This window comes from Mercenaria mercenaria, chromosome 9 (assembly GCF_021730395.1).
Source record: "Mercenaria mercenaria strain notata chromosome 9, MADL_Memer_1, whole genome shotgun sequence".
In the NCBI taxonomy this organism is placed as follows: domain Eukaryota; kingdom Metazoa; phylum Mollusca; class Bivalvia; order Venerida; family Veneridae; genus Mercenaria; species Mercenaria mercenaria.
In genome coordinates this window covers 73718691-73790779 of record NC_069369.1, presented here as the reverse complement: position 1 = coordinate 73790779, position 72089 = coordinate 73718691, and the positions used below count along the sequence as shown (strand labels likewise).

At 36.0% G+C, this 72089-nt stretch overlaps 2 protein-coding genes across 2 annotated transcripts in view; one reads left to right on the top strand and one right to left on the bottom strand.

Annotated features, from left to right (window-relative positions):
* Window positions 1-6875, top strand: part of LOC123546300 (antifreeze protein Maxi-like) — a 15860-nt gene extending 8985 nt beyond the window's left edge. Inside the window, exon 2 of the mRNA XM_053550650.1 lies at window positions 6357-6875. Coding sequence (XP_053406625.1) covers window positions 6357-6875 — 519 coding nt within the window. The remainder of the gene's footprint in view (window positions 1-6356) is intronic.
* Window positions 6876-23495: 16620 nt separating this feature from the next.
* Window positions 23496-60881, bottom strand: LOC123547466 (helicase POLQ-like). Its single transcript, XM_053551708.1, has 20 exons — window positions 60752-60881; window positions 59769-59903; window positions 57710-59299; window positions 56979-57174; window positions 56047-56225; window positions 51745-51945; window positions 51066-51141; window positions 48960-49057; window positions 46595-46702; window positions 45147-45301; window positions 44425-44664; window positions 43242-43383; window positions 42402-42506; window positions 40573-40795; window positions 39884-40041; window positions 37666-37764; window positions 36594-36767; window positions 36152-36265; window positions 33449-33583; window positions 23496-25515 (listed from the first exon to the last, which is right to left on the bottom strand). The coding sequence occupies exons 1-20, from the start codon at window positions 60848-60850 to the stop codon at window positions 25339-25341; spliced, it is 4404 nt and encodes a 1467-aa protein (XP_053407683.1). The 5' UTR covers window positions 60851-60881; the 3' UTR covers window positions 23496-25338.
* Window positions 60882-72089: the final 11208 nt, after the last annotated feature.

Below are 72089 nucleotides of genomic sequence, written 5' to 3'. Positions count from 1 at the left end.
GGGCGGGGCCATATTTGATCCTACGGGGATAATTTGAATAATTTTGGTAGAGGACCACTAGATGATGCTACACACCAGATATCAAAGCTCTAGGCCCTGTGGTTTTGGACAAGAAGATTATTAAAGTTTATCCTTTCGGTTGCCATGGCAACCAGAGTTCTGCATGGAATTCAATTCTTTGAACAATTTTGAAAGGGGGCCACCCAAGGATCATTCCTGTGAAGTTTGGTGTAATTCTGCCGAGTGGTTTTCAAGAAGATTTTTTTAGGAAATGTTGACGGAAGGACGCCGGACATTGAGCGGTCACAATAGCTCACCATGAGCCTTTGGCTCAGGTGAGCTAAAAATTATTGTAAGTGAACAAAAGAAGGATCTGCCAAATAAATCTGTTGACATAACAAGGGTTCAACGCAATAAGGGCGTATCTACATATAAGATACGCCCTTGTTGCGTTGAACCCTTGATAAATGAAATTTCAGATCAGTATCTTCATTAGTTACAGAGATAACCCATTTTAATTTGAAATAAAGAGAGGTAATTTGACATAAAATCAGTCCAAAGTTATCTACCCTGAATAACTCAGTCCAATTAATGACAATAATGAAATTTCAAATAAGTCCTATAAGTACTTACTGATATAAATCCATTTTGACTACAATCAGGTGAGGTAATCAGATATAAAATAACTCTGAACCTACACTTGAATCTGATTTGTCCTGGAATCCAAGAATTATTTTGGAAGTTTGTATCAAATAAAACCATAAACGAAGCCTCTATATGGCTGCAAAAGCCAAAATAGCCAATTTTGGACCTTTAAGGGGCCATAACTCTGGAACCCATGAGGAAATCTGGCCAGTTCAAGAAAGGAACCAAGATCCTGTGGTGATAAAAGTTGTGTGCAAGTTTGGTTAAAATCGAATCATAAATGAAGCTGCTTTTGTGCAGACAAGGTCAAAATAGCTCAGACTGATGACGGATGAAGGGTGATCACAAAAGCTCACCTTGTCACTATGTGACAGGTGAGCTAAAAATATTGTAAGTGAACAAAAGAAGGATCTGCCAAATGAAAAACAAGAGCACTGCAATGCAACGCAAATGCAGAGCAATATTCACATAAAACAAAGTCATATGACCTTTGAATCCTACGTGTGACCTTGACATTGAATTTAGCCATCCGAAACATGCACTCTGCACATCCTTTCAATGAGTGCACATTTGCGTCAGGTTTCTCTGAAATCCATCAAGGGGTTCAAGAGTTACAGAGCGGAAGGGAAATTGCTAACCAACACACAGACAGACAGACGGACACCTAGGCGATAACATAACATGTCCCTGCGGGCATATAAAAAAGAATTGAGATCTTATGGTGATACAAGTTGTGTGTAAGTTTTGTTAAAATCAAATCATAAATGAAGCTGCTATTGTGCAGACAAGGTCAAAATAGCCATAACAGGGGCCATAACTCTGGAACCCATTAGGGGTCCTGGCCGGTTCAAGAAAGGAACCAAGATCTTTTGGTGACACAAGTTTTGTGCAAGTTTGATTAAATTCAAATCATAAATGAAGCTGCTATTGTGCAGACAAGGTCAAAATAGCTAATTCTGGGTCTATCAGGGGCCATAACTCTGGAACCCATTATGGGATCTGGCAGGTTCAAGAATGGAACCAAGATCTTATGGTGACACAAGTTTTGTGCAAGTTTGGTTAAAATCAAATCTTAAATGAAGCTGCTATTGAGCGGACAAGTTCAAAATAGCTAATTTTGACCCCTTCAGGGGCCATAACTCTGGAACCCATAATGGAATCTTGCCAGTTACAGAAACAAACCAAGATCTTATGGTGATACAAGTTGTGTGCAAGTCTGGTCAAACTCAAATCATAAAGCTGCTATTGTGCAGACAAGGTCAAAATAGCTAATTTTGGGCATTTCAGGGGCCATAACTCTGGAACCCATAATGGAATCTGGCCAGTTCGAGAAAGGAACCAAGATCTTATGTTGATACAAGTTGTGTGCAAGTTTGGTAAAAATCAAATAATAAACAAAGCTGCTATTGTGCAGACAATCTCAAAATAGCTAATTTTTGCCCTTTCAGGGGCCATAACTCTGGAACCCATAATGGGAACTGGCCAATTCAAGAAAGGAATCGAGATCTTACGGTGATACAAGTTGTGTGCAGGTTTTGGTTAAAATAAAATCATAAATGAAACCACTATCGTGCAGACAAGAAATTGTTGACGGACAGACGCACAGATGGACGACGGACAAAGGGTGATCACAAAAGCTCACCTTGTCACTATGTGACAGGTGAGCTAAAAACAACAACAACAACAATTTGTTCAGACAGAGGACTCGAACACACAACCCTGAGAAAAGTAGCAAAACGCTTTGTCCGCACAGCTATATCTGCACATGATACATGATGGTATATAATTGGCTTTTCAATAGATATATCGTTGTTTAGGTTCGGACGCCAAAAAGTAATTTACGGAAACATACGGAATATTCATGAGTACCAGGTCAATACTTACGGACAATATCTGCAGACCTCCTTGTTCAGGTTGTTTGTTATCATTTTTGTTTATTAAAAATCATTACCTAAAACAACTATGAGTAGTAAAAGCGTCTCTTTACTTTTTAGCCCACTATCTGATAATATTCAAATCACTCTGCGTTCGTGGTCCGTCATCCGTCTGTCCTTCCGTCCATCCGTTAACAATTTCTTGTTATCACATCTCCTCAGAAACTATTGCGGTGTGGGGGGGGGGGGGGGGGGGGGGGGGGGGGGGGGGATGTAGACCAAACTTTGTCAGAATGATGTACTGGTACCCTAGTTGTGTCCCCCTGAAAATCAGACTGGTTCAACAATTTTTGAGTGAGTAATGGCCCTTTGTTTATTTTTATAATCTACATAGATTTATATAGGAAAAAACTTTGAAACACTTCATGTCCAAAACCACAGAGCCTAGGACTTTGATATTTTGTATGACATCATCTAGTGGTCCTCAATTAAGATTAATCAAATTTTCCCCTAGGTCATGGTTTACATAGACTTATAGGGAAAAACTTGGAAAATCTTCTTGCCCAAACCACAAAGCCTAGAGCTTTGATATTTATAATGTAGCATCATCTAGTGGTTGACTCTACCAAGTTTGGTAAAATTATCCCCCTAGGGTCAAATATGGCCAGCCCCAGGGGTCACATGGTTCATATAGACTTATATAGGGGGAAAAAAACTTTTAAAATCTTCTTGTCCATAACCTACAACATTCAAATTTGGACCACACGTATAGTTTTGAGTAGCAAGATGAACCTTGACACGAGTTGACCTTGATCTTGACCTGGTGACCTACTTTCACATTTCTGTAGCTACAGCCTTCAAATTTGGACCACATGCATAGGTTTGTGTACAAAATAAATTTTGACCTTGACATTGACATAGTGACCTACTTTCACATTTTTAAAGGTACAGGCTTCAAATTAGGATCACATGCAAATAGTTTTGTGTTCCGAAATGAAATCTGACCTTGATTTTGACCTAGTGACCTACTTTCACATTTCTCAAGCTACAGCCTTCAAATCTGAACCACATGCACAGTTTGGTGTACCGAAATAAACTTAGATCTTGAGATTGACCTAGTGACCTACTTTCATATTTCTGAAGCTACAGGCTTCAAATTTGGACCACATGCATATTTTTAGCCCACCATCATCAGATGGTGTGCTATTCAAATCACTCTGCGTCCTTGGTCCATTGTCCTTCCTTCTGTCCAGTAACAATTTCTCGCTATCACATCTCCTCAGAAACTACAGGGGGATTTTGACCAAGCTTTGTCAGAATGATGTATCGGTACCTAAGTTGTGTCCGCCTGAAAATCAGACTGGTTCAACAATTTTTGAGTGAGTTATGGCCCTTTGTTTAATTTTATAATCTAAACAGATTTATATAGGGAGAAATTTTGAAAATCTTCTTGTCCAAAACCACAGGGCCTAGGGCTTTGATATTTGGTATGTAGCATCATTTAGTGGTCCTCTACCAAGATTGTTCAAATTACTTCCCTGGGGGTCAAATATGGCCCCGCCTTTGGGGTCACATGGTTTATATAAACTTATATAGGGAAAAACTTTGAAAAACCTCTTGTCCAAAACCACAGGGCCTGTATGTGCACTTTATGGATGGGAGAGCTATTGACCAGACAGGAAAAAAGCCCTTTTGACATTTGACCTCAAATTGTGACCTTGATCTTTAAGCTAGGGGTCTGGGTTTTGCGCATGACAAGTTGTCTCATCATGGGGAACATTTGTGTTAAGTATAAAAGAGTTATGAACCATACATGAAATTGCCGATGGATGGGATGACAGAATGATGGAATGACGAAAAAGCGCATTCCTATAGTTCCCAAAACTGGTTTTCAACCAGTAGGGGTCTGACAAGTATCTAGTTACAAATTGACAGTTACATACATAAAGCCAAGACAATGTTTTAACATGTTATTGAATTAATGTAGCAATGTGTACATAAATCAGTGTATTTAGTTAAAATTTCAATCACATTTTGTTTCAACAGTGTAGGATAGTTATTCCTCTATATTTTTAAAACCATGCTGAAGAGATTGACTGAATAAGTTTGCAGATGAAGTTTTGAAAACACATATATTTAGGAAGGGCCTAAATTGTCCACCTGTATCTTACCTGTAATATAAGAATGATTTTCATGAAGTTTCTGCGGGTAAAAGAAGTAGGTCACTAGGTTGTGGTGGGTCTTTAATGTTCTGGGTCACTGTGGCCTTCACCTTTAAGCTATTGACCACAAAATCAAAAGAGGTTGTCTATTGACCATGATTAACTTCCTTATAAAGTTTTGTGACCCTAGGCCCATGCATTCTTCAGTTATCATCTGGAGATTATTTAAATGTTCCAAATCATTGTGACCTTAATGTTTGACCAACTCACCTCAAAAGCAATAGGGATTATTTTCTGGTCATGATTAGCCTCCCTATCAACTTTCAAGAACTTAGGCTTAAGAGTTCTTATGTTATTATCTTGAAACTGTTTAACTGTTCCAGGTCACTGTGACCTTGACTTTTAACCAACTGACCTCAAAATCAACAAGAGCTCATAAAACATGAAATGCTCCCATTGATGCATCCAGTAATTGCACAAGAAACAGAAATTTTTTAGTCACTGTACACAGAAGTTCTACTGTTTTTGGTCAATGTGACCTTTGACTTATTGATCTCAAAATCATTAGGGGTCATCTGCTGGTCATGACCAATCTCCCTATTACTTTTCCTTGTCCGATGACCAAACGATCTCAAGTTATTGTCCGGAAACAGTTTAACTGTTCTTGGTCAGTGTGTGTGCCTACAGACCCAAAATCAATAGGGGTCATCTACTGGATATGACCAACCTCCCTACTGACTTTCATGATCCTAGGCCGAAGCATTCTCAAGTAATCATCCTGAAACCGTTGTTCTGGGTCACTGTTACCTTGACCTTTGACCTCAACACCAAAAGGGGTCATCTGCTGATCAAGATCAACCTCCCTATCAAGTTACATGATCCTAGGCCCAAGAGTTCTCAAGTTATTGTCAAGAAACCGTTTAACTGTTCCAGGTCACTCTAACCTTGACCTTTGACCTACTGACCTTAAAATCAATAGGGGTCATCTGCTGGTCATGATCAACCTCCGTATAAAGTTTCATGATCCTAGGCCCCAAGCATTTTTGAGTTATCGTCCAGAAACCGTTTAACTGTTCCAGGACACTTTGACCTTGAACTTTGACCTACTGATCTCAAAATCAATAGGGGTCATCCGCTGGTCATGACCAACCTCCCTGTCAACTTTCATGATCCTAGGCCCAAGCCTTCTTGAATTATCATCCGTAAATCATTTAATTGTTCTGGGTCACTGTGACCTTGAACTTTGACCTACTGATCTCAAAATCTATAGGGGTCATCTGCTAGTTATGACCAACCTCCCTAACAACTTTCATGATTCTAGGCCCAAGGGTTCTTGAATTATCATCCAGAAACGGATTTGTTTACATACCGACAGACCAGACCTACCCCCATCTGCAAAACAATAGACCCGCCTTCTTCGAAGGGTGGCCATAATAAGTTCATCAGCTTTCAGGATCCTAGGCCCAAGCGTTCTTGAGTTACCATCCAGAAACAGACTGGTCTACATACTGATGGACCAGCCATCAGGCAACACCAAAAGAATATACACCTCTTTTACCGAAGGAGGGCCTAAAACCTAATTTTATCTTCAAAACTGAAAACATGTAAAAACACATCGCTACTTGCTATGTGTATGTCTTTAATTTTTTGCAGTATGTTTTACATTATATTTCAGGAACAAAGATGTAAGGAAGTTGCCGATTGTGCAGTTGAGGCTGCACGAGCTGCAGCTAATGCAGCAGAAGAAGCAACAGCAGCAGCAGCAACAGCAGCAGCAGCAGCAGCTGCATTACAGGCTGCAGCGAAAATTTCTGAACAAGCAGAGAAGGCAGCCAGGTTGGCTGAGTTAAATGAAAACAGTGTTACTTCTCTAAAACTTTCACAACAAGCAGCAACTACTACAACATTGTATTATTCCACATCAAAAGGGGCGGAAACAAAGATCAAGATCGAAGAAGAAAAAAGAGCTGCAATCAACAAAACAAAACTACAACTAGCAGAAAACAAAGCTGCAGCAGTCATTACTGCAGCAGAGGAAGCTGGTGCAAATGCATCAGCAACTCTTACTGCAGCAACAGCAGCAGCAGCAGCAGCTGTATTAGAAGCAGCAAAATTGGCAGCGAAATCTGCAGCAAAAGCAGCAGCAACAGCGGAGGATGCAACATTAAACAAAACGGTTACAAGTGAGTGCTAAATTAGTCTGTAACTCTTTTCCTTCACAATTTTATTTTATAAAGATCTATTACCTAAAAGGCCATACTCTGGAAAAGAAACAAAATACGGTAAAACAGGAGGGCCATGATGGCCCTATATTGCTCACCTGAGTTAAGTTGCTTGAACAAATTTGTTTGCTAAAGCTTAAACAAGAGGGACAAAATGGCCCTATATTGCTCACCTGTTATTATTGCACTTAAGGACAAGAAGATCAAAAAATCATAATCAAGATCAATCAAAAGAATTATGAGAAAATATAGTTGAAATTTTCTTAAAGTTACTTCGAATAAAATTATTTTCAAATCAGGCCAGTAGTTTTATGCCCGAAGGATTTCATCAAGCAAAATTTTGACTGATGAAGCCCAAAGGACAGGAAAAACAAAGGGAAGAACTTAAAAAATAAATCTAAGTCCTCAGAAAAAATATCTAAGTCGAAGGACAGGAACAACAAAGGGCAAAATTTAACCAAAAAGAAATAAAAAATTCTTACAAGGTACAGATATGTCAAAATACACCTAAAAATTGGAGGTACCATCCATGTTGTACCACAGAAAAGTGGTCTCGTTTTTTCCCTACGGCCAATAATAATAAAGTTACTTAATAAGCTATTTATAGTAACATAAAAGGGAAGTAACTGAAAAAAATTATTGTAGGTCAACAAAAGAAGGATCTACCAAATAAAAACAAGAGCACTGCAATCGATGCAAATGAAGAGCAATATACAGACAAAACAAAGTCATTTGACCTTTGACCCCTGAAGTGTGACCTTGACCTTGAAGTGAGCCATCCAAATGCGCTCTGCAGATTGTTTCGATGAGGTGAACATTTGTGTCAGGTTTCTTTGAAATCCTTTAAGGGGTTCAACAGTTACAGAGCAGAAGGGAAATTGCTAACCAACAGACATACAGACACTGAGGCGATAACATAATATGTCCCTTCGGGCGTATTAAAAGGAATCAAGATCTTATGGTGATACAAGTTGTGTGCAAGTCTGGTTAAAATCAAATATTAAAGGAAGCTGCTATTATGCCGAAAAGCCCGCCCGCTTAGCTCAGTAGGTAGAGCATCGATCTATGGATCGCGGGGTCGTGAGTTCAATCCTCGGTCGGGGCGTATGTTCTCCGTGACAATTTGATAAACGACATTGTGTCTGAAATCATTAGTCCTCCACCTCTGATTCATGTGGGGAAGTTGGCAGTTACTTGCGGAGAACAGGTTTGTACTGGTACAGAATCCAGGAACACTGGTAAGGTTAACGGCCCGCCATTATATGACTGAAATACTGTTGAAAAACAGCGTTAAACCAAAAACAAACAAACAAAACAGATTATGCCGAAAAGGTCAAATCAGCTTTAGGGGCCGTAACTCTGGAACCCATGATGGGATCTGGCCGGTTCAAGAAAGGAACCAAGACCTTATGTAGACACAAGTTCTATGCAAGTTTGATTAAATTCAAATCATAAATGAAGCTGCTATTGTGCAGACAAGGTCAAAATAGCTAATTCTGGCCCTATCAGGGGCCATAACTCTGGAACCCATAAATAATCCAACCATTTCAAGGAAGGAACCAACATCTTGGTTTGATACATGTTGTGTGCAAGTTTGGTTAAATTCAAATCATAAATGAAGCTGCTATTGTGCAGACAAGGTCAAAAAAGCTAATTTTGGCCCTTTCAGGGGCCATAACTCTGGAACCTGTTAAGGGATCTGGTCAATTTCAGAAAGGAACCGAGATCTTATGGTGACACAAGTTTTGTGCAAGTTTGATTAAAATCAAATCATAAATGAAGCTGCTATGGTGCAGACAAGGTCAAAATAGCTAATTTTGGCCTTTTCAGGGGCAATACTCTGAAACACATAATGGGATCTGGTCGGTTCAAGAAAGGAACTGAGATCTTATGGTGACTCAAGTTTTCTTCAAGTTTAATTAAATTCAAATCATAAATGATGCTGCTATTGTGCAGACAAGGTCAAAATAGCTAATTTTGGCCCTTTCAGGGGTCAAATCATAAATGAAGCTGCTATTGCGCAGACAAGGTTAAAATAGCTAATTCTGGCTCTTTCAGGGGCCATAACTCTGGAACCCATGAAGAAATCTAGCCAGTTCAAGAAAGGAACCAAGATCTCACGGTGATACAAGTTGTGTGCAAGTTTGGTAAAAATCAATTCATAAATGAAGCTGCTATTGTGCAGACAAGGTCAAAATAGCTCATTTTGGCCCTTCAGGGGCCATAACTCTAGAACCTATGATTGGATCTGGCCGGTTCAAGAAAGGAACCAAGATCTTATGGTGATACAAGTTGTGTGCAAGTTTGGTAAAAATAAAATCATAAATGAAACCACTATCGTGCAGACAAGAAATTGTTGACACATAAAAATAGCAAATTCTGGCCCTTTAAGGGGCAATAACTCTAGAACCCATGATGGGATCTGGCCAGTTTTCGAAAGGAACTGAGATATCATGCCAATACAAGTTTTGTACAAGTTTAATCAAAATTGCTTGCAAAATGTGGTCTCTATCTCGTTCACAAGAAATTGTGGACGGACGGACGACGGACGAAGGGTGATCACAAAAGCTCACTCTGTCACTACGTGACAGGTGAGCTAAGAAGAGAGTATAGGTCAGTAGGTCATATTTATAGTCACTGAAAGTCACTTTTAAAGACTGGTGTGCAAAACTGTACATGTCATCCAAATTTCAAGGTTGTATCTGTACAGTTTTATACAAGAAGATTTTCTAAGTTTCTGGTATATACATAAAGCGAAAAGCGACCACACCCTCTGGCAGCCATGACAAATCAAAATAATTTGAAAAAATCTTGGTAGATGATTACATAAAGACCATTTGTGTAAAATCATTTTGAAATTGGGCCAGCAGTTTAACACATTCAAGAAGATTTTTAAAGTTTCCACTATATAAATAGAGGGAAACCTGACCATGTCCTCTGGCTGCCATGTTTTTTGACTAATCAAAATAATATGAATATTCTTGGTAGAGGATCATACAAGGACAATTGTGTGAAATCATTTTAAAAATCAAACTATCTTTTTATGAGGTGATGTCGATTGAACATTTTTTTATTTTTAGCTCTGGCGGCCCTTTTGTGCAACCAAGGAACCGTTTGAATAATTTTTGTAGATGACCATCCAAGGAACATCTATGCCAAGTTTCATCAAAATCCATTCAGGGGTTTTTGAGATGTCTTTCAAACACAATTGTTGACGATGGACTGATGCACAACGGACAAACACAGCATGATCACAATAGCTCACCGTAAGCATTGCTCAGGTGAGCTAAAAATCAACTTAAAGGTTCAGATCCTGACTCTCTTCAATCTTAGATTTTCGTATCAACCCTATAACATAATTATAAATAGAATGTGTCTGTAGGACAGGTACATCTGTCACAAATAAGGGGCAGTAACTGAAATGTTTGCAGTCTTGAAGTGGAATAGCCTCAACAAACATTTTATGAAAGGATTCCTTATTCTAGGCTATATACTTTAAGAGCTATGAGCATCACAAACAAAAAAATCCACTATTTTTGCTATTTCAAGGGCTATAACTCGTAATAAGCACTAAGATTCTCAAGAAGAATACAAAGTTTGCATGGTCACATTATGATAAAGACTTAAGCAAGGTTTCATGAATTTCCATCATACACTTTTTAAGCTTGGCACATTGTTAGCTGTTCAAAATAAGCATTTTTCACTATTTCAGGGGCCATAACATTAAAAAGGGGGGGGGGGGGGGGAGGCCGAGCCAGCCAAAAAATATGAGATGTGCAAGTTTAAATGATAAAGCCTCATGCAAGTTTTCATCCATTTATATGGAAGTGCATATCATGATTAAGACTTGTGCAAGGTTTCATGAATCTATATTAAATACTTCTTGAGCTAGGTGTTTCACAAGGGGAAAATGTGCGATTTTGACTATTTCAGGAGCAAAAGCTCTAAAGATAGGGGGGCAGAGGCAGATGAAAAATAGGAGGTGCACAAGCTGATACCATGATAAAGACTCATTCAATGTATCATAGATTTATATAAAACACAAACTTGGAACGGATGGACGTCCATGCATCTGGATGCATAGAGAAGACAATTTATTTGCCCCTAACACTTATTGGAGTGGGTGTGTGTGGGGGGAGGGGCACAATTATGGTAAATATATACAGGTTTAGTTTTATATATAGGTTTAGCTTCATCAGCTGAAGTTTGTAAAACAAACATTTTCTACCTCTTATATTTCAGGAAAAAGAAGATTAGATAGTAACAAGGAAGAGGAAGAAGAGGTGAGAAATGTTTTAGCACAGGTGTTTGAAGCTCAATTAATGAAATATTTATGCAGGTTAGATCTCTTCATAGGTCACAAACAGGTAAATAGTTTTCCCTGTATATTCTATATAAAACTGACAGTTTTTAAAGAGCTACCAAACATAGCTTAAGGTTTAGCAGTATATCACAAAACAACAGATTTTTTTAGTAAATGAACAGCATCTTGACAAACAACTTATCTGTCCAATACATGTTCACAGAGTTGGATACTTAAAATATTCTTAATGAGTTGTCCCCCTTTAAATAAGAATGCTATTTGTAAAGAAATAAAGGTAAACAATTGTCAAAAACGATGTTTTACCTAGTTATGTAAAGTTTAAACACTCGCACGATGTTGCAAATGCATCAAAACGAAGACATGTAACATCTTTTAAACAAGAGGACCATGATGGTCCTGAATCGCTCACCTATCCCCACATGACCCAGTGTTGAACTGAGTACGACGTCGTTATTTCTATTATTTGACATAGTGACCTAGCTTTTGAGCACATGTGACCTAGATATCATGAAGATAAAAAATTCTGACCAATTTTCATGAAGATCCATTGAAAAATATGACCTCTAGAGAGGTCACAAGGTTTTGTATTATTTGACCTAATGACCTAGTTTTTGAAGGCACGTGACCCACTTCTGAATCTGACCTGGATATCATCAAGGTGAACATTCTCACCAATTTTCATGAAGATCTCATGAAAAATATGGCCTCTAGAGAGGTCACAAGGTTTTTCTATTTTTCGACCTACGACCTAGTTTTTGACCGCACGTGACCCAGTTTCAAACTTGGCCTAGATATCATCAAGAGGAACATTCTGATCAATTTTCATGAAGATCCATTGAGAAACATGGCCTCTAGAGACGTCACAAGGGTTTTTCTATTTTTCGACCTACTGACCTAGTTTTTGACCGCAAGTAATCCAGTTTCAAATCTAACCTAGATATCATCAAGGTGAACATTCTCACCAATTTTCATGAAGATCCATTGAGAAATATGGCCTCTAGAGAGGTCACAAGGTTTTTCTATTTTTAGACCTACTGACCTAGTTTTTGACCGCACGTGACCCAGTTCAAACTTGACCTAGATATCATCAAGGTGAACATTCTGACTAATTTTCATGAAGATCCATTGAGAAATATGGCTTTCTAGAGAGGTCACAAGGTGTTTTCTATTTTTAGACCTACTGACCTAGTTTTTGACCCACGTGACCTAGTTTCGAACTTGTCCTAGATATCATCAAGGTGAACATTCTCACCAATTTTCATGAAGATCTCATGAAAAATATGGCCTCTAGAGAGGTCACAAGGTTTTTCTATTTTTAGACCTACTGACCTAGTTTTTGACCGCACGTGACCCAGTTTCGAACTTGACCTAGATATCATCAAGATGAACATTCTGACTAACTTTCATAAAGATCCCATGAAAAATGTGACCTCTAGAGTGGTCACAAGCAAAAGTTTACGCACGAACGCACGCACGGACGGACGACGGACGACGGACGCCACGCGATCACAAAAGCTCACCTTGTCACTTTGTGACAGGTGAGCTAAAAATGGTGAGTTTTTAAAGCCGCTGAACTGTCCAGAATTGTGGCCCCTTCATGCAGTCCCTTTCCGGAATTCAATACATATATCAGTAAATTGACAATGGTTTTGTAGAATAATATAAATGTTTTATACGCTGTTAAATTTTCATGTAAAACAATGCTTTCTTTCTATGATTTGATGACGTTTGAACTTTTTTCTCCGAAACATGGATCTATACCTTAACCAATTTCAGAGAATGAATCCTTACCTCATTCTAAATAGTTATGATAAAACTGATATAAAACTAGAGCTATCACTAAAGGTGATGAATGTACCCCCCCCCCTCATGCACTGACACAGTACATTGCAATTTGATGCACACAAGATGGCATAATTATGTGGACTGTATGTATATAGACTGTATATAGTAACAAAAAACAAAGTTCCATAACTATGCAGAATATTTATCTAAAAGAATGTCACATGCACCATGCACAACTAGGGTTGGTACTGATCACTTGTGTGAAGTTTCATTAAATTGTGTGCAAGGGTTTGGTAGATTAGGCACGCACAAGATTGCATATGCAGACTGTATGTTCATAGTATGTTAACAAGAAACAAAGCCCATATCTGTGCAATTTTTTGTCGCTGAAAGAACCTAACATGTACCATGCACAACTACTGTTGTTACTGATCACTTGTGTGAAGTTTCATTAAATTGTGTCAAGGGGATGAGGAGAGATGGTGCACACAAGATTGTGTCTCTGTATATAGCATAGTAACAAAAAAACAAAGTCCCATAACTGTGCAAATTTTTTTTCTGAAAGAACCTAACATGCCCCATGCACAACTACTGTTGTTACTGATCACTTGTGTGAAGTTTCATTAAATTGTGTCAAGGGGATGAGGAGAGATGGTGCGCACAAGAGTGTGTCTATGTATATAGTATAGTAACAAAAAAACAAAGTCCCATAACTCTGCAAATTTTTTTTCTAAAAGAACCTAACATGCCCCATGCACAACTACTGTTGGTACTGATCACTTGTGTGAAGTTTCATTAAATTCTGTCAAGGGGATGAGGAGAGATGGTGCGCACAAGATTGTGTCTATGTTTATAGTATAGTAACAAAAAAACAAAGTCCCACAAGTCTGCAAATTTTTTTTCTAAAAGAACCTAACATGCCCCATGCACAACTACTGTTGTTACTGATCACTTATGTGAAGTTTCTTTAAATTCTGTCAAGGGGATAAGGAGAGATGGTGCGCACAAGATTGCGTCTACGGACAGACGGACAGACAGACAGACAGACAGACAGACAACCTGAAACCAGTATACCCCCACTTACAACTTTGTTGTCGGGGGGGTACAATAATCCCATTAAAATGCTATTTTCATCAGAGCATATATTATATTCTATAATTCTGTGGTCTCATTAAGTCCTTTTATTTGCTTATATGACCACCTGTTTCAATGCAAAATGTACAAACCACAAACTGTAAAGTACCATGTACATCTGCCATATCTGCAAAATTCATAACAATTAAATATTCTAGATGGAAACAATTGTTTCATATTTATGTCATTTGATTTGATCAAACCTGAATGATTTTTCATCGCAGATATCAACACCTAGTACTCTGCATATCTAGCTTGTTCATCTATGAAAGTATGAAGCAAAATAGCAAATTAGGCTTCGACACACAAGATTTCGGGACGTACGGTCAGCAGCACACATATAAGCCCTTTACATAAATTTGTGGGGGTATAGAAAATGTAGATCGTACTATTGTTAGCTGAAATAAGAAATTTGTTTGACTGTTTTTATACGCCAAAAGGGACGTATTATGTTATGATTCTGGTGTCCGTCCGTCCATCTGTCCGTTAGCAATTTCGTGTCCGCTCTGTAACTCTTGAACCCCTTGAAGGATTTCAAGGAAACTTCACGTAAATGTTCACCACACTGAGACGACGCGCAGAGCGAATGCTTCGGATGTCTCACTTCAAGGTCAAGGTCACACTTAGGAATCAAAGGTCATATCAGTTTGTTTCATGTCCACTCTGTAACTCTTGAACCACTTGAAGGATTTAACAGAAACTTGACACAAATGTTCACCACACCAAGATGATATGCAGAGCGCATGTTCCAGATGACTCGCTTCAAGGTCAAGGTCACACTTAGGGGTCAAAAGTCATATCAGTTTGTTTCGTGTCCGCTCTGTAACTCTTGAACTGCTGGAAGGATTTCAAAGAAACTTGGCAGAAATGTTCACCACACTGAGAAGACGTGCAAAGCACATGTTCCGGATGACTTCCTTCAATGTCAAGGTCACAATTAAGGGTCAAAGGTCATATATGACTTTGCTTTTGTGTATATTGCTCTGCATTGCAGTACTCTTGTTTTAATTTGGCAGATTTCTTTTTTTTGTTCACTAACAATATTTTTTTTTTGAATTACTTCCCTTTTATGTTACTATAAATAGCTTATTTTGAAACTTTTTTAATGTTGGGAAAAACCGAGACCACTTTTCTGTGGTACAACATGGATGGTACCTCCGATTTTTAGGTGTATTTTTACATACCTGTACCTGATAAGGATTTTTTTGTGGACTTTGAATTTTTTTTTGTGCACTTGTTTCGGATGACTAGCTTCAAGGTCAAGGTCACACTTAGGAGTGAAAGGTCATATATGATTTTGCTGTGTCCGCTCTGTAACTCTTGAACTGCTTGAAGGATTTCAAAGAAACTTGGCACAAATGTTCACCACACTGAGGAGACGTGCAGAGCGCATGTTTTGGATGACTCACTTCAAGGTCAAGGTCACAGGGGTCAAAGGTCATATATGATTTTGCTTTGTGTATATTGCTCTGCATTGCAGTGCTCTTGTTTTTATTTTGAAAAATACCTTTTTGTTCTCTTACAATATTTTTTTTTTGAATTACTTTCCTTTTTGTTACTTTAAATAGCCTATAAATAGCTTATTTTGAAACTTTTTTATTATTGGCAGTAGGGAAAAACTGAGACCACCTTTCTGTGGTACAACATGGATGGTACATCCAATTTTTAGATGTATTTTGACATAACTTTACTTAGTAAGAATTTTTTCTTTGACTTGGACACTTTTATACGCCCGAAGGAACGTATTATGTTATGGGCCTGGTGTCCGTTGGTCCGTCCATTAGCAATTTCCTGTCTGCTCTGTAACTCTTGAACCCCTTGAAGGATTTCAAAGAAACTTGACACAAATGTTCACCACACCGAGACGACGTGCAGAGCGCATGTTTTGGATGTCTCATTTCAAGGTCAAGGTCACACTTAGGGGTCAAAGGTCATATGAGTGTGTTTCATGTCCACTCTGTAACTCTTGAACTGCATGTTTCGGATGACTATCTTCAAGGTCAAGGTCACACTTGGGAGTGAAAGGTCATATAAGACTTTGCTGTGTCCACTCTGTAACTCTTGAACTGCTTGAAGGATTTCAAAGAAACTTGGCAGAAATGTTTACCACACTGAGGCGACGTGCAGAGCGCATGTTTTGGAAGACTCGCTTCAAGGTCAAGGTCACATTTAGGGGTCAAAGGTCATATATGACTGCTTGGTGTATATTGCTGTGCATTGCAGTGCTCTTGTTTTTATTTGGCAGATCCCTTTTTGTTCTCTTACAATAATGTTTTTGAATTACTTCCCTTTTGTGTTACTACAAATAGCTTATTTTGAAACTTTTTTATTATTGGCAGTAGGGAAAAACCAAGACCACTTTTCTGTGGTACAACATGGATGGTACATCCAATTTTTAGCTGTATTTTACATAACTTTACCAGGTAAGAATTTTTTTGTGGATTTGAAATTTTTTTTTTTTGGAATTTCTTCTTTTTCTTGTTCCTGTCCTTTGGGCTTCAACAGTCAAGTTCTTTATATTTTGCTCCCATCCTCTGGTGTAACCCTTCGGGCGTATATTGCCCCACTTGGCGGCGCTCTTGTTTTATTTGCTATATTGAATTTAGAGAAAAGTCTTGTGTGTCCAACCTCTTCCATGCTGTTAGCATGATTTGCATCAAACGTTCACAGATGAACAAATTTGATGTGCAGATGTCCGTAAAAGAAGGCTTGTTTTCTGTGAATGTTTTACTGCAGTTATGGCCCTTTGACAGTTTTTGCTATACAGACAGTATGTGGGGCATCTGTGTCCTATGGACACAATTCTACTCCTATATAAGTTTGTATCTCCATAACCATTGGTTGGAATGGATCGAAACTTCACACACTTGCTCACTGTACAGGTTTTGTAACTCTTGCTTCTTTACAAAATCATGTCTATTTTTCAACTTTAAAGGGAATTCTTATAGTTTTTTATGCGCATCTTTCTGCACAGCCGACACTTTCTATGGAAAACTGAGCTGAAGTCAATATTTGTTGAAACATGTGACAGACGATCTTAAATATGAGGAATCTTTTGTGGTTGTGTTTTCACATCACATTTTAGTACAAAGACAGTGTTGTTCATATAATGTAAGATAACTGAATTAGTACTGATAAGACAATATCACCTTTCAGATTATTTAGTATTCAGTTATAGAAAGAATTGAGAATTTTTAAAACTTTTTTTTAACTTTTAGCAGACATACATATAATAAATTTGACCAGGTTAGCACCATTTCCATCTAACAGGTGTTGTATTCTAGCGGTCTTAACATAAAATTTAGCCTGGTGACCCATACATTTTTAGCCATTTTTATGCTCACAATACAATTATCTATACACAAGAAAAACAGGAAACAAATATGTGAAAGAGTTTTTTCAAAATTTGAAAAATATTCTTCACTTTGGGTATTTTACATAGAAAAAAAAGTTCACAAAAGTAAATATGAAACAATATTTTTTTCATTTGTACCCATTATTGTAAGGATAGAGTATTACAAATATGACTATGATATCAAATAAGTATATAATAAAATGTGTAAAAAGAAAAAAACTGTACTGTGCTGTCTTGATGTATATTTTGTTTGGTATTTATAAAATAGCAAAAAATTATGAAAATGTTGAAAAATCGCTGGCAGTTAAAGCAACAGTGGGTATGTTCACAAAAACAAGCCTGGTGACCTATTGTTTTTATTTGTTCATTGTTTTCAGCACAAATGTTCCTATCATATAATTATGTGAATTAAAAAAAAACAAGGCAGTCTGAAAGACAGCTAAATCCCCCGCCACTGCTATGGATAGTAAAAGGGTAAACCTTTGATTTTAGCTGTGACCTTGACCTTGAACTGACATGGCTGACTCATGAATTCTGCACAACGTCTTGATGAGGTGATCATTTGACCCAAGTTTCATGAAAATCCTTCAAGGGGTTTAGGAGATACAGAGCTGAAACCTTTGACCTTCAGTTGTGACCTTGACCTTGAGTTGACATGGCTGACTCATGAATTCTTGATGAAGTGATCAGTTGACCCAAGTTTGATGAAAATCCTTCAAGGAGTTTAGGAGATCTACAGAGTGGATACCAAATGGAAGGCTCAAACCTTCGACCCTTAGCTGTGACCTTGACCTTGAGCTGGCATGGTTGACTCATAATTTCTGCATATCGTTCTGATGAGGTAATCATTTGACCCAAGTTTTATAAAATTCCTTCAAGGGGTTTAGGAGATAAATGGCCAGTTTTTCAACTATAAGTAAAGACTTAAGCTCCGACTTAAGCCGTGTCGGATATATTTACAACGCTTAAGTCAGCACGTGAATAACGGGGCTCGACAAAAGTTAAACCATCGATTGGATTTTTCTACTTTGAGCGGTGTCAGCAATGACTTATCTTTCTATTGTTATTTTAAACCTGGGGCATAGGTGGTTTAAGAAAAGATGGAGGCGGAATATTTAGACATTGATTTAAATTTCCAGCATAAAGTTAAAGCAGAAATATTGAGGAGGGAAGGAATGATACGGGACTGAGCAAACCCTTTCGTGATGTATGACGATTTGGACTTTTGGTTAGATTTCGTCTCGGTAAAGCTAGTATTGGAGATGTTTTACTTTATAAAAGAAACTTAAACAAAAGGCGACACCGACGCCAATGCTGACTTTGGGGCGAATGCAAAAGCTCTATTGAAAAGTTGAGGTAAAAATGTAACAGATTCAACTCTTCAATTTTAACTTTACTAAATTCGCTACGTTTGTACACGTTTCAAAATATATGTGCAAGCATAAATATATAAGTGCATGTAATTAATTATAATTACATGTAACGCAAAATATGTAATGGATAAGCACGTCTACATATATACGTCTCCTTTCAATGACGTGTGGATTTTGAAATTCATGCACTTGCAAGTGCAGTTTGAGTACCTATACTATTAATTTAAATTTACAAATGCATTCCTAATTACAAGTGCATATTGCATGTGTTTTGTACGTGAAAGGTGGAACATTTAGGAATAATGAAAACAATAGGACAGTGAGCAAACATAGGAATGCTTGTAGTCTTACCTTGAATTAAATTCACCTTTTCCCAGCATTTTTTTTTTCATTTAATAGACGGGCGCTAGTGCTTTTGTGTTTTAACGTGTCTTTGTATTTTTCTATTATTTCTATGAGAATTTCTTTTACGAAAGTAGTAAATCACCAAAGTAACACGTTTTATATATGTAAAAATACAGCGAAACGGTCCGATGACTATCTACACAGGGTTTTTTCTTTCTGATTTGGGAACATAGCCTATACCCCCAATATTGGAAATTTTAACACGTAAATGTTCCAAATTGGGAAATATTTATTCTCATAGGATATAGTAAGGATGTGTTTAAGTACGTTCTCATATACTTGTTTCACATTGTACAACCTCCTTAACATACTGCCATTACAAAATTGTCCATAATTTGGTCAATGTTTGTGCAATTTTGATGAATTTTTTTTCAGAATGTAGATTGGGAACTTTTGCACTCATTTTGGGAAAAAAAAACATACTTTTTGGCATTGGGAATATAGCCCAATAACGGCTATAAAAACGGCCGGAAAAAAACCCTGCTACATGTTCATAGTGTGTGACGAAGGCTTAGCTAATACATCGTAAATATACCCGCCGAGTATTAGTAAAAATCCGTTAGAAAACAAGGTTGAGCGATGGCTTAACTAATACTGGTTTAAGCCTTTCTTAGTGCTAGAGTTGAAAAACTGGCCAATAGAGCGGACACGAAATGGAAGGCTCAAACCTTTGACCTTCAGTTGTGACCTTGACATTGAGCAGACATGGCTGACTCATAAGTTCTGCACATCGCCTTGATGAGGTGATCGTTTAACCCAAGTTTGATGAAAATCCTTCAAGGGGTTTAAGAGATATAGAGCGGACACAAAATGGAAGGCTCAAACCTTTGACCCTAAGTTGTGACCTTGACCTTGAGCCGGCATGACTGACTCATGGGTTCTGCACATCGTCTTGATGAGGTGATCATTTGACCTATGTTTTATAAAATTCCTTCAAGGGGTTTAAGAGATATAGAGCGGACACAAAATGGAAGGCTCAAACCTTTGACCTAGAGTTGTGACCTTGACCTTGAGCCGGCATGGCTGACTCATGGGTTCTGCACAACCATTATGGGATCTGGTTGGTTCAACAAAGGAACCAAGATCTTATGGTGACACAAGTTTTGTGCAAGTATGATTAAATTCAAATCTTAATTTTGGCCCTTTCAGGGGCCGTAACTCTGGAACCCATAATGGAATCTGGCCGGTTCAAGAAAGGAACCAAGACCTTATGGTGACACAAGTTTTGTGCAAGTCTGATTAAATTCAAATCATAAATGAAGCTGCTATTGTGCAGACAAGGTCAAAATAGCTAATTCTGGCCCTTTCAGGGGCCATAACACTAGAACCCGTAATGGAACCTGGCCAGTTCAAGAAAGGAACTAAGATCTTATGGTGATACAAGTTGTGTGCAAGTTTGGTAAAAATCAAATCATAAATAAAGCTGCTATTGTGCAGACAAGGTCAAAATAGCTCATTTTGGCTCTTCAGGGGCCATAACTCTGGAACCCATAATGGGATCTGGCCAGTTCAAGAAAGGAACCAAGATCTTCTGGTGATACAAGTTGTGTGCAAGTTTGGTTAAAATAAAATCATAAATGAAACCACTATCGTGCAGACAAGAAATTGTTGACGCACAAAAATAGCAAATTCTGGCCCTTTAAGGGGCAATAACTCTAGAACCCATTATGGGATCTGGCCAGTTTTCGAAAGAAACTGAGATATCATGCCAATACAAGTTTTGTACAAGTTTGACCAAAATTGCTTGCAAAATGTGGTCTCTATCTTGTTCACAAGAAATTGTGGACAGACGACGGACGGACGACGGGCGAAGGGCGATCACAAAAGCTCACCCTGTCACTACATGACAGGTGAGCTAAAAAAGGAGGGAAGAGGAGAACAGATAACAGCCTAGATATTCAGTTTCTCATAGAGCAAGGAGGGAAGAGGAAGATAAAAGACATCATTGCTTTAATATCAGGAATGTGTCTGTTGTCATAAAATGTCCTTTGTTGTCAAGGTTTCAAATTTGGACATTTTGGAGATTTATCATCTTACATTTTCCACTACAAGAAGTCACAGGTTGTTTTGAAAAAAAAATCATTGATAAAAATTATGTAGATGCCCTGATGTACCAACATACTGAAAAGATAAGACTTATGGAGATGACAAATGTGTTGAGCTTTTTATCTACACAGTAAGAAGGAAGGTGGCTAACAATATCAAACACCTGTTTCATGAACCTTCAACTGTTTATTATAACAGGAAGACTTGAACCAGGCAAATGTCTCCACCACCACAACTTCCTGCAGTCCCTTTCACAAACTGTATAGACAAAAACTGTTAAACACCAACAACACTAATGGGTTTTAATTAAATCATTTAGACTCATGAACAGTAAATTATTCAGCATTGTTTTAGATACAACTATTAATGCATTAATTTATCTAAAAATGAGCAAAATCATTGAGGGATAGACTATAATCAGTCAGCATGGTCAGCACTGAATTGTAACAAAAACGCAGATCTTAGTGGTGCATCTAAAATAATATTTTTTATACCGTATACAATCCACACATATATTATAAAATAGATTCTGTCACTGTAACAAAATGAAAAGCAGAGAGCAAAATACTTTTTTTTCTTCATTAAAAGTTATACTGGAAAATTTTGTTTTCATTTTGCCAAACAAATTATTAATCAAACTTTTTCATTAAAGTCAATTTATGTTTTCATCTATACATCTCAAAAGCTCAGTAAACTGTATGCATTTGTAAACACTAAACAAGAGGGCCATGATGGCCCTATATCGCTCACCTGTTATCATTGCACTTGAGGACAAGAAGGTCCTCAGAAAAAATATCTAAGTCCAAAGGACAGGAACAACAAAGCGAAGAAATTTAACTAAAAAGAAAAAAAAAATTCTTACAAGGTATAGATATGTCAAAATACACCTAAAAATTGGAGGTACCATCCATGTTGTACCACAGAAAAGTGGTCTCGTGTTTTCCCTACGGCCAATTTACTAAAATAAGCTATTTATAGTAACGTAAAAGGGAAGTAATTAAAAAAAAAATATATTGTAAGTGAACAAAAGAAGGATCTGCCAAATAAATCTGTTGACAAAAAAAATTTCAGATCAGTATCTTCATTAGTTATGGAGATATACCCATTTTAATTTGAAATAAAGGGAGGTAATTTGACATAAAATCAGTTCATAGTTATCTACCCTGATTGTCTCAGTCCAACTAATAACAATGATGAAATTTCAAATAAGTCCTATAAGTACTTACTGATATAAATCCATTTTGATTACAATCAGGGGAGGTAATCAGATATAAAATAATTCTGGAACCTACGATTGCATCTGATTTGTCATGGAATCCAAGATTTATTGTTGTTGAAGATATTTTGGAAGTTTGTTTCAAATAAAACCATAAATGAAGTCTCTATATGGCTGCAAAAGCCAAAATAGCCAATTTTGGACCTTTAAGGGGCCATCACTCTGGAACCCATGATGGAATCTGGCCAGCTGAAGAAAGGAAGCAAGATTTTGTGGTGATACAAGTTGTGTGCAACTTTGGTTAAAATCAAATCATAAATGAAGCTGCTATTGTGCAGACAAGGTCAAAATAGCTAATTCTGGCCCTTTCAGGGGCCATAACTCTGGAACCCATAATGGAATCTCGCCAGTTCAAGAAAGGAACCAAGATCTTATGGTGATACAAGTTGAGTGCAAGTCTGGTTAAAATAAAATCATAAATGAAGCTGCTATTGTGCAGACAAGGTCAAAATAGCTAATTCTGGCCTTTTCAGGGGCCATAACTCTGGAACCCATAATGGAATTTGGCCAGTTCAAGAAAGGAACCAAGATCTTTTGGTGATACAAGTTGTGTGCCAGTTTGGTAAAAATCAAATCATAAATAAAGCTGCTATTGTGCAGACAAGGTCAAAATAGCTAATTTTGGCCCTTTCAGGGGCCATAACTCTGGAACCCATAATGGGATCTGGCCAGTTCAAGAAAGGAACCGTGATCTTATGGTGATACAAGTTGTGTGCAGGTTTGGTTAAAATAAAGTCATAAATGAAACCACTATCGTGCAGACAAGAAATTGTTGACGGACGCACGGACGCACGCACGGACGCACAGACTGACGACGGACGACGGACAAAGGGTGATCACAAAAGCTCACCTTGTCACTATGTGACAGGTGAGCTAAAAACTCTCTAAGTAAGCTCCATAGTGTCCTAGTGTCAATACTTATTTAAAGTACAAAATAACAATCTGAATTTTTATGACAATTTCACCTGTATTGGTGATAACATAAATAAATAATAATGCTAATAAATAATAGATAATAACTTTAACATAAAGTATAATGCTGTAGATACTTCTCAATATGGCTACAAGTCTAGGAAAGCAGTTTACATCAATTATTCTTATACAAACAATTCTTCTAACTCCACACTCTTGTTGTAACAAAATAAAAAGATATCAACTGTCAAGTACGTACAGATTTCAGCAAAAATTGAAAACTGCATACACTATTTAACGACCTCTAAATTTTCATAAAACATAACAAATGATTTCAGAGTTAACCCCTATCCTGCTCAATTTCTAAAATGAAAATGTCAATCTTTCAATTTGGACAGTATTATTAACTCTTAAAAACAACAAAAACATAATTTTAGTAATTGTAAATGCTTATGTAATAACAACATTACTGTGAAATTCTTAATATTCATGAGGGAATAGTTTTTTATGGATCTGCAGTTGTGGCAGTCTACTAAATTAAATCCCAAAGAAGTTAAATTCCCATCATCTTTACCATCAGAAGTGGAAATCCAATCCACTTAAGAATATCCCAACAAAAGAGCGATTTTGGAAACAACAAAAAATACCCTCCAAATTTCATTCCTATGAAATTAAACAATGTCACAGTATCAGCTCTGCACCAAGGAAGATGCACTTGTTCCTCCAGTCATGCAATATCTTCACTTCAGAACTTGTGCATATTTCTTGTTACAAATCTAGAAACTCATTAGTACAAAAATCGACATTCATCAACATATTGCATCTAGAATTTAAACTTGCACATCTTATTGCCAAATAATTCTTAGAACTTAATCAAAGTAATATTAATTTCATTTATCAGTAGTCTAGATCTATATAAAATGAAGCAATTTAATGTCTTCATTCAATATGTTAATGAATTCGGTTCCAGCAGTATGAGGTAATCTGTAAACACTATCAACTTGCCATAAATAAATTCTCAACATGCATTGCTCAACAGTTAAAGGTACTTGCGTGACTGCTGCCAACTGTAACCAAAAAGTCCCTGAGAAAATTGCTGTTTACACTATATCACATCTTCTGAAGTTTCGTCAATGTTCTCTTTCATAAAGTGTTAATACAGTCTCTGCTTGCCTTATTCATTGGAAACTGCTATCATAAACACCTTGCAATATTTTCAATCTACACTGTATTTCATGTCCAGTTTGTCAGTTTTCCTACTCCAATGTCTCTTTTCCTTGTCCTGAAACTTGACTTATCCTACCTTCTTGAAAAGTATTGTCAAAAAACACCATATCACATATTTATAATCAACACTCCTTTAATACAGTGCTAATGAAAGTCTTTTGTTTTCCTTGTTCACAGATATGTGATATCCTTTACTTTCCGACTAATTTCAAAATAGACTTTATTATCATATCTTTAAATTGTCAATGCTCCTTCAATGAAGATCTATTGCAGAGTTTCTTTTCCTTGTTCAAAAACAAGTGTTATCCTAAACTCACGTAGAATATTTTCAAAATACACAACAGTTCATATTCTAATCCTCAATACTCCCTAGATGGAGTGCTAATAAAGTTTTTTTCTTTTCTTATTCACAAGGAAGTCTTATCCAAAATTTTCTGAGACTACTTTCAGGATACACTATATCACATCTTCACATTATCAACGCTCCTTTAATGAAGGGCTTACAGTATTCATAAAATACTGTCAAACTCAGTGTATCAAATCCTTTGACAGAATGCTTTCTTACTTTACTATTTTCCATTTTCACATTATTTTATTTTCAAATGTTTAGCCTTGCATCAGTATCACTTGAGATCGACGACTGTGAGAGCCCTGGGGTTACTGGTGCTGGTGTTGTATCGGTTTCCATGGTAACATTGTTACTAACGAACAGCGGTATGGTAACCAATGCCTCCACTTCCTCCATCATAGCCTCAGCCTTCTCACTGAGCAGTAACTGAAACAAAACATTTCAACCTTGCTAAATTTATAAAATGGACTGCTCCGATCTTGGTCTGCACTGGTTGCAAAGGCAAAATCACTTGCCACCAGCAGGCTAAAGATTAAAACCCTTATCGTAAAATTGACCCCTTACTTAGCATATTAAAGAACTGTGGCAGCTTAATGCCTAAATTTTTAGAAGTCTTATTTCAGTGTGTCAACTTAAGTAAAAATTCAGAAGAGATGTCAGTCTGTTCCATTCTGGAACATTTAAACCCATAGCTGGCTATTGAGTAATAAGATATTCGACACATCAATACATCCTAAAAAAGTATACGAGTAAAGACATTACTTCTGTTATTACCTACCTACTGTTTTGATGGAGGAAAAATGTGTCTTGAAAACTGGAATTTACCATAGTTAAAGTTATTACTGATTTTTTTTTTGCTATTTTTACAGCCAGAAAAAGGGCTGTTTCCCCTAAAATTGCAATATTTTCCCTTTAAGGTAGTTCTGCATGTTTGGACTGAACTTTTTTCTATAATGTAGAATTTAATTAAACTCTGATATTTCAAAACATCAAAATATACCTAGAAAATTCAGCAAATAAAAAGGATAGGGTCATGTGCTTTATTTTTTGCTGGACTGATTTGAAAAATTTGGACCTCATGCAATTTTTCATAATGGGAGTCTATGGGAAAATAGTAACTTTTATAGCATTTTCGCGAATAGAAAATTTTCCACAATGTAGGTTTTAATGAAACTTCTCACAGTCCTAAATAAACATATGGTCTATGATATAGTGAAATAAAATGTATAGGTCCGTGTGCTTATTTCTGAGATATCTGGCCATGATTAAAGTGAACCGCCCGTTAGAAGCTAATTTGAAGACATTATTTTGAATTATTTAACCTGTCAGATGTTTTAATATCATATTTTAACTTTAGACAGATAGTAACTGTTACACTTTAATAAATTTATTCAAAGGTTTCCATTAATTCATAAACTGATTTTCATTTCCATACGCCTAATCTAGGCTTTATTCTACGTTTTCCGGATAAATGACGTTACGCCATCACTTCCAGTTTATCAAACGTGCAGAACTACCTTAAGATCATATTTTTCCCAAAATTTAAATAAAATGTTCCATAATAAAAAATTATTTTGCCTAAAAATAATTACTTTTATTTTTTCCCGAAATTTATACCTATCTCGTTGCTAGGTGTGTTAGCTATAAACTATCGTCGTTGTCAAGTAATCCAGTTTTCTAGTTCCTTGTCTAAACATAACAGGTTAATGATAAACGCCTATTCGTCAGGGAACCACTCGAGCGTTATATTAAATCGAGAGCACGTGCAATCTTCTCAGTTGAACTAAAGGTGTATTGGCTAGCGCTTCAGATCGATGTTAAATTGAATAGCCATGCCACGTGGTCGATGCAGAGCACGCCTGAAAGGTAGAGGCGAGCCAGCCTGTCGAGATGATTATGAAGGGAAGGAAATGAAAAGCGAACTAGACGGCGGATTTGCCAGAAATTCCAGGCATCAGACAAAATGCCGGTAGGTTTGTTATTGATTTCGAACAAATTTTGAAGGAGTCGCAATTAGTTCTGCAGTTTGGTAATGACAGTACTTACGTCAGTAAATAGTTATACACAGTTAATCTCTTCCCGTTAACATCTATGCACCGATTATGAATTGTGTATTGTATTAACTGTAAACTTAATACGGGGTGTGGCGACCCTATTTCTCATAATTTTACAGATTCGAACCAAAGCAATAATGTTGCTAGTTCAGTCAACTGTCGTAATAGTTTCTTGATTCCGACAGGCAGTGGTATTTTCAATACACGAGATTCACATAGGGTATTTCCGTTTTATTACTCGTAAGGTGCTCGCAAGGTAAATAGTAACATCGGTGACGTCACATTTCATAAGACAGTGACACTGTTGTGCTCATTTACTTCCCGCAATTTAAATAGCAAATTTTTGGAGTGTTTTACGTTAACGTCCCCTTTATGGGACCGTCGAATAGTTTAGTATTGCAAGGGTATAGTATACGGATTAAGATCGGATGGGTTATGGAAACCAGAAAGATTGTAAGGAAAAATATTTATACAAGGACGCAACTGTAAGATACTTAAGTAGGTTTTCTCAAACACTATTAATTACGACCCTCACTTTGCGTTTTACATGACCAGGAGAATCTGTCAGCATGCAAACGCAGGCATCAGCACCTGTTAACGTTGGATCAGGTTAGGTCATTTAACTCTTTCGATATCATAAACAAATACCACTAACAAATTCACCGGTTCAATATTAGACTTAGATGTACTTAATTTTCTTCCGATTGGTTTCGGTAATGATCTTCAAATACACTGCACGGGAACACGTGCATCCATAGAATCGAAAATTTAAGATCCACAATATTTAATCCAAAATAAATAAAGATGTTGAATTTGCTAGGTTGTATAATACAGGTATAATGTACATGTCAGGTGGGTAATTTAGGCCCTTCCTTTGAAATGTGTTTTCGCAACATTATCTGAAGACTTATTTATTAAATCTCTTTTCAGCATAGTTTGTCAAGTATAGAGGAATAATTTTCTTATGCTGGGAAACAAAATATGATTGAAATTTAACTAAACACACCGACGTACATATATATCGCTACATTAATTCATGCAATGCACATTGTCTTCGCTTAATATGTCACTGTCAATTTTGAACTAAATTCTTGTGTGCCTCATGTATTTTTCATGCAAATCATGTAGAGTTGTCACCACAGATTACAAAGAGTACCGTTACTTTGTAGTGCATCTTTGAAATAGAGTGAGGCATGTTGTTGATAAAATTTATGTAATTCGTCAACTGTTATTTTAGGCTAAATGATCGCAAACGTTTTACAAAAAAAAAAAAAAAAAAAAAAAAAAAAAAAAAAAAATCGAGTGGTCTATTATGAAAATAAGATTCAAACGTTTTTTAAACAGTATTAGTTGGGCAGTTTGTTCTTTGTTTGGTGCAGGATTGTTAATTGTTGCACTACTACGTTTGTTAATTTGGTGAGGAAATTCTGTTTCGTTGAAGCTCAACTTTCCGTACATTAAATTTGAAACGATTGCTACGTTTCCCGAAACACTTTGTTACTTGAATTTTTCGAAGAAACGGGGTCAGAATCGTGATGTCTGTCAATTTAGAGGCTGAAAAACAATAGATATTTTGTTATTTTCCATACAGAACCGGATTCTATTATATTATTATAGATTCTATTGTTACCAGAGTCAAATAAGATATCACGGAAACTTTGTTAATTCAAGTTGCGGCCTCAAAAATGTTTTTTACACCATTCTAAACTTTAAAACTAAAGAGAAATCAATTGAATTTATACATGTATATGTGGCTAGCTTTCCTATGATATTTTATTGGTTGTCATTAATTTTTAATAGTATTTAGTTAGAGCTGTTCGTATTTATTTCTAAGGGCACTGGTGTCAGTTAACATGACATTTTAAAATGGCGTGACATTGCAAATAACAATAGATAGAACTGTTTTGCACTTGGTTTCCCATTATATCACGTTTTTGTTTGGTGTTAGAAGCTAACTAATATAAGATTAGGTCATCATAGTTGTAAATATGTAGCGTTAAGATATACTGCCAATATTTAGCCGAATCCAATATCACAGATCATATTAATGGTTCTTAAAATTTTGGAAATCATCATACTGTATTACAACACTCTTGACTGATGATTTTATCATTGGAATATGTATGTGTAGTGAGCAAAACTTCAGAGCTGGTTATCATGGGATTTGGTTGAAATCTGTAACAAACTACCAGTCGTTTATTACGTTATGTATGAATGAAAATTTTTGGTTGTCTTAATTTTTCTCCTGTTCCAGTAAGTGAATTCTCTCCGAATAGCCCATGTAGCACTATATCATGTTAACGAAATTCTGTAGTTTTTTGACCTTAGCCCGGAACTGGGATTTCATAAATCAGTGTTGGTTTGTTATATAAAATATTAAAGTCAGATTTTTAATATTTAAGTAAAAAATTTCTTTGACAAACCAAGCCGAAATTATTTACTGAAGACAGATAATATTAACGTCATTATGTATTAGATTTACAAAATAAGGTTGAAATTGTGTTTTCGTGTAAGTTGAATATCTGGACATATTTCATGCTGTATAGCGCAATCTATTTATAGAACGATTACGTATTTATAAGTAGAAAGCGATAGCGAAACATTATTGGAAAAGTCGATTATTCAGGGTCTTCATAGTAAAGTATGGTTTTCTTTTAATATACGATTCGACAGAAGTACAACTACTTTAACACGTTATTGATAAATATATCGACTCAGTTCCGCAGTAGATCTATTCATTTATAAATACCCGTATAATTGCACGACAATTTTTAGGGATGTGTGACCCATCCGCTAGCTTCGGTATTCTACCGCAGTATTATTATAAATTAATAGTGCAGACATGCCTTGATGTATAAATCCCACACGGTAACTTAAACGATAATATGTTTGGTAATTATGATTTTCTTCATTAAAACGTTTCAATACAGAAAACATTTCAGTATGCACTTAACTTTTTTCATTGACAATCTTCTTGAGTTCAACGATGCATGAGAACCATAACAAGCAAACGATAATACAATGTATAAACATGCAGTCGTTTTAATTAGTATCAAGTTGATCTATACTATGTTTAAATTGGTACCGTAGTGTATTGGATTGTGTTGTCATACCCGACCCGATTGAGGCCTGGTAAACTCATTGAAAAGCTAACCAAAATGCAGTAACAACATAATGCTTGTGGATAAAAGGGATAATGGTCTTTCTGGATATTGATGTATAGCCTTGAAGGGGTACATATCAACATGGTTGGAACTGAATTTAATTGAATTACATTAGGACATAAATCTTAAGATAAAACGTGTATCCAAACAAATATATTTTAGGTAAGCATTTAAGTTAGTTATTTCTTTCAAAGATAGAACTACAGATTATCATCATGATGATGAACAAATGATCCGAATCACTCAAGACGATAATCCTTCTGCTCCTTGTTTCATACATTGGCAAAACGTGATCACGTGATGTTGGCGGGATTTGCTCTACTTGTCTTTCAAATAGCCTATTCGATTATGTTATAGTTATATGGATGAACCAGTTTGGCTTTAAAGAACAAATATAATTGTTGTAAAGCTGAGATAGTATTTTTTTAGAATTTAAGAAATCTTTGCACAGAATTTTTGGGGGATAAATTTTGGCAAATTTATTGTGGCCTGGAAAAATTCTGTCGACCGTGGGGGCGATCGGGCGTGCTTTGGGATGTTTTGATGGTACGGATGTTACGGTGTATATTAAAGGTATTGCTCTAGTGCCTTGGCAATATCTGACTAGCCTTGCTTAAATGTATCATAGCCTTGCTGATGTCATAGCCTTGCTCATCATATAGTATTTGCCTCGCTTAGAATTACAGTACGTTGCCTTGCTCCATTGGTCCGCTAAATGTTCCTCATTACTTTGCAGGTAACGTCGAGTTATGGGGAATATTTAATTTACTGTGGTGTACTGTAGCCTTGCTCATTATAGTATTTGCCTTGCTTAGAAGTACAGTACGTTGCCTTGCTCCGCTAAATATTGTGGTGTACTGTAGCCTTGCTCGTTGCTTAGAATTACAGTACGTTGCCTTGCTCCGTTGGTTCGCTAAATATTGTTGTGTACTGTAGCCTTGCTCGTTGCTTAGAACCACAGTACGTTGCCTTGCTCCGTTGGTCCGCTAAATATTCCTCATTGCTTTGCAGGTAACGTCGAGTTTTGGGGGATGTTTAATTTACTGTGGTGTACTGTGGTATTCCTTGCGTCCGTGTGGCGCTGCTTGTTGCTCTACAGGTAACGTGGAGCAATGACGTGGTGCTTTACGAGTACGTCTGGTTTCCTCCCGGTCGACTGGTTTTTCAAATAGCTTTCATTGGAGTGGCCATACTCTGCCAAAATATTGATAATAACTTTTATATTGAAAGGAATATTTCATAGGTTGAATTAGCACTGTTTACAGTATCTTACGCACCGGTAATTGAAATATGTGACTGTATTCATATCTGAAATGTACAAATAAACATGTAAAAATGTGAATGTTACTTGTCTTCTGGTTATAATTTCGGGTAATAAAATAATAAAAAATTATTTTGCCTAAAAATAATTACTTTTATTTTTTCCCGAAATTTATACCTATCTCGTTGCTAGGTGTGTTAGCTATAAACTATCGTCGTTGTCAAGTAATCCAGTTTTCTAGTTCCTTGTCTAAACATAACAGGTTAATGATAAACGCCTATTCGTCAGGGAACCACTCGAGCGTTATATTAAATCGAGAGCACGTGCAATCTTCTCAGTTGAACTAAAGGTGTATTGGCTAGCGCTTCAGATCGATGTTAAATTGCCCACCCGCCACACCCCAGTAATAATAATAATAATAAAAATTGTTGTATACTACAATTCATTATATTTTGTATCTTTAATTCTGTTATGACAATCTGACTGTTTTGTGAAGTATTTATGTTGCAGATAATATGCTGCCATTGGGTGCCAACTCCGGAAGTGATCAGACTCCAGGTACTTTCCACAGACATTAATTGAACGGATTCCTGGGCTACAAACAATTTGGGAAACAGACAAATTTAAAAGGATATCATTCTTCCGGACTGTTGCTTTATGAGAAATCAAAAGGACAATTTAGAATTAATACATGTATAATTTTTATTACTAAAATTCCAGTTAATCATTTCCATATTTATATACAATTATTTTTATGTCACTCCTAATTGTAAGGGCCTGGAAAAATTCTGTCGACCGTGGGGGCGATCGGGCGTGCTTTGGGACGTTTTGATGGTACGGATGTTACGGTGTATATTAAAGGTATTGCTCTAGTGCCTTGGCAATATCTGACTAGCCTTGCTTAAATGTATCATAGCCTTGCTGATGTCATAGCCTTGCTCATCATATAGTATTTGCCTCGCTTAGAATTACAGTACGTTGCCTTGCTCCATTGGTCCGCTAAATGTTCCTCATTACTTTGCAGGTAACGTCGAGTTATGGGGAATATTTAATTTACTGTGGTGTACTGTAGCCTTGCTCATTATAGTATTTGCCTTGCTTAGAAGTACAGTACGTTGCCTTGCTCCGCTAAATATTGTGGTGTACTGTAGCCTTGCTCGTTGCTTAGAATTACAGTACGTTGCCTTGCTCCGTTGGTTCGCTAAATATTGTTGTGTACTGTAGCCTTGCTCGTTGCTTAGAACCACAGTACGTTGCCTTGCTCCGTTGGTCCGCTAAATATTCCTCATTGCTTTGCAGGTAACGTCGAGTTTTGGGGGATGTTTAATTTACTGTGGTGTACTGTGGTATTCCTTGCGTCCGTGTGGCGCTGCTTGTTGCTCTACAGGTAACGTGGAGCAATGACGTGGTGCTTTACGAGTACGTCTGGTTTCCTCCCGGTCGACTGGTTTTTCAAATAGCTTTCATTGGAGTGGCCATACTCTGCCAAAATATTGATAATAACTTTTATATTGAAAGGAATATTTCATAGGTTGAATTAGCACTGTTTACAGTATCTTACGCACCGGTAATTGAAATATGTGACTGTATTCATATCTGAAATGTACAAATAAACATGTAAAAATGTGAATGTTACTTGTCTTCTGGTTATAATTTCGGGTAATAAAATAATCAATATACCTAGTGCATAATTTTAATTTTACAACACCCTTCCAACACCATTTACCAACAAATCTGTCTTTTTTTGTGGCATTTTTTGTGAAAACTTCAGTACGACAATCCTTACATTTCACCCAGCATTTATTTTTACCTCCATATCTCTAACAAAATTCACTACAACCCTGATATAAAGTTTATAACATCCGCAGTACTAAACATACCTTTGCAGAAGCAATGATCTGCTTAGCTGCCTTCCGTGGCATGTATTGTACAGACTTCACAAGATCCTCTGTGTTGGCTGAGGCTACAGAACTCAATGTCTTATAACCTGCTGTATACATCAGCCTTGCTCTACCCTGCAATACAAGCATTTTAATGGTATTGTGTTTGAATGGGATTAACTTTCTAAATATCATTTCATGTCCAAGGCAATCAGTCAGCATATAGGGTGTTCCAAGCTCCTGTTCCAGTCCTGGTTTGTTCTCTGCATGTACCAGTAACTGACAATTTCTCCACATGATAAAATGCTTTGGAGACACTCACTTCTGTCAAAATTGTTATGCAAAAGCTATGCCAAACCAAGGGACTGAATCTCTTACTTCTCGATTTATAATCATGTGCAACCTATATATTTTCATTTCTGACTTAACTGAAGATCAACCTATTTTGTGTCAATAAATCAGTTTTTGAAGTTGCAAAACAGAATTATACCCTTCCCATTTTTGCTGTAAATTCTTATTCTGAAAATAAAACATTTTAACACAAATCATATACAATACAATCTTTCTGTTTAAACCCCATTCGGAAAACTGAATGTGTTTGTTGTACAGAAACTGCTGTACTGTTAACAAAAAGTTTACTAAGACTTTCTTCAAATGGGAAAAGAAAGTCTCTCTGTAAAGAGGAGTTATCTCTGGAAAGGCAAGTTTATTAACAAGAGGACCATGATGGTCCTGAATCGCTCACCTGTCCCCACATGACCCAGTTTTAAACCCGAGTATGATGTCGTTTTTTTCTATTATTTGACATTGTGACCTAGTTTTTGAGCTCATGTGACCCAGTGTTGAATCTGACCTAGATATCATCAAGATAAAAATTCTAACCAATTCTCATGAAGATCCACTGAAAAATATGGCCTCTAGAGAGGTCACAAGATTTTTTATTATTTGACCTACTGACCTAGTTATTGAAGGCACGTGACCCAGTTTCGAAATTGATCTAGATATCATCAAGGTGAACATTCTGACCAATTTTCATGAAGATCCATTCAAAAGTATGGCCTCTAGAGAGGTCACAAGGTTTTTCTATTTTTAGACCTACTGACCTAGTTTTTGACCGCAGTTGATCCAGTTTCAAACCTGACCTAGATATCATCAAGATGAACACTCAGACCAATTTTCATATAGTTCCTGTGAAAAATATGGCCTCTAGAGAGGTCACAAGGCTTTTTTGTTATTTGACCTACTGACCTAGTTATTAAAAACACGTGACCAAGTTTCGAATAAGACCTAGATATCATCAAGGTGAACATTCTGACTTACTCTTGAAGATCCCTTGAAAAGTATGGCCTCTAGAGAGGTCACAAGGTTTTTCTATTTTTAGACCTACTGACCTAGTTTTTGACTGCAGTTGAACCAGTTTCGAACTTGACCTAGATATCATCAAGATAAAAATTCTGACCAATTTTCATACAGATCCCATGAAAAATATGGCCTCTAGAGAGGTCACAAGATTTTTTTGTTATTTGACCTACTGACCTAGTTATTGATGGCATGTGACCCAGTTTCGAACTTGACCTAGATATCATCAAGGTGAACATTCTGACCAATTTTCATGAAGATCCATTCACAAGTATGGCCTCTACAGAGGTCACAAGGTTTTTCTATTTTTAGACCTACTGGCCTAGTTTTTAACCGCAGTTGACCCAGTTTCGAACTTGACCTAGATATCATCAAGATGAACATTCAAACCAATTTTCATACAGATCCCATGAAAAATATGGCCTCTAGAGAGGTCACAAGGTTTTTTTATTATTTGACCTACTGACCTACTTTTTGACTGCAGTTGACCCAGTTTCGAACTTGACCTAGATATCATCAAGATGAACATTCTGACCAACTTTCATACAGATCCCATGAAAAATATGGCCTCCAGAGAGGTCACAAGGTTTTATTATTATTTGACCTACTGACCTAGTTTTTGATGGCACGTGACCCAGTTTCGAACTTGACCTAGATATCATCAAGGTGAACATTCTGAATAACTTTCATGAAGATCCATTGAAAAATATGGCCTCTAGAGAGGTCACAAGGTTTTTTTATTATTTGACCTACTGACCTAGTTTTTGACCGCAGTTGACCCAGTTTCGAACTTGACCTAGATATCATCAAGATGAACATTCTGACTAATTTTCATACAGATCCCATGAAAAATATGGCCTCTAGAGAGGTCACAAGGTTTTTTTATTATTTGACCTACTGACCTAGTTTTTGATCGCAGTTGACCAAGTTTCGAACTTGACCTAGATATCATCAAGATAAACATTCTGACCAACTTTCATAAAGATCCCATGAAAAATGTGACCTCTAGAGTGGTCACAAGCAAAAGTTTACGCACGCACGGACGCACGCACGCACGCACGGACGACGGACGACGGACGCTGCATGATCACAAAAGCTCACATTGTCACTTTGTGACATGTGAGCTAAAAATTTAATCAAATCTTGGCCTTTTTAGAGATGTATTGCTCTTTACAGTCATCTTTAGCAGAGGTTCCACAATACAAAAATGAATCAGAGAGAGCTGCTTTCTACAGCATGCTGTCACAAGTAGATAACGATACATCACATTTTACATCTCCCATTTACCTTAATAGCACATACAGAATCTAAATCATTCTTACTTTTAAAGGCACATGTACTCACAAGTTTAACTCCCGGTATTTCCATTAGTGGTATAAGTTCAGATGTAACACAATATGATAACTTCTTCACAAAGTTTCCCATCAAATCCTGGTAGGCCCAAAACTCCTCCAATTCCTGAAAGAAACTGTGTCTTTTGATATGTTTTTATGTATCATACAACTACTTGTAAGTCACTGACCAGTATATTTAGCATTACAAAAATTAGGAAATTAGAAAGGAATTCCTTTATTTGCAGGAGAATGCAATTGTACTGGAAGGCAATTACCAGACCATACAAACAAAGAAGTCCCTGTAATTTTCAAACCATGCTATTCTTCAGCTGGAATACAATTCAGAGGAATCTGCAACAATCTTGTACTATTTCAAAAATGATTTAAAAAGGAATCAATCTTAGAAAATATTAAATGGTACTAAATTACAGCGAGTCATTTTGTCTACATACCTGACAGAAGTGTGTAACACAGCTAGCAAAACTTGCTGCACTGGACAACAGGCTCTGTATAAATCCTCGAGGTTGCTGGAACTTTTCTGCCACCTCCCACACCGACTTCTCTCTCCAAAGGTCGTACAGCATCAAGGTCAGGTAAAACCGAGATACAACAAACTCATCCACTTTCTGCAAAAATAATTCTGCCAATAAAGACATCATTTATAATAACTTTTTTGAAAGGCCAGTATGCCTGAATGTTAGAAAATGTATAGCAAGACACTATCATAAATATACATGTATATTATAATAGGGTTATTATAACAGTGCCTCAATCTGGGATGCTATATTTAGTTTGAGTGGATTTTGCAAGTTCTAATCTCACAATGTGCGCAAGCAACATAGTGATCCGAACTTTCAAAATCAACGAGAACTGAACAGAAAATTCATGATCTAGCTACTTTCATAATGACCCTTTTATTACTTACCTCCGTTTTTATGTAATCGAACAAAACCCTCAATGTTTATTGTAGTTAAATTAGTACTGAGAGCAGTTTTTATATGGACTTTTCATAGAACTGTGTCAGGTCACGCATATTAAATGAAAGTAGTCTGGCAACATACAATACAAAAGGTACATATATTTTTGACAGAATTTATATAGGTATGTAATAAAATGTATTATCCAATGTGAGAAATGTAAAAAGAACCACTCTTTTTTCTTTGGTGGGGCATTGGGGGAATCTAAGAAACTATATAACACACGAGTTTGGCCTTTTACCTCCAAGTGTGACCTTGGACTTCGGTTGTGTGCTCTACATGTAGAGGTGATGAGGTCAACAACAGAAGCAAGTTTTTAAAAATCTTCCTATGGTTTAGACAATATGGAGGAGAGACAAAGTTAAGCTACCAGACCTTTGATCTTTATGTATAACGACGACCTTTGACCTAATGATCTGGGCTGTGTGCTCTGCATGTCATTTTGAACAAAATTTTCGCTTTGTGTTTTTTTACATTAATAAATATGATTTTTTTTCTACCTGTTTTACTACGGTTACATTTTTTTTTAAATCAGAGACGTTTTTACCTGTCTAGATTTCTGCTGAGATGCTTTCCTAGCTATATAGGACTCTGGTACACCTATCAGGCTGGCTACCTTCAGTTCTGAACTGTTCAAATGGCTCATCTGAAAATAAAACTTCCTCATTACTTTTATACCATGGACTGTACAAAACCAAACAATTATGAAACTTTATACCATATCTACATGAAATATCTACTCACAGTTCCCTCTATTACACCAAACAATTTATTTATTTTTATTTTGTTGGGTTTAACGTCGCACCGACACAATTTTATGTCATATAGCGACTTTCCAGCTTTAATGGTGGAGGAAGACCCCAGGTGCCCCTCCGTGCACTATTTCATCACGAGCGGGCACCTGGGTAGAACCACCGACCTTCCGTAAGCCAGCTGGATGGCTTCCTCACGTGAAGAATTACACCAAACAAATATATGTTACAATTGAACAGTTTTACAGTTCTTACTATTTTAAATTTTCTATGTGAAAAGGGGATATAATTCTGTATTGAATTTCACACAATCTTGGTGCCAGAGATACGGACTTTGTGTCCTATGATGAGGATGATGTGGAAGAACTATTTTAAGCTTGAATCAAATTCATTAGGTAACAACAGAAGTATTACGTGTATGTTCACAAAACTCAACCCAAAATTCTATGTAAAACATGAAATACTGGTGCCAGACTTATGACCTTGTGGAACAATTAAGTCTGAATTAAACCTTTTATGAAATAATAGAGATTGAGTGCAAAATTTGAAATTCTAAGTAGACAGCAAGGATAATTCAAGGAATATTGGTGCAAGAGTTATGGCCCTTGCATGGTATGATATAAGAGCCAATAAAGAATAATTTTCTGAAGGTTGAAACAAATTCATAGTGGATTACCAGAAATAAAGTGAAAGTGAATCAAAACTTAAACAAAGATGCGGATGCTGATCAATACTAGAACTAAGGATAGCTCTCCTTATACAAACAAGTTTAAAATGAACATAAACTAGTGTCCCTTTCTGTGTTTGGAATGCACCATACAGAGATGGTTTTACCTCTTCCATTCTGTAAGTCAAACATTCAATAATTACTATATGGTGTAGCTTAAACAGGTCAGCAACTACTTTGCACTGCCTATTCTGATTACACCAACTGGCTGTACTGACAGCATTACAACCTAACAAATGACTTTTTCACAACACCTATGTATCTGACACTAACACAAACAACATCAAACTTACAACAGAATTTCCAGCACTCATTACATTTTCACATGATCACACTGTCTGTACTAGTAAAATTTTCAAACTGATAGGAAAGGATTACATTTCTAGACTACCTGAACTGATTACATTTTCACACTTGCAACACTGATTTCATTTTCATGCTGCCTATTCTGAAAATACTATAATACTAGCTAGACTAATTTCATTTAAACACTGCCTATACTGGTTACATTTTCACTGTTTATATTCATAACACTTTCATACTAGCTGCACTGATAACCCTATATTGATTACACTTTCATACTAGCTGTACTGATTATATCTACACACTGCCTATATTGATTACACTTTCATACTAGCTGGACTTATTTCATTTTCACACTGCCTATATTGATTACACTTTCATACTAGCTGGGCTGATTACATTTTGACACTGCTATACTGATTACACTTTCATACTAGCTGCATTAGTTACATTTTCACACTGCCTATATATCAATTACACTTTCCCACTAGCTGGAGTGATTACATATTTACATTATCTGACATTTTCACATTATACACTGCCTAAACTAATTTCTTTTTCACACTATATGCAATTATTAAAGATTTCATACTACCTATACTGTTTACAGAATATATTTTAACACTACCTTCAGTGTGTACATGTTTAAAAACACAAGCACTAATTGCATTTTACTAATTGTACTGATTACATTTTCACACTTCCTTCACAGATCAAATTTTCAAAATACATGCTATTTACTGATTTCCTTTTTCAAACTGCTAAATGTCAAAAATATATGAAAGTAACATTGGTACTGAATATTCTTACAAAGTTTTGCTGAAATCATACCAGTAGTTTATATGGAGAAGTACAAACAAATGTTTCTGGCAGACTGGCAGACAGACTAGCAGATGAAAAGAAAAGACAAAATCAATATATCTCCCTACATACAAGACAACATAGGCCTACTCTTAAAGAGTTATCTAAAAGACTTTGCCTACCTGATTGAAATAGATAAACCAGGATGGTGTTATATCCTTGACAACATCATATGGTGTGACTAGATACAGTAGGTGTAGGTGATTAGAGATTACCAGAGGTTCCTCAGCCTTCTTCAGATCCTTGTATAACATCTCGGCATAGTCTGGATCTATAGGACCTAAAATAGACCAAATGTTGTTTTTTTTCTGATTTCCCAAACAAAATCTATACATGTATATTTCAAAAAATCTAGCATTTGGTTAATTTATAAAACACTAGTAATCCACATGGACATCCTTCAATTATCCAACATCAGTTTTGTTTTTGCAGTCAGAATTCGAAAAGGAGTGGGAACCACATGCTTCAAAGATACATTTCCAGTTTTTGTCAAAGCAGTTGTTTCTGAGCAAAATACTTGTTTTTTTCTGTTTATTTTTATCAAATTTTTGTCACATATCCAAACCGCTTCACAATTTTAGTCATTTTACAACAATGTCAAACAGTGGAGACCCCAGGTCTGGCTCTTGGGTTATGCAACTATGCTAAGAGACCAACCAGTCTCACAATATGGTCATTACATTTGTCAATTTGAAAACTGTGCTAAGAAACAGCTAATCAAAATCAAGACATTTACAAAACTAGGTTCTATAACCCCTGGACCTAAGACTAACCCTGGCCCAACAAACTGAAAACATTTACTAAAACTTACCTTTAAATGTAGCTTTCCCTAACTGAGTCACCTCTAGACTGTGACATAAGTTTTGCTCTGGATCCTCAGACTGAGATTTGATCTGGAGAACCAGTCCACTGTCTACTAGTCTCTGTAGAGAATCACGACACACAGATGTTACATCAGTACCCAGCACAGACTGTTGGCAATGTGCCAAAGATCTACTCACAAACTTGAAAACATCTTCGGTTGTTGTTGTAATCTGTAATACAAAATATTACATACTCGTTTCTATTCCCTGTTAAGTTACATTGGTACCGGAAACGTCAATATTTTTTCCATACACTGACGCCTGAATTTCATATCGGGTGCGTGACATAATTCGGTGTGTGTTGCACTATTTTTTTCTTTTTAGTTCAGTATTGTCAATCTTATTCAGGCTATTGAACATATTTTTGATATTTACATAATATTTATATGTGTAGATGCGTATGTAATAACAAGAGCTGTCTGATGACAGCGCGCTCGACTATTCGAAGAATTGATTGAAGAATGGGGTCAAAATATTTCCACGGATATTCAGACAAAAGAAATAAATAGATTAGACAAACAATGTTCCTGTATTACTTTGATTTCGGTAAGTCTTGCACTAAATGGCAATATATGAGCCAATTTCAAAGTCCAAAAAGGGCCATAATTCAGTCAAAATAGTTACGCACTCTTGCCTACAGATGGAAATCATAATGATAAACAAGTGTTCAAAGTTTAAAAGCCATATGTCAAATAGTTTTGACAAAACATGGACTTGTATGAAAACAGAACCAATTTCAAAGTCCAAAAAGGGACATAATTCAGCCAAAATAGATGACAGAGTTAGGTTATCTTTCCTACAGTTAAAGACTATTATACTAAACAAGTGATAAAAGTTTCAAAGCCATATGTCAAACACTTTACAAAAAATATAAACTGGTACGAAAAACTTAACCAAGATTTCTAAGTCAAAAGGGGCCATAATTCAGCCAAAATCCTTGATGGAGTTATGTACTCTTGCCTATAACTGGACATGGTGATGGTTAACAGGTGTTGAAAGTTTCAAAGCTTTATCTCAAAAGACTTTGTCAAAATATGAACTGGTACGAAATATTAACCCAGACTTCTAAGTCAAAAAGGGCCATAATTCAGCCAAAATCCTTGATGAAGTGATGTGCTCTTGCCTATAACTGGACATGGTGATGGTAAACAAGTGTTGAAAGTTTCAAAGCTTTATCTCAAAAGACTTTGTCAAAATATGAACTGGTACGAAAAACTTAACCATGATTTCTAAGTCAAAAGGGGCCATAATTCAGCCAAAATCCTTGATGGAGTTATGTGCTCTTGCCTATAACTGGCCATGATGATGGTAAACAAGTGTTGAAAGTTTCAAAGCTTTATCTCAAAAGACTTTGTCAAAATGTGGACTGGTACGAAAAACTTAACCCAAGGTGTGACGCCGACGCCGTGGTGAGTAGGATAGCTCTACTTATTCTTCGAATAGTCGAGCTAAAAAAGGTTATTATCTTTGCATCGGGAAATATGCACTCATTCTTCAGCAGAAGAATATTGCACTCCTAAAGTCGCACAATATTTCCGCTGAAGAACTCTTGCATATTTCCCGATACAAAGCTAATAACCTATAAATATGTTGTTTTTTTTTCTTCATTATTTCATTCAGCAAGCACTGTCTAATATTCCTGTATTGCTACTATCTCTTACTGGGTATTTTTATAGGAGGATGAAGGATGTTAATTTATTCATACTGATTTACTACATGTGTGTCAGGGCTTAAGTACAAGTTCTGAAATTGCAACTTCTAATATTTAGACAATTACCTTCAGACCAATGGTAGACAGAAGAAGGGTCCTAATACCTTTCCCTTCATTATATAGCAAACTACTGTGACAACTCTCTATTGGTCCAGCTAACAAATCCCGCACCTGAAAAAGTTACATCAATGCTAAATTTTTCTTTAAAAACACATGCTTACTTACAAGTATTTATGTATTTGTGGTAACATAAGGGACTCACAAAAATCTGTACACATACTGAATTTGACCTCTATTTTGTGTTTGTGAGGGGGGATGGGGGTTGGGGTGGATAGCTGCATGGCCTCAGTTTGAAAGATACATGAAAACTGTAAAATACCTGCAGAATACAATTTTAACAAAATTAATGCATAGTACAACATCTGCAGAACACCACAAAGAATATGGAAATATGTTTGTTGTATACAGGCTGCATAACTGCTTCATTTGCCTGCATATCTAGTAAAATTTTCAGTATGTAACTCATTTTCATCTTCAGGAAAGTGCAACTTCAGCTAATTTAGGAAGCAGAATCAACAATAACTATCTGTAAGAGATAAATATCCTCGAGCAGTATCACTTTGTCAGAGGAAATAAATTTTTAACAACATATAATATCGAGTCCATGTGCACAGGACTCTTGCCACGTCTCAAATGACACTAGAAGAATGTATTATGAATACTGCTTGATGTTCATGTGTATGAAAGAACTTAGCTTCATTTGAATCTTTTAAGAATATTTTTAAAAGTGTTAAAAAGTAGAATGGGCCACAAGACCAACTAACTTTGAGCCCCTGTCTGCTAAATACCCTGCCTTAACTTCATTTGTAGGGGTTTAATGGCTTAATCAAGTTTACATCATCATACCTTTTCCCTGTCTGAAGCCTTGCAGATAAGAATGGATTCTCCAGAAGTATCTATACCAGCTCTACCAGCCCGACCAACCATCTGTTTGTACTGACTCCGTGAGATAAAGTATTGACCCACATAAGGGCTTCTCAGTATCACTCTATATAAAACGTCAAGCTAACAATTAAACAAGAGCTGTCAGTGGACAGCGCGCTCGACTATTCTCAGTGCTTGATAGTATAATATAAGCAATGAGTAAAACTTTAACATTACAATAAGCATATTCTAAGTCGAAAAGGGGCCATAATTCAGTCAAAATGCTTGATAGAGTTGCTTCCTCCTTTTTACAGACTGGGGTCATGATGGTAAACAAGTATGCAAAATATGAAAGCAATATCTCAATGGACTTTGAAAATATTTGGGGTGGTACGCAAACTTTAACATTTTTTCTAAGTTGAAAAGGGGCCATAATTCAGTCAAAATGCTTGATAGAGCTGCCTCCTCCTTTTTACAGACTGGGGTCATGATGGTAAACAAGTATGCAAAATATGAAAGCAATATCTCAATGGACTTTGAAAATGTTTGGGGTGGTACGCAAACTTTAACATTTATTCTAAGTCGAAAAGGGGCCATAATTCAGTCAAAATGCTTGATAGAGTTGCCTCCTACTTTTTACAGACTGGGGTCATGATGGTAAACAAGTATGCAAAATATGAAAGCAATATCTCAATGGATTTTGAAAATATTTGGGGTGGTACGTAAACTTTAACATTTGTGTGACGCTCACGCTAACGCCGGGGCGAGTAGGATAGCTCCCCTATTCTTCGAATAGTCGAGCTAAAAATGGTCTTCTGTGACGATTTGTAACAACAAATTGCATAGTCACTTATAACAGTGCACAGTTAATCTTTAGCCTGCTGGCGGCGTCTGATTCTGCCTTTGCAAACAGTGCAGACCAAGATCTGTGCTGCTCATGGTCTGTTCTGTGCGCTGTTCAGTCAGTAAATTTTCCTTGAACATCCCTCTGAATAATAAATGGTACTGCCCAATTTTAATTTTTAGAAGTTTAGAAAAGCATCTAAATTATAAGAATATATTATTTTATACAATTCATTGTTTGTTTTGCAGGTAAATTAGGGATTTACTGGTTTAATAAAAATTTGCTTGATACTCAGAGCGCTATCTTGTCAAGTGGGATTACCTTTTAGCTGGCAGGTTGACCCCTGCTGCCAATGTAGAAGTACATGCTAGAAGACAAAGAATTCCTTCACTATATGCCTCTTCTATAAGTTTACGTTCATCGACTGTCAGTCCACTATGATGGTATGCTATACCAAAGTGTATTGTGTACTGTAATACTGGACATATTTTCCCCTCAGAATCATTGTTTAACTCCTTCAATAATGCCCTCCTTTCTTTTTTCTTAACCTCGGATAATTCTCTGAAATAAGTAAAAGAACACATGGCTGAAACTAAAGTTTACAACGCTTTCACTAAATTCTTCAGCAGGGTTCAAAATCATGTTTGTTACACTACGGTTCAAGACTTGTTTCTCAACATTATATCAGCTTTGTTATGGCAGTCAATTAACTAGACCAGTACTCCATGTTTCTGCTCCAGCACCAACACTCAGCAGTTAGTTAACTGGACCACTGTTCCAGGATTCTGTACCAGTATTGACATATCATTTGCAAAATAATGACAATTTCCCAACACATATTCCTGATATATGTATTGTCTTCTGTCAAATTGTCATAGAGAGCATTGTACCTTGCTTCTGAATCAAACTCGCCACCTCTAGATTCCTTGTCTTGTGGGATACAGAGCAATATGCAACAGAACATTATAATTAACACTAACTGTTACATATTTAGGACAGGAAATGTTTGCCGGTTTTGACACTTATCAAAATCCTACCTTTACCTTTTATATTTAGCCATAAGTTTACTCAACATGAGAGCCACATTTTCACAGTTTTTCTTGGTAGGACAGAAGACAAGACACGAGTTATCTGGTATAACCTCCAATGCCAGGCCTAGCACATGATCAGGATCCATTTTTGTCATCTCTGGGGGATACTGAAATAACATTTACATGTTAAGATTGGATTTTATGATTATAGCAGAATAAAAAGAAGATTAACTTGAATTTACAAACTTTTATCAAGCTCCAAGATGTGAATATACATCTGTTGTTATGTGTCCCTACTTAACTTCAGCATTTATCCTACCCTCATACAAGATATAGCACAAAATCGGCCTGCCTAATAAACTTTGCTTTATTTAGTCAGTGTCAAGATATCACTTTTGCGGGAACTTTTGAAATAACATATTTCATCAATATTTTTGCATTGAAACCATCACCACAGTATTGGAAATGTTTGAACTTAGAAAATGAGTGGTTAAATAATGGGTTTTTATCCAGAAACAAAAAAGTTGTTGCTGTTTTTCACTTTTACAGCACTTCAGCCGGAAATTTTGAAAACACTTTTTTCCCGAATTTTTCATTGAAACTGTTATCATTGTATTGGAAATGTTCTAACTAAGAAAATAAGTGGTAATATCAAAAAGTTTTTATCCAGAAACAAAGAAGTTATTGCAATTTTTCAATTTTACCCACAAATTGAATTGCACTTGCAAACGTCATATATGACGTCAAGTCTGCACACTTTTGCTCTTTCCAACGACTTTTTACCCAATTTTCTGAGCAGGTAGGATAAATAGAATATTAGATTACTGTCTGAAAAATTTAAATTTATTCGGCTCGTCTACAAAAAAATATAAGGCTTGGCAGAGCCTCGCTTAATAGATTTTCTTCGACTCGCCTAATAAATTTAAATTTATCTGACAGTAACCTAATATTCTCTATATCTCTGGTAAGCAGTTGGGAAAACAAATCTTTCGTTTTTGCTTTGAACATAATTTTGATAATCATTTTTCAGGCTTGAGTTTATGTGTCAGTTACTGGCATAGTTTGTGTACTTTTCAACGAAATATTACTTACTATAAAAGAAACCCCATTCTATGCCCATTTGTTTTATTCAAATGTTTATTACCGCCTTCACATGATAAACTTTTAACTCAAACTAACACAATTCCTGTCATAGACTGACTTTCCAACGTTAATGGTGCAGGAAGACCTGATGTGCCCATTCAGACATTATAAGAGTAGGGCTAATACTCACAGATGAGGCAAGTGATTTGAAGTCAGCAACCTTTACTACTCAACCAGGGAGGTCCCTGGGTAACATTTGTAATGAAAGTGATCAATCTCTCAAGTTTGAGCATTAATGTATTTTTCTCCCTGTATTCAGAAGGAAATTTAGTTTCTCATGATGAAAAGCAATATTAGTAGAAGAATAGCTGACCAACCTGAAAGCACACTATTCTGTCATGTATGAACTGATCGTCTGGACATTTTGCTTTCTGATCTACTCTGTATATACTTTCTGTTAGTTTCACATGTTCTGTTAGTGTCACCTGGAATAGAGTACCAGAAAATAGAGAAATTAATTGACCTTGCATCCAGAGTGTTGTTTTTCATGATTTTCAGTTTTATTTATGGCTGTTTTCCTCAGTACAGTCTCAATTTTACGAATACTAAGTTGTTCACTTTGAAAATACTTACCTAAAACTTCACAAATATGAAACACAGTTAAACTTGCAGCAAGAGGACAGCAACTTAATGTGGCTGCTTAAGTCAGTTTAAAATCAGAACAAAAATCAATTTTTGACAGTTAGCTAACAGGCTGTTCAAAGCAAGTGGCTGCTTAATATAGGTGACCACTTTGGCAGGTTCAACTTTATGCCACTCATCAAACAAAATCACCAATATTTATACATCTATATTACAAATTGTATTCCCTGAGGCTTATAACTAAGTTACAAATTTAACAGTCTCATAAAGCGATGACAAGAACTACCTATGCATTGATCCAACTTCTCCGTAGCAACGTTTTAATGCTGTTGATATTGAATATCATCCGAAAGAACTTCAAGGGTGGTAGAAGTACCCTTCTAATTATTCAAAAAATATTGTTTTGAAATTTATTATCAAAAATGATTTGGGTGCAGTTTTTTCCATTGTAAATAACAGCCATTTTGGAGACCAGAAGGTATCAAAATTTTAAATCAATCTTTATTTGTGAATGGATTGGAAAAAGGATATCTGGGTAAGCATAAAAGCAGCATTTCATTGTAAAATTTTTGTTAAATTTCAAATTGTAATTTTCCAGACCTTTAAACAAGTAAAACAGTTTTTTGACCAAACAATTGACATAATCAAACTTAAAAAAAAATCCTACTACCAGCCAGTTCCTTGAAGACTTTAATAATAATTTGCAGTTATGTCTTTTTGCAAAAACACAAGAAGCTGCGTTCAATAAATGCTTGATGCCCCCCGTGGCATCCTTGTCAATACAAAGCAACCTAAGTCCAAAACGAGGTCAAGTTCAAGGTCAAGGTCAAACTGAGGACAGGTGATGTCTGAAGATGAGGAATGGTCACAGGTTACATCTGCATTAGTATCAATTCATTCTTGTAAGGGGTATTGATGCTAGACGAAACGGTCCCATTTGGTTAACCAAGAGATGGCCCATATAAAGCAACCTAAGTCCAAAATGAGGTCAAGGTCAGTCAAACTGCGGCCAGGTGATGTCTGAAGATGAGGAATGGTCATTACATCTGCATTAGTATCAAGTCAATTCTAGTAAGGGGTATTGATGCTAGACGGAACGGTCCCATTTGGTTAACCTCGTACGGACGGACGGATGAACGGCCATTCCTACATATGGATACTTATGTGGCTACTCTTTTGTTCTCTCTATTGTTCTTTTAGCCATGTAAGAGAAAAATAGCCACATAAAAGCCTTACGGAATGAATGACATCAAAGAAAAAGTACAGTTTCCTATTGTTCCTATAGCCAACTAAGTATGCAAATGTGAGCTCGGACGAATGAACGGACAGGACAATCACTATATGCCTCCCGCATCAGTAGATGCCAGGGGCATAAAGCCAAATTCATAAAAACAAGAGCTATCCATGACAGTGCGCGCAACTTTTCTCAGTGTTTGACTCTGAATATGTGCTTTGCCAGTAAAAAAAATTTCCAAGTTAAAAAGGGACATAATTCTGTCAAAATTCAAATCAGAGCTATGGGAATTGTGTCTCCTGGTGCAGACTTTGATAGTAAATAACTAATTTGAGTATCAAGTCAAAAGCTTTAATAGTAACAGAGATATCTGACTTTATCAAAAATTTTAACCAAAAATTTCAAGTTAAAAAGGGGCATAATTCTGTCAAAATTCAATCAGAGTTATGGGGATTGTTTCTCCTGGTGTAGACTTTGGTGGTAAATAAGTATTTTAAGTTTCAAGTCAATAGCTTTGATAGTAACAGAGATATTTGACATTATCAAAAACTTTAACCAAAAAATCTAAGTTAAAAAGGGGCATAATTCTGTCAAAATTCAATCAGAGTTATGAGGATTGTTTCTCCTGCTGTAGACTTTGATAGTAAATAACTATTTTAAGTTTCAAGTCAATAGCTTTGATAGTAACAGAGATATTTGACTTTATCAAAAACTTTAACCAACGGCAACACTGGGACAAGTGCAATAGCTCAACTGTTTCTTCTAAAAGTCGAGCTAAAAACCTGTTATATGGATCATCCAGCAATTCATTTCCTTATATAATCATCAAAGAGTTATAAATAAATGCTTGTACAGCTGATACATACCGGTCTGAAGTCATTACAGTAGACCTCTCCATTCAGGAACTTCTGAAGGTCTTCAATATTGTTCAGTGTAGCACTCATTCCTATCACCTGAGCTGCACCTGTATTCATTAAATTAAAAAAGTTTATAGTACAAAAGTTATAAGACCACTTTCTGAAGAGCTAAAATATATATTTGCTATATACAGCTGAACTTCTGAAAACCGGACCTTCTAAAAACCGGAAACCTTTGAAAACCACACGAAACTCCAAGTCCTGTTTTTGTTTGTTCTTATTTCTATATATTTTTAACTTCTGAAAGCCGGAACTTCCGAATTCTGAAAACTGGACGATTTTTGAAGGACCGTTTATATTTTAACACTAAAGTTGACTTCCGAAAACCGAACAGCAAAATATTAGCCAGATTAGAAGTGTTACCTGTCTAACATATTGATAATGCAAAAAACGCCCGTGGCAAGTTGTCTACATGTTCTTTTGTTTATCTATTAGCGACGCACATTTATTTTGACAGGTGTTATAATCACACTGATCATTTGAAGCAAAAGTAAAGAATTAATCGGCGATTACTTTAATTTGCTTTTAATTTATGAAAACATGATGAATTAAATACCTTACGTGTGGAAAACTTTCTTAAGATTTGAATGAAAGAAAGATCAGGTTTTTAACTGAATTAATTTCATCGATTTAACCACATGCATTAACATCAATTAAATTTTGACGAACTCGGACTTCAGAGATGGTAAAATGTAAGTTTGCGAAAATGCTATTTTTATTTACAAAATTGGAAATTTTTTTGTTTTACTTCATCAGATTAACGTTGCTTTGCAAAATGTCTGCTATACCTCCGTCTAAGCGCAAAAAAACAACAGAATTGTCCCTTGAGGACAAAGTAAAATTAATTTGTGAAACGGGGCACAATAATGAACAAAAATAATGAAGTGAATTTTAACTCTATTTTTTTTTTATAAAATTGTTCCCTTATAAAATACAAATAGGCTGTAGATAAATGATTGACAATCTGTTCATGTCCATTATCATTTGAATAAAAGTCGCATCTCCCTAGATGTACATTAGGAATTCAATTTAAGTAAAATTAATCACAGATATTGAAATATAAACATTTTGAGTATTTATATATTTATTATACATACTTGATTATCCTTAATGCTTATGATTGATTAATTAACTAATAATTCAATCAATCAATTACTTTATACAAACTTGTACAATTATAAAGGATAATACATTGTAATCCCCTTCATCCTACGTGTAAGAAAACATAACTCTAGTATACCACGTCCACTTTGCCTGCAAACTTCCAAACTTCTGAATTTCAGAAACTTCCAAATACCGAACATTTAGACTAGTCCGGAGGTCGTTTGGTTTTCGGAAGTAACACTGTATTTCTATTTCTATAAAACAGAGTTCATTTTAAACTTGCGCTAAGGGGTGAGATGGATGTCAAAACTTTTCATAACTTATCATGTACAGACTCTATCAAACCAAGTCTGTTATCATTGCGCTCGGTTACATTCTATGATTCCAAAGGATCTTCTTACAAATTAATACATGTGTGTTTCCTACTCAAAGGTGATCATTAGCACAGGTTTTGTTGAACTGTCTCTACATCAGTCTGTTCAATAAACATCCATATACTTGTATGTTCATTTTACTTTTTCAGTCAGATAATGACAGTGTCTTCTAGCATAATGCCGAACTTTGTGAAGCTGCCTTACTCGTTTACCAAGACAAAGACACCTGGCACGATACCCTATCAAGTCACATTATACTGTCACTGGGTTGAACAGTCCTATTTTAGAATTTTCCTTCTTTATGCTTAGCACAAAGCAAAGTTACCAGTACAATTTTTAGAAAAAAATTGTAAGAATTCTGCCAGGGATCAAAATCCTGACCTCCCACATGCAAGACTGACACACTACCACTGAGCCACCCCAGTTGTCAGTACATATAGCTAAGATATTTCATACAACCAAAATAAAAATCATATAGCTGAGATATAAGTCATGTAACCAATATTTAATTCATATAAGATATGACTTTATAATTTTAAGCTTACGTTTATGAATTCATTATATATAAAGAACTTACTTGCAGAATGAAGTATCTTCATTAGTGTAGATTCCAGTGTTGAACCACGGCTACCACCTTCTCCCAGCATATGTAGCTGTTAAAAAACATTCTCCAGATGGTTAGAAGTTAATGAAACAAGAGGTTCATGATGACCCTATACTGCTCACCTGATAAACTTGCGAGTCATCAAAATAAACATTCTGACAAGTTTCATGAAGATATGGTCATAATGTGGCCTCTAGAGTGGTAACAAGCTTTTCCTCTGATTTGAGGTGGTGACCTAGTTTTGACCCCACATGACCCAGTTTCAATCTTGGCCTAGGAATCATCAAGATGAACATTCTGATTAAGTTTCATGAAGATATGGTCAAAAATAATTTCATCAAGGGCAAGCGCGTAGGTAGAACCATGGACCTTTCATAAGCTAGCCGGATCGCTTCCTCAGATGAAGAATTCAACTCCCAAGTGAGGTTCAAACCCACATTAATAAGGGGCCAGTAATTTGAAGTCAGCCACCTTAACCACTTAACTACATGTAAAATCAACCAATTTAGTTAATTTAAGAAAAAGGTTGATAAAACCAACAAAGTAAACATCTGCAATTCAGTACTTGTAAAAAGTCATTATTTTAGAACAACAAGGAGACTGAGGCATTGCTAATGAAGGTGGCACCAAAAATACTGACAAAACAAATTACCTCATCAACAACCACAAGTCCCAGATTATCCATTCTATCTGTCTCTATCAAACTGTTTATCAAAGAATGAGCCTTTTCTATGGTAGCTATATACAGTGAATGATTGTTACGTCTTTTGGTAGGTGGGAATCTTCCTTTACTGCCTGCATACTCTTCCACGTAGAAACTGAGATCAACAGCAAACTGGGACATATTTCTAACCTGTAAATAAAACCAGCTCTTCCATTACTAATGAAGTAAACTAGGCGATTGGTAACAAAGATGGATACTTCCTAAAATCACTGTATCATAAGGGGCTTTTCAGTAGGGGTGACTATTGAGGCCAGTTTTGACTATTGCAATACTATTGATATTGCTTAAAAACTATTGCGATACTATTCTATTGCAGGTTACTATTGCGATACTATTGCAATAGTTATCGGCCATCCTATTTTATACAGTAAAGCTACCAACTGGCATTGTTACGCAGTGTAAGAGACGGCACTGTTTATAATTGCTGTTAACACACATTGAGATGTTTGTATAAATGAAATGGACAGAAATAATTCTAACATTAAATATTTCTTGACTTCCTTAGCTTTGGAACAATAAGTAAAACAATAAACCTATGCAAGGTATACTCAAACGAATCGGCCATTTTGTTGCGAGTGTCAACATGTTTAATAACCCAAAGCATCGAAAAAGACGAAAATTAACGGATCGGTTTAAGGTGTACCAGCACTAAATGAAGGGCCCTACCGAACAGTTTGCTGTATAATACAAGTATCCTTCTTTCTCCATGTCCATAGTACATTTTCTCATCTAAGATTAACAGGTTATTTAAATATATTTAATCAAAGTTTCTAAGAAACTAAATTTATTAATTATCTCCAGACTTCTCAGTCCTTTATGGTAGTTAAATTCCGTGAGGGTAATTATTGTAATGGAGACATAAACATTTTCCGAGGCGCAAATGAAAGCTGGCTCTGTTTCTTGGTTTATAAATTATAAATTATTTCTGTATTTACTAAAATTTCAAAACTATCGAAACTATCGATTGTTGAAGGAACTATCGGCGATTGTTATTGGATCGTGACTTTTCTATCGATGCATGCTATCGGGACACTTAGTATCGCAATGCATCGATAGTTCGATGTATCGTTACACCCCTACTTTTCAGTCATGGAGCTTGAGTTCAGGAGAAATGTGGTCAGCAACAGCTGTGTTTCTTTGAAACTGCACTTCCTTTCACAGACCTCTATGGATAAATAAAGTAAAACGTTTATATGTTATATAGTGTTTGAGTTAAGCAACAGAAATGACAGATAACTTTTGACTAAGATGACCTAGATTTCATAAGAACTGACAACTAGATGTGTGTCTATTGGACACAGGTGCCCCCCATCCTGCCACTGTTACATGGTTTAATGACCCAGGTTAAACAATTTTTAAGATGTTTGCAACACAAACTTTTAAGAACCTTATGTGTATTTTTCACTTAGTTGGCCATAACTCTGGCCTAGCTTAGTAAAATCCTAAAGAGAACACTTCATAGGCTATAAAACAATCCTCTAATGTTTTATGACTCTAGGTAAAGTATATTTTAACATAGTTACATGTTTCACAATTTCTTTTTTTTTTTTTTTTTTGAGCAAGTCTGGACAAAAAGTCTGGTCTTGTGTAGTGAAATAATGACTGTAGGTAAAATATTTTTGGAGCTACGCACAGCAAAACATTAAAATGACAATTTTTTCCTAGGTCAGGGGCCATAACTCCTACAATACTGAATGAATCCGGACGCAAAACCCCAGGTGCACAACTGTACATGCTGACCAACATTCCTGTAAACTTTGGTAACTCTAGGTCAAATACTTTTGGAGCTAGGCACGACACAACACTAAAATGACCAATTTTTACTAAGTCAGGGGCCATAACTCCTACACGACTGAATGAATCCGGACACGAAACCCCAGGTGCACAACTTCACATGCTGACCAACATTCCTGTAAAGTTTGGTGACTCTACGTCAAATACTTTTGGAACTAGGCGCGACACAACATTCTCGGATGGAAGGATGGACAGACGGACGGACAAGAGCAAATCTATATGCCCCCATCACTCATAGGAGGGGGGGGAGGCACCAAAAATTGACACAGATTATGTTTAAAATGATTTTCAAGTTGTTATAAATTACTATAAAATAAGAGGGTTTTTTTTGTAGTTCTAACCACTGTAAGTGTAGTCAAGCAGAATCATTTTGAACAAACACTACTGACCAGTTTGGTCCAGATCCATGACACAGTCTATGAGAAAATGTTGTTTTAAGCCGTCTTTTATTTACGGCTCTGGCAGCCATAATGGGTCAGGTAGAGCAAACTAAGAGTCGTTGGGCCTTCGCTGTCAATCGCCAATGTCGCCATTTGCGATAATTCTAAGAATTTGGCGCTAAATTTTGCGAATTGGCAAAAATGAGTGGCGATATTATTTTTGGGGTCGTTCATGTTTTTTTCCGTAATGGTATAAGCAATCAAGAATTGGTTCTCGATACATGTATTTACCTAGGCGCTGGTTATAAATAAAATCAATAAACAGTCTAGGTGGTATATTTGTCAATTCGGCTATTGATGTTTTCGTCTATGTTGGGTGACACTTTGAGAAGATAATTGCGTAAATATGTGTGAAATGATAATGTGTGTGTGTGTGTGTGTGTTCGGGTTTAACGTCTTTTTCAACAATTTTTCAGTCATATAAACGACGGTGTCTACTTGTAGCAGTGAGCACAATGCCCAACTTTCTAGTGCTGCCTCACTGGAATATCACGATGTAGACACGTGGCATGATACCCCACCCAGTCACATTATACTGTCACCGGGCTAACCAGTCCTAGCACTATCCCCTTAATGCTGAGCGCCAAGCGAGGAAGCTGCTAGTACCATTTTTTTACGTCTTTGGTATGACACAGCCGGGGATCGAACCCACGACCTCCCGCACTCGAAGCGGACGCTCTACCACTAGGCTATCCAGGCAGTTGTGAACTGATAATAAAACGGTTATAAAAACATCTGCCAACTTGGGGGTTCACCAAAATTAACGACAATTGGGCATACTTAATGTGTTTGAATTTTTACAAAAAGAAATAACGTAAATAAAAGACAGTATGGATTATAGAAATCTCATGACAGTTTAAGTTACATTCTACTTTAAATTTAGAAACTGAACATTTTATTTTGTATTTACTTTTACAATAATTAATTTCCCTATGCACACTACGACAGCCAACTGAGAGAAATAAGTGGCTCAGAACTTTGGCTCAAAAGTGGCTCCAACTTTTGCAAAAAGGGTGGCGACAAGTATGAAAAACCCAGAGGAGGCCCTGTTTAGAGGTTAATACAAGGATGCTGTAGACCAAGTTTGTTGAAAACCATCAAAGGGAGAAGAAGTTGTTTGTTCTTTTCTATTCCTCTATAACACTAGCAGTCATTAAGTGATACCACTTGAACAAAACTTGACAATGGTCCATATAAGGCTACTACAGAGCAAGTTTGGTGAAGATATATGTCAAGTGGTTCATGAGAAGCTGTTAAGATTTTTCCTAATTTTAGGTCTGGCAGTCCTAAACGGGGTCAAGAAATATTTTTCTGAACAAATTCAACGAGTGATCCATACTAGGGTCTACAGATCAAGTGTCATGAAGATTCACGAAGCGCTTAATGCTATGATTGTCTGTTTTGATCCCTGGCAGTTCTAGAAGAAGTTTACAAACTAGGCAGAGGTTCATGCCAGACTGCCACAGACCAAGTTTGGTGTAACTGAATTACTCTGACCAGCAGTTTCATATATTAAAATGATTTAACAAAAATGCTGACACAGGATATCCATTTGTAATTTTAAAAACTTACAATTCAATCACTTGCTATCTTTCAGTGATATAATAAGAAATAAAAGTTCATAGCTCCATTAATTAGAACCCCTAAATGCTTCCTTTCTTCCCTGGCCTCAGAAAGTTGTAGCCACTTTTTTGAGAAAAATTGCCAAATTGAAGCTGAATTGCTGACATTTGGCCACATTTTAATAAAACTCTTGCAGCTACTTTCAAAAATCTGTTGGCAGTTCTTTGAATTTGTAGCATTTGGCTACATTGGCGAATGGCAGTTGGACCTTATCTCCCAAAATGGACTCCTGCAAAATTTTACACAGAATTATCAAAGAACAAATTCCTCAGTATCGAAGAAGAAATTCCTCACCTTCTCCTGTACTCCTGCAAAATTTTACACAGAATTATCAAAGAACAAATTCCTCAATATCGAAGAAGAAATTCCTCACCTTCTCCTGTACAATGGACACAAATGGAAGAACGAGCAAAGAATCTTTCTTCCGGCACAGTATTTCCTGTAGAATGAGGATTTCAGCAACCAGTGTTTTACCTCCACTTGTCGGTAGAGAATATATCAAATTCTTCCTCTCCAGAATCGCAGGTAGCTTCAAACATTCATCTTGCCAATCTAAAGAAAGACATTTGTAAATTAATATTCTGTTCTCAACTTTAGTTAAATTCTCATCTTCTTTTAGACTTTTACTGTATTTATCTTTATGAATATTGTTACTTAAATTCATGAAATTATTTGACACCTTGTTCGGTTTTTAAGTCAAAGCAACACAATGTGACTTTTTTAATAGCGGAAGGAGACCTTCAGGTGCCCCCCTGAACATTACATAAGACATGAGCAGGTACCTCTGCAGAACCAACCTTCTGCAAGCCAGGACTCAAGCCCAGATAGGCATGGCGCAAGTGAGGAGAATTCAGCAATTTTAACCACTCAGCCACAAAGGCATCCTAAAACTTAGTAACTTATATCAATGTAACATTAAAGCTGCATTTCACTGACAGTTAACTTACTGTCAGTAAAAAAAAAAAAGAAGAAAACTTTATCAAATTGTTATTATTTCTGTGACAGCAACTTATCGTTTAGTAGTACAATACCATTGCTAAATTCAGATGATGCACACAAATGTATTTTACAGTTGGAAAGCTACATGTATACCAAGGTAACTATTGCAAACTAGTTTTGTCTTTTATTGACTTCCTTGGTGCCAAGAACTTGAAACTTAGAAAATGTCCTCCAAAAATTCATATGAAAATCTCAAGCATTCCAAAAATTACATCTGTTACTAAATTTTACTGCAACATTCTGAGCAATAAAACTTTTTACAAATGTAATGTTTTATGTATACACAAAATACTGTAAACAACTCACCATAAAGAGTCTTTATTCCTCTATAATTTTCAAACAGATGTTTCACTTTTGTTGGGAGTCCATAGAAGGGCCCAATATCACTGTCTGACATTTCTTTTGTTATTTCAGCTTCTAAATGAACTCGTTCTAGAACCTGCTCTCGTAACTGTTCCATTAGAACACCCGGACCTTGAGGTGTCCTGCGACCTGCATTCTCCTACAAATGAAAATAGATGTAACACAAACAACTTAATTACATCTTTCTCTGCAACTACTCTACCTCTGGATTCTATCTGATAAATTCAGAGATGTTACAGAATACAATGTCACAGGTACAAAACTTCATGGGAGAATATGAACTTTTGGTAATTGAAAAATATTCTTCATTTAAGATACGCATGTAAATTTAATTTTTACAAGAACATTGAAGTATTTTCACCTTTACATTAACGAGAAAAGCATTTTTAAGTCTGACTCTTTTAACTATCTAATTTTTTCTACCAGTAACAATATATATGATGTCAAGATCTTGATTGTGACTTTTACACCATGATGGAACGGAAAAGTTTGCTTAAAACAAATGGAAGATATTGCATCTGATGTTCACTCTGAAATAAGTTTCAGTTTTAAACTGAAACCATTTTAAAGAAGACGATTTTTCTACGGTGCAGAAACTACCATTTTTATAGTGTACATTTTGTATATTTTTTTTTATAAAGAATCAGAGATGGGCAAACAAAATCATTATATACCATCAATCTTTTCTTTATTCTATCTTGCAGGGAGCCAGCTCCTCCTGGTGTTGTAGGTAAGTTGGGAACCAGTCCTACTGTAGACTGTGGCCTTAGTTCAGACTGTATCTCTGACTTATTTTTATCACCATAAGACAGAGACTGTTCCTGTATTAGATTGGTCACAGAAACTTTCTGCTTCTTCTCATTAACAATACCAGAAATCTTGGTCCACCCTAAGCAGACTTTCTTATTTTCTATTTCACTTTCCGGTTTAGAACAATTCTGAATACTGAGTTGATTTTGAATTCCATCCTTCGTTCTTGTCTTGCGGAGATTCTGTGACTCTTGCATCATACATTCCAAGTCATCATCTAGAGACTGCCTTCTTGTCTGCGTAATTTGACTAGACTCAGAACAATTCAAACTCTGAGTATGACTAGTTATTCCAGTGTCTAATTCTTTGGATTTCACTTGATGATTTGTACTGCAAACATTATTTGACGAGTTATCGTCACAAAAGCTGTCAGTAAACATATCACAGTCGGAAGTATTTGCTAATGTTTCCGTGTCTTTGTTTTGCGAATCTATAATAACACCAGTCATATCACATATACCTGTGCACGGAATCTGCGAGTCTTGTTGAAACTGTGAGGACAACACTCCAAGCTTCTCCCTGTCACCGATTTGTGACTGCTGTTTACTGTAAGATGTTAGGGATAACTGACTCAGGGAATCTTTATAGCTCTCATGTAGATATGCCTTATACTGGGTACCAGCCATTAGTTCACACTGAGTCTGTGTCTGTGTACACAAGTCCCTAGACTTTGTTTTGTATGGAGTGCACCTGTACTTAAACCCTTCATCATCCTTTAACTGTGTAGTATCCAGAACTGGTGCATATTCTTTAGACTGTGTCCCATCTGGAATACAAAACTGAGACTGGTTCTCAATTTGAGGCACATCCTGAGTATTTACCATAGAAACAGACAAGTCTGCTGTTTTAAAATAAGGAGTACAACGAAGCTTACCATGTCCCTGGTCAGATTTCAACTGACAGTGTTCAACTTGTGTGTCACATGTTTTGTCTCTTAAATTGCCATCTTTAGGTCCAACATCTGTCACTTTAAACACACACTGGTTTATTTTATCACAGATGGAATTTACTGACACAGTCTGATCAAGCATTTGGGTATCATTACCAACAAATGAAAAACTGAATGAAGAATCATTCCTCCCTTGTGAAGACAAAACTTTGCTATCAATTAATATCTCTTTCCTTTCTACAGGCTGTGTAGGGCAGTAATTTCCAAACCTTTGAACAAAGTACTGACTCTGAGACTCACTAGTACTCGTCTGTAAACTTACAACTCCCTTCTCTCCTAAACATTCATTTTTACTGTCTTTAACTTCACAACCTTTATACACAGAAATATCGTTTTCTTTACCACAACTTTTTGTGCTGTATTTATTTTTAGAACTTGGGAAGCTAGTAGCCTGAGACTGGGATAAAGCCTGTGATGTTAGTGTGTCAATATCAAGGTCTGCAAACAAAGCATCACTAGTGTTCAGGTTTTCTTTTTCTACAGACAGTCTCCGTGACCTCTTCGCCTGGAAGAAATTATAAGCAAATTAAACCCGAGGTGAACTTTCGAAGAGACCTATTTGCTTCAGTGGTGTGAGTTAAATCTGAAAACCTTTTCAGTCTAAATCATAATACATGAAACTATATACCCGTGTAAGTAAACTAATCCTTCTTTTAAAAGTTTTTGCACAAACATCGACATATTTCTGACAAAAATTGGTGAAAATTGAAAATATAATGCATTTTCTAATCATGTACCTGTTTAAGAAAAATTGACCAAAATAACCAAGTTTTTGCTGTATCTGTAGATTTTAATATGACATAGCCAGAAACAAAATGTCTAAGAATAAAACTTGTTCTTTATATCCAGATTTTCACAATATCCTATTAGCTATATCACAATTTTACTGTATACACCTTTTCAGTAGTCAAAATTTCAAAGCCGTGTTTTTGCTTTTTCTAATTCAAAAGGGGTTCAGGTTAAAGAGTTGTTACCTTCGGAGTTGAAGAAGAAGGGCACCTGTTACAAGTATAATCTGGACTAATTGCTCTGGCTCGACCTGATTGGAAGGAATTCCGTAACCAATCAGAGTCTCCTGATTTCTTCGATGATCTAAGACATTTTTCTTTCTGAAAACAAAAAACCTAAAGATCAAAATACATTTCTTTAGTCCTGCACACATTTAGCAACAAGCTAAAGATCTGGCTCAATATTCACATGTGCTTTGAGTCTGAAACTTATTCTAAGACTTTGAATTGCTAAATATTCAAAAATTCAATGCTATTTTGCATGCATTTAGACAGACCTGTATATTAACACCACACTGACACTTCTTGCAAATCAATGCACTGTACTTCTTAGATGACTTGCCAGAAGTTCTGTGGTTTATACCCATCTAAACTCACAGAAAAATCATACACTCCTTATACACTTAACAAGTCCTATAACTCAACACTTCATTTTTGAATAACATTGATTTTAATTTCATTTTTTGTTTTTAAGGACTTTCTTACTTAATTTCATGCATATTTTTTCCTTATTTGACACTAATTAGAACAAAAAAACAGAGACGTAGATTAGGGTCAGTAAGACACAGTGCCGAGGCCTTTCCTTTGACATATTATTTGTATTAACACCATGTGTCAGCTCTCAATACAGAATTACAATATGTCTCTGTCCACATGTTTTGTATCTGGAACCTCCTCAGCCCACATAGAGATAATCTTTTCAAAAATATCAAACTGTCAGTATCTTCATCAGTTTTAAATAGTTTCAACATGAGAATTTGTGTCTGATCATAGTTTTAAATGTTTTCAAACTGTTTTTACTGTTAGAGAATCCAGGAACAAGTTGGTTAGGTTAACTGCTTGCCATTATGTAACTGAAATACTGTTCAGTCTGTTGAAAAATGGCATTAACTCGTAAGTTCATACTGAAGTACACATTGATAGACTCAACTGTACAATACTATAAATACCTGATCAATATCATTTCTTTTCACTTCTTCCTGTACATAAGACCCTCTCTTTCTTCCTCTAGACACCCTTCGACTGGGTCCTTCCTCAACCTCTAACATATTGCCTTCCTTTCTTACTTGCCATACATAAAATAATATTGTGTAAACCTGCAAGAAAAAGAAACAATTTTGACTTTTATAGAACAAACTGTGCAAAATCTTTCAAGAAACAGAATATTCCTTGCGGTTCATAAACCAAAGAATAAAAAAATAAAGCCTTCAAGTTAAACTAAAGGCCCTTGAACAGGCTGGTAACATTGCCCGATCAGGCTTACAGCACAAAAAGTAATATTTCTTGACAAATAATAAAGATATTTATTTCAAACTTGGTCCATTTATTAAGCATTACATATAATGCTTATCAAGATAGAAATAACTTTGTTGCCTTCAGTTTAGTTAGAATTACTTCCCTTTTTCAGATTTTTATGATGCATAATTTTTGAAGTCCAAAAAAAATCTGTTTTAATGCAATGTTTAAAACAGAAAAGGGTTCAATGGCTTTCTATTGTTCCAAACTTGTGCGCCAATACCTTTATTCTATATATTTAGGGTAAATACTTTGTTTCTAGTGCAGATGTATGAGCAATTTTTTTAGAACTAACATTTCTCTATAATGTTGAAGTGAAAGCAGAGTAAAATGTATACATTCATGTACTAGCGCAATAATTTAGAGCATTAGAAAGCCATTTAACCCTTTTTTGTTTTAAACTTTGCATTAGAACATTGTTTTTTTGGACTTCAAAGATTATGCATCATAATCTGAAAAGGGGAAATAATTCTAGGAAGTGTCTAGGGGTACGGATCCGTACCTCTAGAATCAGATTCTAGAGGTACGGATCCGTACCTCTAGACAAGCCTGTTAGGGGTTTTCTAGGGGTACGGACCTCCGATTTTCTAGAGATTAAGGGCCATTTACATTTCAAATTTTGTTGAAAATGAAATATCAAATAACATTTCATCAGAATTTACCTTAAACTTGGATCTAAATGGTTTACAGATAACAACGTTCATCCGATTTGTTACATTTTCTTTCGGAACGTAAATAACCGAGGAACACCAAATAAATCACGAGGATTCGAACTGGCAGAAAAAAAGATATAATAAGATTAAACAAAATAATGTTAAATATGTTGGGAAAAAACTATTTTTAATTGATAATTAACCCTTAGTGTATTTATGTTTTTCACACATTTTGTAGCCGTTACGAGATACATGGGACGTTTTCACAAACAGTTTCTTTTTCTTAATGTCGCTTAATTGATTATTAAACAACCAGTTCCGTGCCGATTATCATTATACCTTATTAAATAACACAAATTGGCGCATATTATTATGCCTAATTTATTTATTTTTTGCTGAATTTCAAATAGAATTCATTTAGGGATAGATCCATTCATTAATCTAGCTGTTATCTACAGTTTATTCGACAACAATCTAATCGGCACGGAACAGTGTATTCATTTGGAGTTCCTCGGTTATTTAGGTTTTAAAAGAGAAGGTAAACAATCGGTTTAACGCTGGTATCTGTAAACCAATTAGATCCAAGTTTTAAGTGAAGAGTGGTTAAGACTTATTTGTTATTTTATTTTCAACAAAATTTAAGATATAAATAACCCTAAATCTCTAGAAAAAGGAGGTCCGTACCCCTAGAAAACCCCTAACAGGCTTGTCTAGAGGTACGGATCCGTACCTCTAGACACTTCCATAATTCTACCAAAACTGAAGGCAACCAAGTTATTTTTATTCTAATTTGTATCATTTGTTATGCTTAATAAATGGACCAAGTTTGAAAGAAATATCTTCATTATTTTTCAAGAAATATTACTTTTTGTATCATAAGCCCGATCGGGCAATGTTACCAGCCTGTTGAAAATAAGATTATACCAGCGGTGTGGCTATGTATTATGGCTCTCTGAAGATGATTAGTTTTTACATAGAACAAAAAGCAAATTTATTGCTACTGTCGAATTGTCACAGTATTGACCGAGCTTTATTTTTCGAACCTGCAGGCAGTTATACAGTGCTTTAGGGTATAGCGGATAGCTAACTAATTTTTCCTGCATTCCAATTCAAAGAAATGAAAACTGTAGTTTTTTTTTTCAGTACATCAGGCAGAAAACATCTATTCTTCTTAAAACATTCAGCATTTCATAGAAATTCATGAGTTTTTTCTCTCCATGCCATTGTTTACATATGAGCTGATTTAGGGTGTACAGGATAGCTTTGGTCATTTTTTCCATTATTAGGTTAAAATCCACATCTTAACAAACTTTCCAAGATTTCTTTACTATAAATCAGAATAATATTGTATTCTCTTTTCAAAAACATTCAGCTTTTTAAATTTCTATCAAATACTTTTCATTCACGGATGTTTTTTACATATACACTGATTTAGTCTATAGGGGATAACTTTATTTTACATTTGATGACATATGAAAAATAACACAAGGAGCAAATATTTAAAATGTATGTCAGAATGTCTGTTTGCATGCCAGTAAAAGAATGATATGAAAATTTATACAATAATTCAAGTCTAAATATAAAATTTATCAATCTATCCTCTATACCCTAAAATCCGCTATACCCTAAAGCACTGTAGAATTACAATTCCAAGACTGCATGCATGATAAATAAATAAATTTATTCTAAAGTGCATGATTGCTACTCGTTCAGAAACGTAGTCGTACATTGCGGCGAACACGGAAATACGCTACTGTAATGAGTTTTCCTTTCTTTGAAATTCTGCGCTCTTTTTGCACGGATCGTGAAAACGTGATTTTGCTTAAACCATTCACAAAAAAAATATGTAGAAAATCAGAATTTAGTAGTATTCTCAAGCTGACGTTAATATTTTTGGGGCTGTATATAATCATATGTGTTTATGAAAACAGATTCATAGATCGTCTTAAAGGTTCTCTTTTTTTTTTTACTGTGTTTTGGTTGTTTTAAGCGGTTTAATAAAGATGGACAAAAACGAAGTGATCATACTTCATGGCCCGGATTTTGCGGTAAAATTACAAAAGATCAATACAATTATAATCATTTATTATATCTAATAGCCGTATACATATTTTCATGAAGAATAACTTTTAATACTTATTAAAATAGTTCAGGAAATTTACTTAATCATATGTTTTCGCGATGCAAGATGTAAACACTGGTTACAATTGTCAAATAATTCGATGATTTACAATCTGTTCTCAGCACAGATCTAATGCTGACTCTTCCAAACAAATGGTAGAAGTAAAGTCACAATATGGGCTTTTATAATTTGTAATAATTGTAAATGCAGCCTGCTGTGGACGGTATAAAGGCTGAACACAACTAAATCCAGCTGTTCTTTATTTCATATAAAATCGACTTACTTCATAACGGTTTTTCGACATTTTCTAGCATATCAGATTATCAGAGACTTATATTCCCATAAAGAACTAGATCGCTACTTTACAAGAACAAAAAGAAAACGGGGTGTTAACTTTTATATAAGAAAACTATGTAGTTCATTAAATACAACACGCTGAATTTATTACTTTTCACTTCTTTCGATTTCTCTTTTCGAGAAATTATATTCTTACGCCGCTGTTTTTACCTAGCATGCGATAGGTACATGCCAATTTCAATAGAATGCAAAGTGATACATACTGAAACACGGTAGGGTAAAAGTAAGTAAGTTGCTGTCGAGAAAATGCGCTAGGAAAGGAAAAAAGATTAGTACTATTTATTAGCTCACATGTCACAAAGTGACAAGGTGAGCTTTTGTGATCGCGCAGGGTTCGTCTACCATCCGGGCCTCTAAACTGGGATAACGGGCCATTTTAGTAGCCCAGAGGTGATTAGGAGGCCGTTTATAAACAAGGGGCCATGGCCCTTTGTTTTTTGCTGTAAATGAGTCACAGGGCCTCAGGGGAGGTAAAAATTGTGTTTTCAAGAAATGGCTGGCCCATTACAGAATGTGTCCGAAACTTGGGGGGGGGGGGGGGGGGGAGAGACCCTTAATTAAGGGGCCATTTTGGTTGATCAGTAATTGTTGACCCTTCTTGGCCCCTTAAAAAATGGCTCTTTGGCTGTTGGCCCACTAAACTAAAGTAGTGGACCGTCCGTAAATTTTTGCTTGTGATGACTCTAGAGGTCACATTTTTCATGGGATCTTTATGAAAGTTGGTCAGAATGTTCATCTTGATGATATCTAGGTAAAGGTTGAAACTGGGTCACGTGCGGTCCAAAACTAGGTCAGTAGGTGAAATAATAAAAAACCTTATGACTTCTCTAGAGGCCATATTTTTCATGGGATCTGTATAAAAGTAGGTCTGAAGTTCAAAATTGGGTCAATTTCGGTCAAAAACTAGGTCAGTAGGTCTAAAAATACTAAAACATTGTGACCTCTCTAGAGGCAATACTTATGAATGGATCTTCATGAAAATTGGTCAGAATGTTCATCTTGATGATATCTAGGTAAACTTTAAAACTGGGTCACATGCCATCAATAACTAGGTCAGTAGGTCAAATAATGAAAAAACCTTGTGACCTCTCTAGAGGTAAAATTTTTCATGGGATCTGTATGAAAGTTGGTCTGAATGATCATCTTGATGATATGTAGGTCAGATTTGAAACTGGGTCAACTACGGTCAAAAACTAGGTCAGTAGGTCTAAAAATAGAAAAACTTTGTGACCTCTCTAGAGGCCATACTTTTGAATGGATCTTCATGAAAACTTTTCAGAATGTTCACCTTAATGATATCTAGGTGAAGTTCAAAACTGGGTCACGTGCCTTCAATAACTAGGTCAGTAGGTCAAATAATAAAAAAAACCTTGTGACCTATCTAGAGGCCATATTTTTCATGGGATCTGTATGAAAGTTGGTCTGAATGTTCATCTTGATGATATCTAGATGAAGTTCAAAACTGGATCAACTGTGATCAAAAACTAGGTCATTAGGTCAAATAATAGAAAAACCTTGTGACCTCTCTAGAGGCCATATTTTTCAATGGATCTTCATGAAAATTGGTCAGAATTTTTATCTTGATGATATTTAGGTCAAGTTCAAAACTGGGTCACATGAGCTCAAAACTAGGTCACAATGTCAAATAATAGAAAAAACGACCTCATACTCAGTTCAAAACTGGGTCATGTGGGAACAGATGAGCGATTCAGGACCATAATGGTCCTCTTGTATTTGGACTACTTGTGACCAGCGGAGGCTTACATTCTATTTGGTAGTGATCAGCCTAAAATTAGTAACAACAGTCTTAAGTGGCACAGGAGGAATGTGATCTTGGTGTTATCTTTGAAAGAGACATGAAGTTCAGTAAGAATATTTCAACAAAAATCAACAAAGCAAACAGCATATAAACCCTCATCAGCAAGTGTTTTGAAATTACTGTTGAATACACTTTCATGAAGTTGTACATTGCATTGATTTACCCTGAGATATTGAATTTGCAAATGTTGTCTGGCACCCATTTTTACTTATTATAAGGACATAGACAGTCTAGAAAGACTTCAAAAGAGAGCAACAAATCTTGCGCAATCTTTGAAAGACTTACATTTACAGACCAGTTGAAAAAATTGAAATTACACAGTCTTTCTCATCGCAGAGTCAGAGGTCTGAGGTGACTTTATACAGGTTTTTAAAATCGTGAAAGGAATTGATGACTGTCCTTTTGAGAGATTTTTCATGTACTCTTCTTCAACAAGAGGTCATAACCTAAAATTTGAAATGCCATGTGTTCTAGAACAACGTTTTGCCTGAACCAGTTTTATCGTTGTGTTATCAAACCATGGAATGAATTACCACAGTATGTTGTAGATGCTAAAACTGCAGATGACTTCAAAATAAGGTTAGATAAGCACTGGCAGGGAGAAACCCCATACAAATTAAGACACTAAAACACTGGGCTGTAAACTGCTTTTACAGATATAAATTATGTCAATATATAGAGGATATTTGTTTGTTTCAGTGAAATATCAATTTTATTTCACAAGTGAGCATCAAAAACTGATATTTTCACGAGTGGTGAAGCCAGGAGTGAAAATGACTTTTTTGGTGCTCACGAGCGAAATAAAATTGATATTTTACTGACACAAACAAATTTTCTTTTTATTTCATGTGTAAAACTCTACTTTTATTTTGTTGCGTAATTTATAAAATGTCGAAAATTGCGGGAAAGGTCAGCAGAAAGCATAACACAAATGACATCATTTTAACGACGTCATCGTCATTATGGTCCCCGGTATTCATAACGCTCGGTATACAATTTGACTTCAATCGCGGAGGAGGACCGGAACTAGTTCGGCAAAAACAGTGAAAAAACTGTGGATTATCACTTTTATTTCACTGAGAAAACTCTATCATTCACTGGAAAACATAAAATAAAAGCAGATCTGTCACCATTTTAATAATATAAACTGTGATGAAACAAATTTAGCTGACTGTACAGCAGCAATTCCATATGAAGAGGGGCTTAAAAAGGGCTTTAACCCTTCTACCAGAGCCCAGAATCATCCTACAGGTATCCTACAGGTAAAGTTCTTGGTAAATCAAAAGGTGACTTGCTATCAGGTTGTCAATTAATCAGTACTGCAAGCCTGTCAAGTCTCACACGTTGGGCGTGTAAGAGTTATACATTTCAAGCCCGAATCACGCTCTCACACACATATTAAATTTTCTCACGCAATTTGAACAAATCAGAAAAAATATTTATTCAGTTAAGAGCTGTATGTGAAATGATGAAAACTGATCTAAATTTTAAAGTTTTCAAACGTTTTGAAGTCTACATGATCAGTTAAAGGAATGGTTGTCTTTGATTGTTGGTTCTCTAAACTTTTGTATCCCGAAATTAGTATCTTTGTAGTCCTAGAGTCTAGGACCCCATGACAACCCCATCTCAATGTTATAAATGGACGGACAATCTAGTGAAACATCTTTCGCTTTTTAGTTATTAAACAGCGCCAGCAGAGCGCAACTTTAGTCAACACTTCTAAATAAATTTGGCTTAAATCTATTTACTGACCTAATACAGTTGCAGCCAGATAACAATTGTTTCACATGTTATCTGGAATGTCTAGCTTTTTGTCCAACACAGAATCAATAAAATGTTTACAAATAGTCAGTAACGCATTCTGGTTTATGTACATGTAATGGACTGATCACCTCCTTTAATTATATTAAACAAAAATGCATTTAAGAACATTGATAGTAACTGTCTCCAACAGTACGGATACTCGACGTAAGTGTTGTACATGAATCTCATAATTATACATTGAGAATTTTCTGCCGTTTCCTAAATGTCATTCCCTATCAAACTTGTGTTTCATTTAGGCAAGTTGTAGGACACAAGACATCTCAATAATCCTTTGAAAACTATAATAGCTTGTTATGTCTCCCACCACACAGTGGTGTGGGAGACATATTGATTTACTCCAATATGTGTGTGTGTGTCTGTCTGTCACAAAGCTTGTCCGCACTCTAAGTCAAACATTTCCCATCCGATCTTCACCAAACTTGAACAAAATGTGTTTGACCATAAGACCTCGGCCAAGTTAGATAACTAGCCAAATCAGTCCAGGCATTTTGGAGTTATGGCCCTTGAATTACTGAAAAATCGTCCTTTTTACTCTTGTCTGCACTCTGAGTCGAACATTTCTCATCTGATCTTTACCAGACTTTAACAAAATGTGTTTGACCATAAGACCTTGGCCAAGTTTGATAACTAACCAAATCGGTTCAGGCATTTTGGAGTTCTGGCCCTTGAATTGTAGTGAGTAAACAGTATATAAAGACTGACTTGCTATTTAGATGATTAGGCAGTTGTGGGAGACATCCGCTCTTTATCAAAAGCAGCTCTAGTTGTTTTGTTTTTTTGTTTTAGATAATTTGTCTAATATAATAGGGAATCGATCTTACCGATTTTCGTCGCGAAGCGACGAAAATCGGGATCGAATCCCACTACGGTAACATACGAGGGTATCCAAACAACACATACTATCCGGGAGTTGCAGTTTGTAGCCGTAATGTTCATTGCGGGAGATTGCACGCGCTGTGGTCACATGATCAGTAGCTGATCAAAATGGCGGCTGCAAAGGGCGCAAAAATGTATTCTTTGTGCGGAAACGTATTTTTCTGCTTTCTGGTGATAGTTTTAACGATAAATTTTGTGTATATATGTTTATATGTTTGATTTGACCTTATAAGTATACTAACGCAATTGTATGTAAAATATAGACGTAGTCTTCTGTGTAAATTGATGTTGCATTCTTTCAAGTATCTATCAAAACATTCATAAGAAATGAAATGCTGCTGTATTTGGGATTAATTTACCCCCCCACCCCCCATCCTCCCTCCCCGTCTTATTCCCCCCCCGCCTCCTCCTTCTTAATTTTACCACTCCCTCCTGGCTTTATTTACTCCCCTTCCTTGCTTAATTACCCCCCCCCTCCCTGCCTAATTCCACCCCGCCTCCCCGCCCCCCCCCCCCCCCCCCTGGCCTTAATGTACCACTGGTACAACCATCACAGACCTTACGATTTTGGCCTGTCATGAAGACTAGAACTACCAATACCATTTCACGACTGGAACGAATAAACGCAACCAAGTATAATAACCTAGTGCCCCCCCCCCCTCATGCTAGCAACTTCTATAGACTACAACAATCAATTGGAGGATGGGTTTGGAGGGGTGGGTGTAATTTTTACAGATAATGGGAAGCGGGTGCCTTGAGAGTGTATTTTGTTCAGATATGGTGGAAGCCGGTCAAACCCTGAGGATGTCGTACTTTTTAAAGACAAAATTTGGGAGAAAAGGGGTATATGGAGTCCCTTAATGGGAAGGGGAGGGGGGTGGGGGGCATTTTGAGGCTCAGGAGGTTAGTCGTCCAAAATAATAGATGTGTGTACATAGCATGATCATTTACTTAACATTCACCATTTTCACATTTATTTTCATTATCATTTAATAGTAACTAGGAAGAGGGTTGGATGTAAAATATCTGAGGGAGTTGTTGGAGTATGAGTGGGGAAAGGTGAAATATGGTTAGTTTCAGCTTGCTGGTAACCCCTTTTGCTCCTCCCTCGGCACATCATGGATGTTTTCTTTATGCTCTTGATATTACATATTACGACAAAGATAAAGAAGTCAGTGAGGAAGCCATCCAACAGGCTTACAATTAAGTCGGTGGTTCTAAACAAGTCCTGGCTTCCAAACTCTAAATGCTGTTTTTTTATAAATTTTTTTTCATAGTTGCGGCGTTTTTTGTTTGCTCACCTCCAAATCCAGTATAAAAAACCGAGCGTCGCTGAAGTATTAAGTTAGTTTCTAAACATTTGCAAGCTTTATGACGAAAGAATGCTCTGAAGGGCTCTTACCTGCCTCTTTTTTTTCCTCCACCATCAGAGATGGAAAGTAAGACATAATTACCTATAAATGTGACAGTAAGGCTGCATCTCAACAATAACCAAATGAACTGACCATCTACTGTATTACAATACCTGGGGGGAAAATTCAAAACAAGTTAGGTAATTTTTTTGTAAGAAAAACTTGTACTGCAATGATAACTTGATGAATTTATAGTGATGACCTTGATAATTGTCTTTTGAACCCATATAATTAAATGTTAATAACATCTGTAAATTTGTGACATAATTTAACCTCTAAATGTGAGAACTGGAATTATTCTAAGGTGAACATGATGTGTTTCCAAAAGTAGGGTCAATTTTTTTCCACCAAATTTAGGAAAATTTAATAATTTTATCCGAAGCATACACAATGGGTCCCTGACAGTGCAATTTACATCCCTTTGGTCAATTGTTATATTACAGGTGGATGATAAGAAAGTTAAGCAGTTATATACTTGTCTTTACACTTTCCAAGAAGTAAAAAAAACTAGTAGATTTCACACTCAGATGTTTAATAAATAAGTCATCTAACAGAAATTGGACAGTGTATAGGAGAGTAAAAAATTTGAGTCTTATTGAGTTTTTGTCTTGTTTCAGATGTTTGGGTTGGTTGTGTGAAGGAATAGCTTTTCCCTGTGAGTTTTTCAAAATATGTATAATGCTAGACATACAGGTAGTAGTACACTGTTTATAATCACAGAAGAACTAAGTTCAAAAGTTTATCAAAAGTATACATAATACATGTAATCTTTACGTTATGTTTATAAATAAAAATCCAATGCAAGACATGGGTTAGAATTGGTAAGAAATTGAGCCAGTAGATAATTATATATTTTTGTATCCCTTAGTGTGACATTTGCCTGTGAAGTGATACATCTCGAAAGTATCCAGGTATCTGATCTGTAACTGGTACTAAATTGAAACATTGATAATTACTTATTAATCACTGATTATCTTACAGAGGGAGCCGAAATTCTATGTAAAAGCCCATGGAAGCTTTGTATATGAAAAAGACACACCCCCACTCCCTCTTCTATAGAAAGGGAGGTCTATTTTCATATACATACATTTATATAATGGATTTTGAATAGATTTCAGGCTCAAGTTGATGTTAACTGCGTTTTAAACAATTCACAATTGATTGTAATAAAGTAAGGTGAAAAATATATATCCAATGTGTGTTATATGTAATTTGTTATCATCCATGAAACATACCCACAAAGTGACAACATGAAAATGCCTGTTTGATCTTTTGCATTTGAACTCTTGAAGACTGGCAATTAACTTGTAAGGCACCACACCAATGTCTCCACATATATACTGGATGATACTGTAAAAAACTCCTCTAATGATAAAGACTTAACAGTACAATATTACATATTATATATTTAAATGATTGGCATGAAGATTGATATATTACCTATAATTTCCTCAGCTTTCAAGGCCTGTGTTCTTGAAGAATGTTGGGGTTTGAAAAGGAAGAGCTGCTCCAAAGGTTAATTGTAAAGTAAGATGTAAAGGAAGTTTTAACATTCCTGCGCTCTTAAAGTAATATTTCTTTTTGATGCTTATTGCTCTTAAACCTTTAGAATGTGAATTTTTCCTATTCTTGCTTGCCTAAACCAAGGTAACTTATGGAAACTTCTTTTCTTTAAGTAATGAATCTGTTTGAACCTTGAAAAGAGTCGACAGACTATGTGAAGAGTGAAAATTGCATCAAACTTTTTATGTGATTGACCCACCTTCAGTTTTTAACAAAAAGAACTTATAAAGTCAATGTGGATATTTCTGTTAAGTTTTGTATGATATCACTGAATGTTATGTTTGGAATGAATATTAATGTGTTGTTTTATTTTTCAAAAGAAACATAAATTTAATGAAATTTTAGTTTCTATTTGTTAGGTTCTGT

Bases quoted from the DNA above. Each gene is read 5' to 3' on its own strand.
- LOC123547466 (XM_053551708.1), bottom strand. From the start codon at position 60,850: ATGTTAGAGGTTGAGGAAGGACCCAGTCGAAGGGTGTCTAGAGGAAGA. The intron at 44,665-45,146 runs GTAAAGGTAGGA...TACTTATTTCAG, and splicing joins CTTATGGCTAAATATAAAAG to AGAATTATCCGAGGTTAAGA. The intron at 33,584-36,151 runs GTGAGTACATGT...CTTGTATTGCAG, and splicing joins AAATACCGGGAGTTAAACTT to GGTAGAGCAAGGCTGATGTA.